This window comes from Quercus lobata, chromosome 6 (genome assembly GCF_001633185.2).
Source record: "Quercus lobata isolate SW786 chromosome 6, ValleyOak3.0 Primary Assembly, whole genome shotgun sequence".
Taxonomy (NCBI): domain Eukaryota; kingdom Viridiplantae; phylum Streptophyta; class Magnoliopsida; order Fagales; family Fagaceae; genus Quercus; species Quercus lobata.
Window position 1 is genome coordinate 22,578,630 of NC_044909.1, and position 72,089 is coordinate 22,650,718.

General features: G+C 36.7%; 4 protein-coding genes across 5 annotated transcripts; 3 read left to right on the forward strand and 1 right to left on the reverse strand.

Annotated features, from left to right (window-relative positions):
* Positions 1 to 2,770: 2,770 nt before the first annotated feature.
* LOC115950816 lies at positions 2,771 to 7,087 on the forward strand. The gene is made up of 4 exons (XM_031068072.1): positions 2,771 to 3,266; positions 5,460 to 5,564; positions 5,778 to 5,834; positions 6,562 to 7,087. Exons 1-4 carry the CDS (start codon positions 2,994 to 2,996, stop codon positions 6,886 to 6,888), a joined length of 762 nt encoding a protein of 253 aa, XP_030923932.1. The 5' UTR covers positions 2,771 to 2,993; the 3' UTR covers positions 6,889 to 7,087.
* Positions 7,088 to 23,100: 16,013 nt separating this feature from the next.
* Positions 23,101 to 27,791, forward strand: LOC115994923 (NADH dehydrogenase [ubiquinone] 1 alpha subcomplex subunit 13-B). The gene is made up of 3 exons (XM_031119264.1): positions 23,101 to 23,422; positions 27,182 to 27,253; positions 27,356 to 27,791. Exons 1-3 carry the CDS (start codon positions 23,208 to 23,210, stop codon positions 27,498 to 27,500), a joined length of 432 nt encoding a protein of 143 aa, XP_030975124.1. The 5' UTR covers positions 23,101 to 23,207; the 3' UTR covers positions 27,501 to 27,791.
* Positions 27,792 to 36,567: 8,776 nt separating this feature from the next.
* On the forward strand, positions 36,568 to 39,247 carry LOC115994236. 2 transcript variants are annotated; one of them, XM_031118299.1, is made up of 4 exons: positions 36,568 to 37,831; positions 37,928 to 38,101; positions 38,180 to 38,568; positions 38,652 to 39,247. In XM_031118299.1, the coding sequence occupies exons 3-4, from the start codon at positions 38,467 to 38,469 to the stop codon at positions 39,165 to 39,167; spliced, it is 618 nt and encodes a 205-aa protein (XP_030974159.1). In that variant the 5' UTR covers positions 36,568 to 37,831; positions 37,928 to 38,101; positions 38,180 to 38,466; the 3' UTR covers positions 39,168 to 39,247. Both variants share the same exon structure in this region; 1 of them encodes a protein (XP_030974159.1).
* Positions 39,248 to 44,766: 5,519 nt separating this feature from the next.
* Positions 44,767 to 50,390, reverse strand: LOC115949996 (putative FBD-associated F-box protein At5g56820). The gene is made up of 3 exons (XM_031067251.1): positions 49,599 to 50,390; positions 49,368 to 49,511; positions 44,767 to 44,889 (listed from the first exon to the last, which is right to left on the reverse strand). Exons 1-3 carry the CDS (start codon positions 50,388 to 50,390, stop codon positions 44,767 to 44,769), a joined length of 1,059 nt encoding a protein of 352 aa, XP_030923111.1.
* Positions 50,391 to 72,089: the final 21,699 nt, after the last annotated feature.

Sequence of the window (72,089 nt, forward strand, 5' to 3'; positions counted from 1 at the left end):
AAGAATCTATGTACTTTTTTTAGTTTTTGTTTACAGAATGCACTTTAGAATAAGAATTAATGTTTTTATTATAGTTGAATCTATCCTTATCTGTTTCGTAGAGTACTTTTACCATAAAAGAACCTGACAAACCAAACTGTTTCGGTCAAAAAAATACTGAAAGAATAAGGATATGCGTACTTTTTTTCATATCTTTATCCTCTATTTCAGCAATGCCATTGCCACAAACCAAATGAGATGAGGAGTTGAGGTGATTTGTTGATTGTTTTTTTTTTTTTTTTTTTTTTTTTTTTTTTTTTTTTTTTTTTTTGTTTACTTTCTTTGATTTTTTTGCTTACGGTGTGCACATAAGAATTTATGTACTTTCTTTACTTTTTTTTGTTTACAACGTGCACATCAATCATTTTTTTCTTCCATATTATAAGAATCTATGTACTTTCTTTGCTTTTTTGGGTTTACAGTGTACACATCAATCATTTTTTTCTTCCGTATTGTAAGAATCTATGAACTTTCTTTGTTTTTTTTTTTTTTTTTTTTAACAGCGTGCACATCAATCATTTTTTTTTCTTCCGTATTGTAAGAATCTATATATTTTCTTTGCTTTTTTTGGTTTACTGTGTGCATATCAATCATTTTTTTTTTCCATATTGTATGAATTTATGTACTTTCTTTGCTTTTTTTGGTTTACTATGTGCATGTCAATTATTTTTTTCTTCCATATTGTATGAATCTATGTACTTTCTTTGCTTTTTTTTGGTTTATAGTGCGCACATCAATCGTTTTTTTTCTTTTCTATTTTATGAATTTATATACTTTCTTTGTTTTTTTTTTTTTTTTGTTTACAGCGTGCACATCAATCATTTCTTTCTTCTATAAGAATCTATGTACTTTTTTTCTTTTTGTTTTTGTTTACAGCGTGCACTTTAGAATAAGAATCAATGTACTCATTGTACTTGAATCTATCTTTATCTGTTTCGTAGAGTACTTTTACCATAAAAGAACATGACAAACCAAACTGTTTCAGTAAAAGAAATACTGAATAAATAAGAATATGTGTACTTTTTTTATATCTCTCTCCTCTATTTCGGTAATACCATTGCCACAAACCAGATGAGATGAGGAGTTGAGGTGATTGGTTGATTGAATCTTTGTTTTTTTTTTTTTTTTTTTTTTTTTTTTTTTTACTTTTTTGTTTACAGCGTGCACGTAGAATCTGTGTACTTTCTTTGCTTTTTTTTTTTTTTGTTTACAGCGTGCACATCAATCAATTTTTTCTTTAGTTTCAATAAAGATTGAAATTTACCCCAAAAAAAAAAAAATGTAAGCATTCTAGAGATAAGATACCCTGTTGTAGTGGGTATAGTTATAATAAATCTTTCCAAATTAGTATGATTGATTTTTGGTAGGCCCTTGGACTTGAAGAAAATACTCCAAGCCCCACTAGTTTTTCCTCCTCTCATCTCTCTAACCAAACTTCCACAAAAACAATTTTTACTATTCTCTTTTTTATTCTCCTTAAAATCTACCCAACTAAACAGACCCTAAGTAAAACAAACATGAACACGAGTATTTGAGAGTTGAGAGTTGAGAGTTGAGACTAATCTAAATTATTACTTCCATCCTATATGGTTAGTCTTTTACTAGAGAATCCAATTTTTTTATGAGAGCACCATGTAATGCATTGTCTTTTTTAATTTAATTTGTACAAGTTTCTTGAACCATCCTCATTAAAATTTTTATTTAAAGAATTTTATTTTTTTAATTAAAGTAAATGGTTAGTTAGGGAATTATTTAGGTGATTTTTCAAAGAGTACTATATTTAAAAGTAGAAGCGATATTTAAACATTTAAAAAAAAAAAAAAAAACAAACATATTTGTTATATTGTGTTTATCTAATAGAGGTTTTTAAAACATGTATAAGCCATTTTATGATTTTTAAATTGAAATTCAAGATTGCACTTACGATTCACATTATACATGATTCATGAATTTTGATAGTTTGGTTAATATAAACTCATACGCTTTAAAATTGGAAAACTTTTAAAACTAAGTTGTGAGAGTATATAAATAGTCTATAAAATTCTGCTGAAAAACTGTGTATTGAGTTGAGGGTTTGCTTGTGCAAACTTGAACGAGTCGCTTGAGAGAGCTATCAGGCAAGCCTCAAGTGGATGCCGTATAACTTCTGCTTGACCCTTGACCCTTGAGATTGTTTCCTAAATGAAAGTCAATAATACTACTAAACTCAGCAGCAGTTCAATACTCAATTTGGTTTGATAATCGAAAATGACCACGTTCACGTAAATGCACTAATTACTACACTAAAAGCATAATTGTCAAAATCAAACCAAGTATTGAAACACTGCCCCCAAAAGAGTCAATCCTATGGAGACTACTGAATTTTGTCTTTGAAGTCCAGCTCACTATGGGTCACTTTACGATTTTGTATTTCAATTGGGTTCAACGAAAGGCTAATTTCCACTCCCCATAACTTAGCACTGATTTTGGGCCTCAGGATTTTTTGTATAGGTAAATAAATTTTTATTTTATTTTTTAAAACGAAAAAAAGGAGATATTATCCATTTTAAATATAAATAATCCAACCGTGGAACGAGTGGCATACTAGGAATAAAAGGATCATAGAAAAGGGGGGTTTGGCACGTGCAAATGATAAAATCGAGGGAGCCACGTAGCACGCCAGTCCAAAATCTGTCCTTTTCCATATATAGGTTAGAGCAGAGAGAGGGCCACCTACAAATACAAAGCGAAACCTCAAAGAGCATAGAGCATGCGTGCATTTGTTTTTGTCGGTGCAGACAATCCAAAAGCCAAGCTCTCCCACGCCACGCCCATGAAAAATACATTACTTCATCTCCAACGCTTCTCTTCTTGTCCCCTTTCTCATTCATAGTATTCACTCTGTCTCTTTCTCTTTACTCTCTACTACTACTGCTACTGCTGCCTCTCTTTCTTTTACACTCTCCCTCTTCTCAATGGCTCAACTGCAACAATACCACAACAACTTCGAATACGACCCCGCTGGGATGGAATTGGAAATGGAAATGGAGAGGCATAAGAAGAGAAGGAAGAAGTGGAAAGAAGAAGTTGTTGATGTTCCTCTCAGAAGGGACCCTTTGGAGGTGTTTGGTTCGGACATCATGTTGAAGATACTGAGCTACCTCGACGCACGCAGCGTGGCACTCTCTCTCCTCGTCTCACGTGCCTGGCACGCCGTCTCCTCCACCGATCGTCTCTGGGCTTCCAAGGTCCTTCTTCCCCTTCATTTTTCGGTTTTTTTTTCTTTCCACTGGCCTTCCTTGTCATTTTAGATTCACTATGAAATTTTGACTATTGGGTTTGAATTCTTTTGTGCTTAGTTTCGTTTGATTTCTGATAATTGGTTGTTTTAGACCTACGGCCACAATGAAATTTTTATTATTGGGTCTTGTTTCTTTTTAAATTAAGTACGGAATCTTTGCTGATTTTGTTATATACTTTAGTTTTGTGATTAATCATTAACTTTGCTAGATATTGGGTTATGTTTAAGTGTGGTTTTGAGGTTAATTTGCTTAATAGCTATCTGGGGTTTACTCTACTTTATAATTTACTTCTGTGTTACCTACACTTCAGGGACAATTGTGTTTCAAATTGGGGTTTCTTTGTGAGTTCAATTCCTGACAAAAGTGGGGTTTCCATCCTTTTATGATTTTGGATTATACTTTATGTATAATCCAAAATCATATTTGAATATTTTCCACCATTTTTCTCATTTTCATATTTGGACATGGTTTGGTGGTTGAGTCTGCTCATCCAAATTCGACCTTTGGCAGTCTAGGTTGTAAGCTATATATATAGCCTGGGCAAGCCTTAATGGGGTCTGTATAAGTATAACTTCAAAATTGCACCCCCCCCCCCCCCCACCCCCCCTTTTTTTTTATTGGTAAAGTTACACATGTACTAGGTGGATCTTGAACCCCATAAGTCCATAACTTCACCCACCACCTTGCTCTTTCAAGGGGATGAGGTGCCATTTGAGCTAGATTTCATCAACATGTTCATATTGGCACATACATAATTTAAGTTGATTAAATGGTGGAAGCGTGGAATTGTAATAGTCTTTAGCAGTGACAGATGAATGGTGGTTCTTTCCACTATCTAGGAACATTTGTAAGGAGGGGCAACTAAGTTGGGCTTTTGATGAAACAGAAGAGTTCTTTGAAGCGTGGTATGGTTAGTGGGCAATTAGAAAGTTTAAAGAAAAATGTTGGACACCACAATAAGGATAACTGTACTTAGTGGTACATAATGTTGGAAAGTTAAGAAAGTTGTCCATCGAAGGAGAGTAGATAAAATGAGAATGAGTGATTGATGGGTAGAAAGTTAAATAGAAAAAGGTTGAAACATACTTTTCATACTTGATATTTAGTCCAAGTCCAAAACTTTTCCTTGAAATGAAAAAAGTTTTAATTTCGTTCTTAAGAAAAATTTAAAAGATATCAATATTGTTCTTATGTTCTTAACTTTATTACAATCCACTTCAGCCTTTTGATGTGTCATGTTTGCAGCTGTTTGTCACATATGCATTTTCATTTAAGGCCGGCAAAATTAAGAAATTGATGCATTTAAAAATTTTCAAGGATAAAATTACAAAATTTTAAATTTGAGGAACAAAAATCAAACATGGATTGATTTTCAAGGACGGAAGTGTATTTTTTCCGTGAATTCATTTGTGAGGAGGTAAATTTAGCACCAAGGACTTGAAAAGATTAAGCAATGTGCAATTCAGGCCATGAATGCATGTATGTGGAGAAAATATGATTAGAGGAATTACAAGTACTAGAGGAAGGCCTAGATAGTATGTTTGAGCTGTGTGAAAATGTTGACTGTACATGACTGAAAATATCTCCTTATAAGGTAAATGACTCATAGGTGATGCCAATTTTTGTCATTACCCAAGGCTTTGACAGAATTCTTTTCATTTCTTTTTTTTCTTTTCTTTTTTTCTGATTTTCTTGTTTAAAGATGTGAAGAAAGCGATGAAGATTAAAATTGTATTGATGCTTTAATTAGTTGAATTTTTTTTAACAAATATTGAGTTTACAGGCTCATGTTCTTTGAATTACAGTTGGATGGTGGATGCTGTATGGGAATAATTCAAAAATTGTAAAATCTTTGGTTAGATACTGTCATAGATCATGTTTATGGAAGTGCCCCACTCCCCCCCTTTCTTATTTTCCTTCATGGACTCCTCACTACATGTTTAAAAAAAATGTATGAGAGCACTATGGGTTTGGTAACTTCGTGAGAGTTTGGTTGCATGGGGCCAGCTTCAAAGATATTAATTACTTGGAATGATAAGTTGTTTGAATGAATGATGCCATGTAAGTTTTTTTGCACTTGTAACTTCAGTAATATGATAAGGAAGACTAAACCACTTTTGTCCTTAACTTCGTTTTTAGTTGGAAGAACTGTGGCTTGGGAAAGCACACATACCTCGCCTGTCACAAATCCGTGGATTATCCAAATTGGCTGCTTATTCATTAGCTGTCATGGATGGCAAGCGAGTAACTATCTCATTACTCTTTTATTCTCTCTCTCCCTCTCTCTCTCTCTCTCTCTCTCTCTCTCACACACACACACACACAAATGCATACACATACACCCACTAACATGACATATCTGTGCCCATATGTATACAGGCATACAAAAATCTCATCCCAGATATATGCATTGTATTTAAGGGGCATTTCCTAACTGGCCTGTTCCTTTATTGTTAGAACCGCATCATGAAGGAAGATTTGTGTGATCATGTCTGGGAGTTTCATTTTAACAAGGTATGTGCCTTTTAGCTTGGGTCATATTATGTATCTAAGTCTGGTCATTGACATGTTACATTATCATTAATTGCATACTACAGTGTTGATTTATATGGCTGAAACTCTCACTACAATATGTCAAGAGTAGTGAGATCTAATTGTTGAAATAGTCAAAAGTATGATTTTCATGGGTAACTTTTTTGTTAATGTAAGCTTGTGAAATTAACAGATATTATAAAGAAAAAAAAAAAGCAAATGATACTTTTTCCCCCCTGCAGTATAAATAATAAATTCATATTCGAACATGATGTCTCTGAATATTCTGATTAATTCCCCACCACTGGCAAATTACAGAATGATCTAATAAGGACAAAGAACACATTTCTTTTTCTACACGCACTACCTCCATTGACTTGAAGTAGATAGTACAAACTCTATTGAGTAAGCATTACCTTCATTAACATAATTCCTCCTCATTCCGTTTAATTCTTACCCAATTTTCTGGTTACTATTGGTTTCAAATGTTTTCATGATATTCTGTCCACTAATTCTCAAACTCTGCTATCTCTTCAGCCTTGGCCAGCTCATGAATCATGTTTGTCAACCTATCTGTAGCAATCTTATAGTTTTTTTTTTTTTTTTTTTGATAAACTAGCAATCTTATAGTTTGCATGAGGCCAATTGCTACTTTTTTGGAAGAAGCCAAATTGACCAATCAATCTGACAAAATATCATCTTTCCTCAGGCGGCACCAGACTATTGGCGAAATCTTGATCCTTACTGGAAGGGCACTGGCAGTCCCATGCGGCGCTACTTCCATCCAGATGGGAGCCAAAGTGCCGATCCTGGTGACAAGGTATGGGGCGGTCATGAATGCTGTTACTTGACCGTCACTAGTATTGTCGGTGAAGATAAAATCAGGGAGCACTATGTCAGGATAAACCGATGGCCACGAATGTCTGTATCTAGGAAGCAGGATTGGAGCTGGGAGTTGTCAAACCACCTTTATTCCTACTCCAGCATCCCTGATGCTGACAAGGAAGGTGGGACTGGGCCACTATATGATGTTTAAATATGTTTTCGTTTTGTTACACCTGTAAAAATTAAGTTTTTGGATTTGCTAGGTATCTGCCAAAGAGTATATACATATCTCCAATAAGTTGTTTGCTAGTGTTGTCTTACATGGTCTAAGCTCATATGTTTTTTTTGTACAGAATGGATAAATTTTACCACCTCTTTTGTTGAGCCCCAGTCTGTTGCTTTCTTGAGTATCCTCAATATCCACTTCTTCTCTCCCACTTTTGTTCTGTTTCCCTCAAGTTTTGGTTGTCAAATGGTAGATTGGTTATTTATTTGGTAAAGTGTTTTACTCCGATTCAGGACGTGCATTGACATCACAACCTCAAGTAGGGTACATTTGTACAATTTAAATCCGTTGTGTGCACACTTATATCCTTTGTTCTGAATCTGGTAGTATTTGAATTTGGTTTAGGAGATGGCAGGGAGGAATAGTTTAATCATGTAAATGTTGATCTAAACTACTATAGTTAATGACACTGGTCATTATGGCTTTGTGTTGTTCAGCAAATTATTCATATGTTTCCATCATTGTATTGTGTCTAAATCTTTTTTCTTTTCTTTTCTTTTCTATTATTTTTTTATTTTTTAAATAGAAGATTTTGTGTCTAAATCTTGATTCTGCTCTAGTGGCAATTATCTGTATTCAGCGCTTGGATCTTTTAGTTGCACTAGTGAAATGGTCTGAGGGCATACAATGCTTAGTTAAGCACTGCATGCATAAGCTTTGTCTACATTGATGATCTGTTACTTATCACTATGTTTTATATCTTGGATAGTTTGATTACTAACCTGGTGTTGAAATCTACTTACACGTTTTGTAACTTGAGATTTTTTAATAACTTGAGCAAATAATTTTGTGGTCTTGCCATTGTCAATCATAGAGGGAAGTTCAAGGTACTTATTTGTATAGTGCTGCCAAGGAGATATATATATATATATATAAAGGTTGAAGCAGAATCCCAACATACAAGCACTGACCCTTCACTCTCAGAATTTGTCGTTTCTTTCCCCTTACAACGATTATGTCAATGAGGATTAAGCACTGTAGGCTTAACACATTATTCCAGTCTCACAACAAGCCTAGCTTAACGAGGCCTTCTTAATTACCCACCTGCACTTCTCTTCAATACTACACTTTCAGCCAATCTAACACATGGCACATAGTAAACATGTTCCTACATTTAGTGTTTGACTTTCAACATCTTAGGCAAACTCTAATTATTATTGGGTAAATTCCAAGTAACTACCCTGAGGTTTGGGGTAATATCAAACACATCCAAAACAATTAAAAAACAATCATTTTAGTCCTTAAACACAAATGTCGTTACAAGCTTTTTTTTTTTTTTTTTCATTTCCAAGACTGCATGTTCAGAAGGGTACCCCACACTCATCTATTCCCACTAGCCTAAATGCATATTGCAAATGCAAATGCTTTCTAGTTTTAGTCCATTTTAGTCCAGCTATAGGACCCATTGTTTGATAATAGGGTAAATTCCACTAAATCACCATGAGATTTGGGCTAATACCAATTAGGTCTAAAACTTTTCAAAAATGACCAACTTGATCCTTAAAAGACAAATTTGTCCCCGACTCCATTAGCATTGTTACTTTAGCCCAAACCCTTCTCTTCTCCTCATCTGAAACTCAAACCCTTCTCCTCTCTCTCTCTCTCAAACCTCTGGCTCCTTTTTTGTTTTTATTTTTTTTTCTCTTTCACCCATGGCGACTCCCTCTCTCTCTCACCCACACCCATGGCGGCTCCCTCTCTCACCCACACTCATGGTGGCTGAAGACTCTTTCTTTCATGGCCGAAACCCATGTTTTTCTACTACCATCTTCCAGTCTCTTCTCAAATCAATGCCATGGAGACATTTGGCTAGGGATTTTCGAGCTTCACATCACCACCACTGCTATTGTTCCATGCCAACAGCTCTAATCTAGTGCCAAACGTGTTTAGGTCTTTGTTTTTGGGTTTGGGTCTTTGTTTGTGTTTGGGTTTGTGTGCCAAATGTCAAGGGAACATTTGACAAAAACTCACGAGCTCTGCCACCACCATCAACAACGCTACCACTAGTGGCCGCCGATCTCTATCCTCTTTTTTTCTATTTTTTTCTATCTTTTGGTTTGGTTCTTTGTTGGTTTGGGTCTTGGTCAATTTAGGGATTGGGTTTTCTTATGTGATATAAGGATTTGGTGATTTTTTATTTGGGTTTGAAGAGGGGTTTAGGTATGGTCATTTGCAGATTTGTGGATATTTATTGATTCAGGGTTTGTCTCAAAATGGCTCTAATATGGTGATTTTGTTGGTGTGTGCATATGAATCTATGTGTATGATTGGTAATCTCGAATGATTTTTGGGGGTTTCAAGTTTTGGAATTCATATGGCTATGTGTGTATGCTTGTTTTCTATGACATGGTGCAGTTGTGTAGTGTGATTTGTGCTCAAATCCACGCTCATGTTAGTGTAATCACAGTGAATAGAACTCAAATATCTTAGTATGTAATAAACATTTACTAGAGAAGAGAAAATATGAAAGAAGAGAGTGAAGAGAGGGCCTGAGATGAGAAAGAGAAGAGTGAATAGAATGTGAGATAAAAGTAACTGTGCTAAACGGGTTAAGGATAAAATTGTCTTTTAAGGACCAAGTTGGTCATTTTTTAAAAGTCTTGGACTTAGTTAGTATTAGCCCAAACCTGAGGGTGGTTTAGTGGAATTTACCCTTGATAATAAACAAATGCAATGTTATTCCAAACAAACTCAATTGAAATGCAAATGGTCTAGCAAATCACGTGTGATGAATTAGATGGATATATACAAGATTCCAAATTCTATATAAATTATAAGGCAAATATCTATTTCATGGGATTACATAGGTATATGAGAGATTTAAGAAGATATGTTTTCCTTTGATGAGATTGTTTTGAACATGTGTAATGTATTTCCTTGATAGTGGTAATCTATGAGTTGTCCAATTGATTAGTCATGGACTTTGTGTGAGAAGAGGATTCTTCAATCAACCCCATTATATTTGCATAGCCTCTAATATCTAAAATATTTTTGTTACCTAATATATCCACTCCTAATGTGGGAATTTTCTTTGATCTAGGAATTTTCCTTAACAACAACACCTCTTACATATAGATAGGATAATTCATGATTGTACAACCATGCCAATTGGTTAAATAATGTTATGCACTTAATAAGATAATCCACATTCACATTCCTATGATGAAAATATTAACAACAAAAAACATTTTTTTTCACAAAATTAATAAGTAATAACTATAGACAAGTAAGGTTAAAATTACAATTGCATTCCCATTAAGTTCATAATAGATATTCATTGAGAGCACTGTTAAAGTTATACATATCATTAGTTACATTTAGAGCATTGTACCATCTATTAGTTACAAAAGCTTACACTAATAACTATCAGTCTACGTTAATACAATACATAAAATGGAAACAAAAAACTGTCCAAGAACCACCAGGTTTATTGTGTATGTAAGTTGTTCACATTATGTCCACTTTGTTGTGCATCACTTAACAAAAATATATCTGCATAAGGTTGTCCACTATGCTGTCTATTATGCTGTCAATTGGCTTTGCAAAGAAAGAAAACACACCATCCAAACCAACACTGACAACCACCAAAACAACAACAAAAATAATTGTCCAAAAATAGTTCCAAATTCCATCAACTTCAAAAGGTAGCATAATCACTTCCACTAGGCTCATCATTAGCCAATGAAGTAAACTCATTCATACCACCAGCAACAAAATTTACACTTTGTTGTGTAGTAGCATCCAAACCAACCTCAACAACATTTTCAACAGCATTATTCATCACATTAGCACATGCCCCTACACTAGAGCTTTCCCTAATCCTTGTTACCTACAAAATTAAGAGAGAATTAGAAACTCAAATACTAAAACACATACAATTACAATTAATAGAAATAAAATTATTATTTACAATCTTGGTACCCCGTATACTACCAACAGTTGAATCTCTTTGATAGGTGCGTTTGTTATGATCAAACCTTTTACAAATTTGACATTTTATTGTATTTGACCTCCTAGCAACATTCAAACCTATTGGTTGCTCTCCTAGCTCTCTCCTCCTATTTTTCCTTGGTCTACTAGGCAACCTACAAATGATAGGAGGCTCCACATCTTCATTGGCATTAATATCATTTAAATCAGGTAAAGGATGAATGATTTCACCATATGTTAGGTAGGTGAACCTTATCAAGTATTCATCACAATAAGTTTCTACATTTGCCCTTTTATGCACAATACATGTTGCTGCATGCTTGCATGAAACCCCACTTATCTTCCAATAACCACAAGCGCATGTCTTCATAATCAAATTCACTATAAATGTAGTAAAACCATCAACAACTTAGTACTTATCATCACCAGCTACTATTACCTTGCAAAACCTCGAATCTTGTTGGATCAAGTCCAATGTTTTCTTTATCTTAGGAGTAACCACATAATCCATGTATTGGCCTTCTTAGACCTTTTATTTAGTCTTCCCATAATCTTGATTCGGATTCCATATAACATGGTAAAAGTTGGTTTAGCTCTAAGGTCCCTAACCCATTGATTAAATGATTCTGTCATGTTATTAGTCACATGGTCAATTTTAATTCTTGGATCATATGCATGTCTAGCCCACATTTCCTTGGGCTTAGTCATCAACCAAACATAGGCTACCTCATTATTCACTCTTATACTCTACATAGACTTGTTAAACAAAAATTCATTATACGCTTTTGCAGCAGCCAAAAAATCTAACTTAAGCATGAGGCCTGGAAATTTAACCTTGAAATTACTATATATGTGCCTACAACATAGCCTATAACTTGCTCCAGGGAAAACTTGAGCCACTACATCAATTAAACCCTAAGAAACCATAATGGCAAAGAAATGATTAACAACTTACCTTTCAAAAATGCAATTCTTAAAAATAAAATATGTTCATAGCACAAATATACAATGTATATCTAATAATACTAACTTTTAAAAAACAAAACAGCTTTACAAAATAATGTCTAACTAGATTACTATATGGCAAGTGCTAGCATTAAACTATGATAGACTAAACAAAGGAAAAATAAATAAATAAATACTATATCAAATAAGATCAAAATTATCAATGTTCAAGTCACTATATCAAATAGAGACTATATCAAATAAAAACTCCTAGCATATTAGATGCATTTGACATCCTCAAATAAAAATAAAAAATAAATCAGAGATTTAAAAAATTGACACATTAAATTAAAGTTTTAAAAGAATCAATCTATATACCTTTTGCTGATTAAACATAATACAAAGTGGCTTATCAGTTATGCTAACCAATGCAACATCTAAATGGTATAAGAAAAATGGCCAACTATCCTTGCATTCAACTTCTACAATGGCGACTACAACTGGAAATAAGTCATTATTGCCATCAAGAGAAATGGCAGCAAGTAGAACACCCCTATATGGCCCCTTGAGATGGCAACCATCAATTCCTAAGAATGGCCTACAACCATTGATAAAGTCTTTCTTCATAGCATCAAAGCATAAAAAGAACCTCTTTAAGGTAGGATTCATTGCAATATCAGGTCTCTCATATTGAATCTTTGCTATACCGCCAGGGTTGATTTCCAAGACCACATTAGCATATGCTAATATTTCTTATAAGACCTAACATGGTTGCCATAATCCTCTTCTCTAGCTTTTCTCTTTGCTCAATATAACCTTCTTTGGCTTACTTGAACTCCAAACCTCTCAAGCAGATCTTGTTGCATACTAGAATACCTTAAGTCAAGGTCAACATAAAGTTTGCTCCTTAGTCTTCGCTTGGGAGGAAGGAATGGAATGGAATTAAAGGAATATTTTTATAATATTCTTCCCTTCCTTTGTTTGGGAGTTTTAATGGAAGGAATGGAAAGTCTATTCTCTTGTTTGGGAGTTTAAGTGGGAGGGAATAGAATGGTTAGGAGAGAACACTCATTCCTCCTCTTTCCCTCAAAACCTTAAATTCTTGTTCCCCTCAAATTGGAAGGAATGGGAGGGAATGAATTTTGGTTTAATAAAAATTTTGTTGAAACTCCTAAAATACTCCTTCAATCTCAACCCTTTTTACACATCACAAAACTTTTTTTTTCTACAAAATAACATAGCTATCATTCTTGCTCTATTGCTCATGCTACTGTTGTTGTTCTTCACTACTGTTGCTTTTCTCTTCACGATACTGCTGCTATTCTATGAGTTTTTTTATTAACTGCCCCATTGATTCATTATGGATGATTATATGTTACTATTTCACAAGTAATCTGCTATATATAGTCCCTAATTCAGGAGGTTGTGTTTCTACAAAGAATTGCAGCATTCTTTTGGAAAAGAGTATCGGATATGTGCCAAATCTTATGTCTTTAAGTAAAATTGAATGTTCTGAGGATGAAGAAAGGATGCGAGTAGTGGCAGAGTTTGCTATGGTGTTTATGGTGGAAAAGCCATGTGGCTGGGATGGGCTATGCCACGGTGTAATTCTGGGATTTAATATATTGTTTTTTAAGTGCACTATCAGCCACGTTAGATTCTGTCGTTAGTGGGGTGATGGAAAGGACCAAAATGATAGGCATTAATTAGATCAGGGACTAAAAGTGGAAAAATCAAAATGTAGGGACCAAAATGGAAAAAGTACAAAATATAGGGACTAAAAGTGCATTTATGCCTTGTTTCTATCATGCCACTTTATGTATTTCTATAATTCAATATTGCTAGTTTTGTTTATTTATGTCTACTACTTTTCACTCAACACCAAAAAAAAAAAAAAAAAACAAACAAACAAACCCTGTTACTTTTCTAGTTAATTTATGGTTTAGAAACTAAATATATATACACCATATTAGGGACACAAAACATTATTTTTTTGCTTTAAGATAGTCTAACAATGATAATATGGTCTCAATTATTTGTAATAGGATTTTTCATCATTAATATTAATATCTACACATTATTTTATATGTGTTTTTTGTCCTATTAATTATAGCATGGGCAAAATATCAAAGAAGAATGGTGGAGTTCCAAGCAAAGAAGTACAATGGAGTAGTGTCATTGTACTAACACAAGACTAATGGTGGAGTTCCACATTAGGATAAGTGGCTCCCAAACTTTTGGTTCAGCTATCCATATATTTAAAGAATCATTCTATCCAATGAAGTAATGTTATGGAGTAGTGTCATAGCGGTAAATTACCATTTTTTGTAACTTTAATTCCTTTACTTTAAAATATCCAAACAAGATTTTTTAATTTCATTCCATTCCATTCATTTCCCTACTTAATATATTCCATTCCGTTCCATTCATTTAGTGATCATTCTATTCCATTCCTTTATGAACTCCTAAACAAATCCTTTAATTTCCTAGCAATCCAAGTGGAGGTTGCAATTGAATTTTTGGAGGACCTTATACATGTGTTGTGAATCATAGGTTTTGATCCTAAATGTGACCTCATTGGGTGTTATAGCAGCATAAATCCGCCACGGACATCCATCACTGGCACAATGTGCAGTCACTCTAGCTTTATCATTCTTCACCCTAACAAGTTCAAATCCTTCTTGAATTGCAAAATCCCTTAATGCTTCCCTAAACTCATTCACATTAGTAAATACCATGCCATTTTCTAGCCTTATTAAACCTTCTTCTACAATGAACCTTATTCCTTGAATAGCCCTATCCACATGAATTTGCTCTATGTCAATATTAGAATCAAACCCATCCTCATGAACTTCTTCAAAGCGATAATCTAAGAGGCCACCATCCTCACCTTCAAAAAGCCTCTCGAGGTTCTAAAGCTGAGCTAAGCCTAAGTAACTCCATTGCATTCTCATTAAACCAATGATTTAGTTCCTGTAGTTGAGAATCTATTGCAGCATAAAAATATTAACGCAATAATGATGCTCAATTGTAAAGTCATCTTGTTGTTTACGAGCTCGGCCTCGCCTCCAAACATAACAAGCATTCATATCTAGGACATCAATGCAATGCTTCTTGTTGGGAAATTTAGACCTCGGTTGATAGAATTAACAAGTTTTTAAACCCAAGTTGTTAATTAGATTTATTATGAATAAAACTTGTTAAAACAAACAAACATCAATATCATGTCAAAATCATGCAGCGGAAAAATAAATAAGACAAGATATGATAACCTAGGAAAACCAATGAAACAAACTAGTTTCACAGTAAAAAACCTGGGGGAAAACCTTCCCGAAAAGCAATCCATTATAGAAAAGAGAAGTTTCAGATCTAGTACAAAACCTTTGTCCCTAGACTCTACAATCCCCATAGATGAACTTACAGCAGAAACCTTCTACCGCTTCAGAACCTCTGAACTCTTCAATATATGAACGCCACCCTTTGATGCACGAATCCTAGTACATGACTAACCAATTGCACGGATCCTAATACGCAACTTCAATCACCAACTAGAAAAAGATTGTTGGTTGCAAAGTTCTTCACTTCATCAATAATGAAAATCAAGAAGCACTTGGTTACAAAACCCTAAGGCACAAAAGACGCAGTAGCTTCTTTCAAAGAGAATAAGGCTTCGATCACCTTTTGCATATGTTTTCCTTGTATTCTCTGATGTGACGGCCTCTAAAACAAGCTTTATATAGGTATAGGATTGTGAGAAAAGAAACCCTACACAAATACAAAAACTTGAGCCGAAAATCAGATTTGGAAATCTGAATTCCCGTAACCTCGATCGATCGACAGGTGTCGAGCTTTAAACTTCAACAGATACAGCTATCGAGGAGCTGTCAAGGAGACAGGAGCTTTATCAATCGATCCACCAGCTATCGAGAGTTGTCGAGATTGCGATAACAATCAACTAAAGAGCTCGATAGATAGCCTAGCTGTCGAGAGGTGTCGAGCTATCTGTTCGCAAGTGTCGAGCTATCTGTCTAGTTTTAGTGAACAGCTTTTCTTCACTTGTTTCTTGGTCCAATATTTTTGGCTTTAATACTAGACTTAAACAACATGTTTCTTAAAGTATTAAACACATCCTAGATCTATCTAAATACAAGTAAAGTGCGTTTTGTCAAAGGATTAACCAATTACACAAAATATGTCCTTAACACTTCTCACAAAATGTAATCACAATGGCAAGTAAGTCATCCCATCCATCATCTCTAAATTTTTGAATAAGAGCTTTAGTAGATGAAAATAAATGCATGACATTTAAAATGTCTTGAGATTGGCTTTGCAAAGCTTGAAAAAGTTTATCAGTGATCTCCACAATTTCCTCCTCAAGATGCAAGATGAAGACAAATTCAAATAAAATTAAACCATCATAAGCTGACTCTGCTTCTGTCCGATGTTCACCATCACTTGCATCATCAATTATATTTAGTAAAACTTCACATGTTGGAGTAAACATCCTTAATAAGCTAAAAACTGATCTAAAATGTGAACTCCAATGTGTTTCTACAAGCCGTTGTAAAGTGCTAATTTGATTAAGTCCACTTCCAATCTCAAGCTCTTCAAGATCAATCAAACGTGCTATTTTATTAGCATTGGCAACTTTCAATTGCTCATTACGCTTGCATGAAGCATTAATAGTTTTGATTACCAAAATCAATTTTAGAAAAAACTCACTAATGGGAACAACTTGTTTTGATGCTTTTACTAATGCCAATTGTAAGCGATGTACAAAATAATGAATGTAGTAAGTATATGAGCAATCATTCAAAATCAAAGCTTGTAATCCATTCCACATACCTCGCATGTTGCTTGCTCCATCATATCCTTGCCCTCGAATATTTTGTATATCTAAGCAATGTTGAGATAACAAAGAATAAATCCCCTTCTTTAGAGTCAAAGCCGCAGTGTCAACAACATGAATAAGCCCAAAAAAACGTTCTTTGACAAAGCCTTGTATATCAACATATCTAAAAACCACAAGATCTTTCATGGACTCATCACAAGCTTCATCAACCATTATGCAAAACTTTGCATCACCAATTTCCTCCCGAATGGCCTTTTTCACTTTGGCTGAGAAAACATGTAGAATTTCCTTTTGAATCCTAGGTGAAGTATAGGTTGCATTTTTGGGAGTTTTTTATATTATTTCAGCAACCTTCTCATTCCAAAAAGTCATAAATGATTCAAGAAAATTCCCACGATTAGATGAATTAAAGTTTTCATCTCGACCTCTAAAAGATATAGCTTGAAAGGCAAGATGTCGGGCAACATAAATTGAGGCCTTCAATTGCAATCGATTACAAGCAATTTGTTCTTTAGTGAAATGATCAATCACCTTTTGTAAATGCTGCGATTGGTTCATCAAATCCTTACACATTTGCTCTGCAACTCTATGAGCCGAGTTAGGATATTTCCCTATATGACTTTGAAAATAACAATTTTTTGCCCCCCAACTTTTTTCCAATTTCTAAATCCACCAACAGTAAATGCATTTTGTCCCACAAGCCCATTTGGCTTATGAAAGATAAAGCAAGGTAGACAAAAAGCTGCATCTTTTTTTGGAGAATATTCAAGCCATGTTGAATGGTTTTCAAACCAAGAAGCTTGAAAGCTACGATTGTGTTCTCCGCCTTTTCTGTATTTTTCTAGACGAGGTTGGTGCGGACCATTTTTAATGTAAGCCCATCAAATGTCGTCACGTTGATTAACTTGATATTTCCATATTTCTTTACGTGTTCCAGGATCATAATCCAAAGAATCAAGATCAACCTTTTGAAATTTTGTTTGAGGGATATGGTCATTTTCTGGAATTGGGATATCAACATTTTCCAAAATTGGAACATCAACATTTTCTGGAATCGGGGAATGGATATTTTCTAGAATTCAAACATCGGCATTTTTCGAAATTGGAATGGCAACATTAGTTGTTGGCAATACTAAATTAACTTCCAAATAATTTGAATCTTTTCTTTTGAAAAAAATCAAACATTGTAGTTGATTTTCTCATGATCTACAAATAAAATAAGAAATATATATTATCTCACAAATAGACTAATTGTTGTTACTAAGTAAAGAAAAATACGAGAATCTAAGTAATATGCACGATGCATTTTATTATAAATTTAGCATTTCTCACTACTTTTCAATTTATAAATTTATCTAATTTTAAATTACTAATTATAGCATTATGAGTTAACAATAGGAGCAAGTGAATCACTGTTATTTTAATAAATTTGTGTGACAATTTATTATATTATATGATTTATGTTTGTCTTTTGTCTTTGTATCTTTGCCTTTATCTTTTTTTTTTTTTTCCTGTCACTGACCCGTCAACCAATCCCACGACCGACACTATGAACTTATTATGCACTACAGACAAACACTTTACCATTTTTATTCCTTGAAAGTTGAATCAATTTTCCTTTTGCTATGAGCCTGTGACTTGTCCCTATTTTATTGCCCAACTACCACACAACAAGTAGTCAAACACTGATATTTTCTCTAATCTCTAGAGACTCTACTCTCTCTCTTATCTATATAATATAGTCACATAGAGACATAGAGTCACAATTCACAAAGACAAACATAGACTCATCAGTAAGATAGTCACAGAGTCACAAAGCCAAAAAGCCAAAAAAAAAAAAAAAATAACACAAGCAGAGATTCCTCATTAGTAAAACACACAAACACCACAAGCACATATTCTAAGATTTTGAGGGATAGATTAAATACTTGAGTGTGAAGTCTGGAGCAGATCAAAGCCAGTAATAATGTCATGGCGAGATGGGTGTTGTGTGGTGGGTGTGGGTGTGGGTGTGGGTGTGGGTGTCGCGTGGGTCTACGAGATGGGTCTTGCCACTCTCGCGTGGTGGCGGCATCACAGCATGTGCAGTAGCAAGATTTCAAGCTCTCACCTTGCGTTTTGGCAGCTTCACTCACAGCATGGGCAGCGGCAAAGTCTCTCTCACTCTAAGTCTCTCACCTCTCACTCTCTCTGTCTTGCCTCTTAGCCTTAGGTTTTCTTTTCTTTTCTTTTTTTTCTTTTGTTTTTCCATTTGGACTTTGGAGATTGGAGTCTTCAATCGGACTACTGGATTTACATTTTTGGACTAAACTCTTTTTTTTTTTTTTTTTGGGCTGGCCAATTGGGACATTAGTTTAATGGTTTACAATTTTAGAGGGGCCCAAGCTAAAAGCAAGGAGGTCTAAGTCCTTCCTTTTTTTCTTTTTTTTTTAAATTAACCTACTTAAAAAAATAATAATTTAGGCCAAAGGGGGCCCCCACCTGTGGCTGTCCTTGCATGTAAGGATGTAGATCTAAGCATAAAACGTGGAAAAAAAAAAGCATAAAAAGCATGGAGATTTAGGCTAGAAACACAAATAAAGCAAGCAACATGCTAGGAAAGCGATAAATCATGTTATTCAAGCAAAAAAGAGCAAGATAAATGCCAGAAAAAGATTTAGAAGGTTAGGGGTGTGGATAGTAGCTAGAAAGCTACATCCACACCCCTAAACCCCAAATCCAAGATGTAGAATCAAGGAGAAGAAGATTGGGTATAAGAACAATACCTTGTATTTTTGGTGAAGAGAGAAGAATCAAGAGGATTTGATGCGTTTTTTTTTTTTTTTTTTTTTTTTTTTTTTTTTTGGAAGAGAGGAAAAAAAAGTTCAAAAATCGTCCAGGTAGAGAGCAAAAACCCAGAAAAGTGGTCTCCTCCCTGGTCTAAGGGGTGCCTAGGGCTATTTATAGCCCTGGCACGTTTTTCAAGGCAATAGCCCTTCAAGGGCCGCCAGCCTTAAAAGTACTATGATCGGGTTGATCTTGACACCTTTGGAAAGATCTTGATTTTCAGTTTCTAAAAAGGTATGGAACTCAAAAATCTAACGATAGGATTAAAAGTTATGGCTCCAGGAAATTAGCAATGCATTAATCGATGCGTTAACCCGATTTTCGTGATATCTTAGCCGTTCTAACTCTGATTTCGACCCATGAATAGTCGTTGGAATGAGAATTTGATAATATTCGCAATAACATTGGTTTCAACCCGTTCCGACGGTTGGATCAAAATTAGGGTTTTTGGCTCACCTAAAGTCAACTTTGGGTCAAACTTGGTCAAAGTGGCTAAAAATCTCTTAGAAGCTTAGGTTTGATGAAAAACTATGAAAGGTGTTATTTTGTGAGGATTTTGACCTTCAGTCAACCCTAGGTTGACCAAGGGCATTTTGGTCATTTTAGCTGGAAAAGGCACTTTTGGTGCTCTGGTGTCCGAATGGGTTGCACCACGTCATTTTAGATGTTCTCGCGGCCCCATGGAGAGAAAATGATATTTTTGGGTTTTTTAGGGTCCGGCACACAAATCGAGGGCTGACAAAATACGGTATCAACATTGTATAAAAGTAGTAGTTGTTTATTGGAATAAAATCATTAGAAAAACCATTTATGAAAAAAATCTGTTAAGGTCAAGGACTCCTTAGTTGATCCTAATTTCTTTTTAGTGTTTATCCTTTAATTAAGTTCTTTACATACCAAAAACTATAACTTAGAGAGAAAAAAAAAAAAAAATCCAAGATTACATACCAAAAGAGTTGAAATTACCAATCAAAAGAGCAAAGTTGCTAAAAGTGCAACCTACAAAAGAAACCAGAACAAAAACTAAATCAACTATTTTTCAAGTAATTAATACTTCTTCCATCACAAGAATCTTAGCTATGTTTTGATATCAAGAATTAATTTGTATCTCTCTTCAGATTAAAACTTGAACAAAAGCCCTCTTTCTCTTTGCTCAATCCGAAATTCTTTTTGAGTGAAAGTCTAAATTCTAACTCTGATGAAGACTGCAAAGAGCCTTGAACCAACCATGACTTGGGTTACTTTCTTTTGGTTTATATTAAGAGCTCTTGTTGCTCTTGGGAAGGGCAAAAAATGATGTAAGCATGTTGGACTAAAATGTGATGATTTTGGGCTGGTAGGAACAGATGGTGTGAGGTACAATTTATGAATATGTAGTCTTGGAAATAATGAAAAAAAAAAAAGAAGAAGAAGAAGAAGAAGAAGATAAGACCGTGGAGATTTTGTTTTATGTGGAGTGAACAAATGGCTTGTAACAGGCGTTTGTGTATAAGGACTAAAATAGTTGGTTTTAAATTGTCTTGAATGTGTTTGGCATTACCCAAAACCCCAGGGTAGTTATCTGGAATTTACCCTATTATTTAATACTTCAGGAACAATGTAAGGAGTCATGTTAATTAATTTTATGGTGGGGTTACCATTCCTACAAGAGGATTGAGCATAACTCCCTACATAGAATAATTTTCTTTAATCAATCTTCTAGTTGTTACTAATCCTCTCAAATTCAGCTAAAAAGGTACAGTTAACAAATTAATAGCACATTTTACAATAAAAAAAGAAATTGAGAAAAATAAAACACTGTCTCTATAACTAATGAACCAATTGACTAATTTTTTTTTTAAGAGTATCATTGGACTAACTCAAATATTTGGGGGGCCAACTCCTATTTTTTTAGGCTAAAATTTCAAAATGTTAAAATAAATATATATACTAAAAGAAATTTCCAAAATTTAGGAGGCCGGGGGGGTGGGGGGTGGGAATGTGTGTAGCTCTGCCCCTGACTGCATGATTCACACTCCAAGCTGCTCTTTTGTTATCTGTCCTAATTCAATGGCCAACTTTCATCAGATTTCAATACAAAGTTCTCCTCATGGTAACCATCTTGGTGTAGTTGTAGACACAACCCTTATTCTCATCTCTCATGCCAATTGTAAATGTCAAAACTTCTGTACACACACACAAAAAAATAAATAAATAAAATAATAATAATAATAAAAATATCACTATCACTTTCATGCATATGAATCAAGTACACCATTAGTCCAGACATGTTTCCACAATGAACCAAAATGAAAATGTTGTGGGAAATTTATGTAAAAACATAATAAACTCTTTTTTTTTTTTTTTGAGAAACTTAAATGTCGTATAATTTTTTTTTGGGGGGGGGGGGTGTGGGGTGTGTGTGCAGACTATTTCTATTTAATCTTTTTATAATTTTTTTTTTATGTATTGGTTTTTTTTTATAGCTAAAATGTATTTATTTGTATATATTGTGGGTTTTGAAAATACTTTAATGTATTTCTCTCTATGAACTTATTAGTTATTAGTAATTTCAAATATTATTATTAGCTATGAATGCCTTAAAAGGGGGAAAAATACAAAATAAAATTTTTTATTAAAAAAAAACTAAATCACAAATTATATCCTATTTTCAATCTAGTCTTTTAAGTTTTATATATATATATATATATATATATATATATATATATATATTTCATTTTAATAAATTTAGTCATTTAGTTTAGTTACATCCAATCTCACCATTTGTTTTAGTATTTTCACTTTTCAAAAGAATGTTGTTTTAGTGAACTTTACAATTAGGTGTAAGATGGAAGTTGACAAAAGGACTGCATTGGATGGAACTAAATTAAACTTTTTTTTTTAGGAGAACCCTTGTGTAAGGTTTAAATTAAACTAAATTACAAACATATGCAGGTGTAATTTGTAATTTAACCAAAAAAAACAAAAAGAAAAAAAACTTTAACAAAATAGTTAAGTCCATATTTGGAATGAACGAAAGAAAAAATCTATATTTGGTAATGTACACCAAAAGAATTCTTCTATACCAATGCTATCCAAACGCTTAATTAACAAAAACAAATCTCAACAATATTTAAAAATTCTCATCAATTTTTTTTAAATATACTTTTAAATCCTTCTTTTTTTTCCAAAATGGACATTTTCAAAAACCCCAAACCAACGACTAGTAATTTTTTTAAAATATTTTTTTACCTTACTGTCCTATATAAAACTTTTTAAAGTTTTACTCTTTCTAAATACAAATATAAGCTGCTCTCAATTATGATTCTTTTATCCCTCACTTCACAAGTGTTTATACTTGTAAAGTGATTATTGCACAAAAAATGTGCGATAATTAGTTGATTTTATAAATGATAAGTATTTTAAATTGTTTTATTTAATTTTTTTGTGGGAATTTGAATCCACATGTTTTTGTTGAAAATGCTATTAAATATTGGACATTAATAGTTAAACTAAGCCAGGGTTAGTGCGACAAAATGAGAGACCACTTGGCTCCTCCCAATTGGATCCAAAAAGTGTAACTCTCGTACACACAGCAACACACTAGTATAACTCCACACATAAGCCTCGCTCTCCTCTTCTTCTCCAATCTCCACCCAGCAAACCTCACATCATTTCCATTTCACCAAATCCCACAGAGAAAGAAAAAAAAATGACCGAAGCACAGATAAGGAAGAAGCCAGGGATGGCGAGCGTGAGGGACATGCCTGTCCTCCAAGACGGACCCCCACCGGGCGGGTTCGCTCCGGTCCGATACGCCCGTCGGATCTCCAGCAATGGTCCCAGCGCCATGGCTATCTTCCTCGTCGCCGTCGGTGCTTGGTCCTGGGGCATGTACCGGCTCGGCCAGGGCAACAAGATCCGAAGGTCCGCAAATTTTCTCAACCTAAATTAACTGATTTCTGTTTGTTTTTGTTTTAGTTTATGGATTTTCTCATCTGGGTTTTCTCTATTTTTTGAAATAGGCTAATGGACATGTCTATTATGCATACATCTTTGTTCTGTTGTTTATTTTGGTGTTTTTGGATTTGTGGGTTTGAGATAACCTTTAGAAATGAGATGGGTCTTTATGGCTTTTGCAATTCTTTGAGAATTTTCAATTTTTTTTTTTTTTGAGTTGTCACTGTTCGAACTTTGAATTGCTCTTTTTTAGGATTATTGAAGGAATCATTTTTAGAACTCGGATGGTCTTAAGATTCTTAGACCAAGAATGTGTCGATATCAAATGATGATTTATTGTGAAAGGTAAAACCTGTTAGTGCTCTATTGAGTAAAATGCTGGGTTTCTTAGACATTTTTTGGTATATGTTTTATTGTATGATGAGGATTTTGAGGAACATGAGAGAAGAAATTATTAAGAAGATATCCAGATTGGCCATATAGAAAAATTTACACGTTTAGATACTTCAAATTTCAATCAATCAATATACCAAAATTAAATTGTGAAAAAAGATAAGAAGATCCAAGTTGTGTGAGAAAAGGTTGGTAAATGAGGAAATACATCAAACAAATGACAAATATAATATTTTACAAGGCCAGCAAAGCTCCCCTAGTATAGAATGCTTTGTTCATTGCCCAAGATAGCATCACGTCATGGTGTTCGTTATCAACTCTGTTTGTTTCGATGTTAATGTTTTCTAGAAAATGAGTCATTTTCCAAAAAGCATTTTCTATAAAAGTATCTCATTTTCCTATGTTTGGTAGTAACCGTAAATGAGTTGGAAAACGATTTCCTAACTTTCCTTATTTAGCCTGCTGTGAAATAGAGTTGTTTTCCAAAAAAAATTAGTGGAAAATAATCTCTAAAAAAAGCCATATTTTTTATGTTGACCAAATATAGTTTTTCTTTGACTCATTTTTTCTAATGCTACCAAACATTTGAAACGAATGGAGCGAATTCTCATCACAATTATCTATGAGTAATAAATAGCTGCATGTTATGATGCTTTAGCCCCACTTAGGCACCAGATGAAGTAAATCTTATTGTCTTACACAAGGAAAGCAAGTGGAGAGTCAGTGAAGCAAAGTGATCATTGTAATGTTAAATTAATATAATTTTTATAAGGATTAATAAGAAATAGCTCAAATCAAAAGGTAAAATAATTTTCACCGTTGACCTCAAATTTTTCATTTGATTGGGTGTGCTCATTCCAACAAAAGAGCACTGTTTTGTTTTTTGTTCTCTATAAGAATCTTTTTGGAGTAGTTATCTTAATGCAATTTGTCTTGATATATGCTGCCTCTGATTTGAATATTAGAACTATTGTGATGAAAAAAAAGTTACAGGGTACCAAGCACAAGTGTGAGGATTCAAGTCTTGAGAGTGGGCTTTTCATGTAAAACATTGAAGCATAGGACCACACCCAAGCTACCCTTCGATCCACTTAAAGACAACAAGTTTCTAGTAATGCCCATTTTTGTGGTGAAAAATAAAAAAATTCCATCACATAAGGGGGTCAAAGTTACACCTGTGTCATTGTTAATTTAGTAGCACTTGGCTTCCTCTAATTATTTTCCCAGTTTAGCTTAGGGGTGATTAGGGTTGGTCAGGCTTGGGTTGGGGCTTAACCAGTCACTCAACCAACCCCTTCGGGTTGTGTACTCGCCCACCCATGGCTGTCCAGCAGATTGGACGGTTTCATCCACACCCAACCTTAAGGTGGCCAACTGGGTCTGGGTCAGGTTATTGGTTATGACAGACCTCCATAACCAACAACCAAAAACAATTTGAATTTATATGAATTTCCTTTCAAATTTTCAATCCTTCACTCTCATCCGGCATCAGAAGTAAAAACATAGGTCCAGTGCCTATAAAAGATATAAATAGATTTAAGCCATATGAAAAAAACAATAATAAATAAAAAATAAAACCCATAATAATCTAAGGCAAGAGCTTAAGTTGTCCTCATCGAGGTGGAAGAAAGCCATGACCATAAGTCACTGTTGCCCATTATCATTGGGATTTCTGTCTGGATGAGAGCAAATGTGATGTCAAAGGAAAAGAGAGTGACAGAAACTGTCAATAGAGAGGATTGAAGAGAGTGTGAGGTAAACAGTGGCGTTAAGGCTGTGTTGTTACAAGCTAAGTGAGATAGAAAGAGAATAGAGTGAGAGGCAGAGAGAGTTGTGAGAGGGAGAGAGAACACTAATCTGATTGAGGAGAAATGAGGGGGAAAAAAGAAGAAGGTTAAGGCTATCACACATGGCAGGTAGGGTTGGATTTCCAGCCTAAAACTACAAGCCCTGTTAACATAAATCTCACTTAACATTATATTATCAGTGGGTTTGGTAACTTGGATTTGTTGGGTGAGATTTTGCTTCATCCAACATCTGACATGAAATCCATAAATTTCAAATTTCTTAACCAAAAATCTGCCAGACCCACCATTTTTTGAATCTGCCTTCAAACCTTCGAGTTGGGCGGGTGGGTCAGGTTCTTTGGGTCCTTGAGCACTAGTTAAGCTCATCTGGTAATCCAAAACTCCCCATAAAGTCAAAACTATAACGTTTATATTTTCTTTTAAGAAATTTGATCACGACCAATCTCTCCAATGGAAGGAAGCATATGAAGCTCTAGAAACAAGTTACATGCAAGTAGCAAGTCAATTAATTATATGGTCTAAGACCTTATAAGTTTGGAGTTAGATGGGTGAGGGTCAGCCAACTATGGTGATTGTTCTATTGAAAACTATGGAGGGGACACTTAAGTAAACATATTAGTACTGAAATTTGGTCGTCTATGACATTGTGTATATTGTGGTGTCTTTGGAAAGAAAGGATGATGGCTGTAAATTACTAGTAATAAGGCTAAAGCTATTGTTCTTAAGGTCTCTTTTGAATCCACACTCTTCCTCAAATTTTTTGGAGTTCTTTGATCTTTTGAATCTTAGATGCTAGTTTTCTTTTAGGTTATTTATCTTGTATACATCCTAAGTACCATGGTTATGTCTCTCATTGCACTTTTTGTTAAATGAGACTTGTTACTTATTGACAAAATATTTCTTCACTGCCAATATTGTGGAGTCTTGCAGATTAGGAGGAGGTGAGCATGAACATTAATAGCTTTTACTCATGGGGAGTAACAAACATTAAATGCCTCGATTTTTAACTTCTTTATGAACCAGAAAGTTCTTAAGATTGAGTAGACTTTTTGTCCTGGAGAGCAAGATGATTTATGTCAATGAACCATAGGATTGGAAAATCCAACTCTGACAATTTCCATTGTAGTACTCCATTGAATCTCTGGTTTTTTTTTTTAATCATACTTACAGCACTTGAGTTTCAACTGTCTTAATATTCAATGAGAAAGGTATGTCATCTTTAGAAACAATTCCCATTGCTGTATTACATAAAATTCACCCCCCTTCCCTAAATATAGATATTAGTTTGGAGTTTGGATTGGAAGTATGAATTTTTAGTAACTGGACTATATAATGTCTTTCTATATATCTTGTCATATATGATATATTTGGTTATCCTGTATACTATTCCTGTGCTATTGACTGATATTGTGAAAAACAATTAATGATATATGTAATGGGCCAACACTTGCTACGTTTGCCCGTTACATGTAATTGTTTTAAGGTGAAAAGCAATTAATGATACATGTAACTGTTCATTTTGTAGGGGACTTAAAGAAGAAAAATATGCTGCTCGGACAGCCATACTGCCTCTTATTCAAGCTGAGGAAGACGAAAGGTAAACAGATAACATATTTGATACTCCTCTTCCATTACCCATGCCTTATTATTAAATCATTCAACTTTAGAATACTGAATTCTGTTGGTCTACCTTCTATAGATTTGTCAAAGAGTGGAAGAAGTATCTTGAGTATGAGGCAGAAGTAATGAAAGATGTGCCTGGTTGGAAAGTTGGTGAAAATGTGTACCACTCTGGGAGATGGATGCCCCCATCAACAGGCGAGCTCCGTTCTGAGGTCTGGTGATACCATTCTAACTGCAGTTATTTATGTGGTGGTGGTTTAATCATCAAGCGTTGGTTGTTTTCTCTTCATGCAAGTTTCTTATATTACTCCGTCTCAGGCCCTGTTGAAGTGAAAATAAAAATGTATTTGAAACTTTTCAAAGCCTGCTTTGCAAATGCTACTACAACAATTATTGTTTAATGTTACTCCCAAGTTGTTTTCTACTCTTTATATTCGCCTTAAAATTTGGACTTGAAGGAACAGTATCAGAAGCGTCAACATATATTATGGTAATGTCATGGAAAAGGAAAACCAACTCGTCACACTATGCTTTGATTTGCAGTTGTGGCTATTCGAGAGCGATGTATATTTGGGTAAAGAAAATTCAAGATGGACTAGCCAGCCAGATAGTTCAATGCCAATATACTTAGTAGTAGGGGGAAAAAACCTACATCATCTTGTCATTGCATTTAGCATTGATGTATCCGTTAATTCCAATATCAGTGAAATAGCTTCACTAGTAATATTTTAAAATGTTTGCTTGATCCATGTTGAATTTATCTTTGATCATACGTTCCAAGTAGTCTAATCGGTTTCTCAAAAAAGAAAAAAAGGGTAGTCTGATTGAATCTTACGCTAGTACAAAGGATCATGAAATCTTTCCTTGTATAATTGTATTTGTATAGTTGCAGATGTAAAAGTGAAATTAAAACTAATCAATGAGTAAAGGAATTCTTTTGGCAATCTGACGAGTTCAACTCCTTGAATTTAAGAATTTTTACTTTATTTGGAACATATGAAGCTGAAAAAACGATTCTATGCCTGTACTCCTTGTTGGGTTTATGATAACAAAGATGCAAATGATATTGTTTTTTTTTTTTTTTTTGATAACAAACTTGAAACTTTCATTAAACAGAAGAAAACATTACATCATGATGGAGAGCTTGTTCCAAGAAACAAGGATTCTCTTCTATCCACGCCATAAAGTCATCAATACAAATAGCATGTTTTGCTAATATATGGGCAGGTTTATTTCTATTTCTACATACATGAGAAAATAACACTTTCCTAACATCATGGGTAGAACTTTGAATCCCATAAATGATATGCATCACTGAAACAGGTGGCAACGATAAACCTTGAAGGGCACGAACCACATTGAGAGAGTCACCTTCCAAGATAAATTCCTGTAATCCAACATCTTTGGCAAACTCCAAACCCAATTCAAATGCTTTGGCTTCCACCTCCAAAGGACCCAAAGGAGCATGGATTTTTTTAGTCAAAGCAGCCACCACTAAACCATTAGCGTCACGAACTATTGCGCCAACCCCAGATTCGTTCCTTGCATTGAACACAGCCCCATCCACATTCACTTTGTACAACGGATCAGAGGGAAGCAGCCAAGACTGTTGGAGAATTGGGTCAGACATCCACGGTAATGCAGAAACAGTAGCTTCCTGAAATTCCAGCAACCACATTGAAGCATCACGGCACAACTCCATTTCAGTAAGCCGTTTTCCACCATTGCGTGTTTCATTCCGGTTTCCCATAACCTCCAAGCAATAGTTCCCATCAACGCAGTAGCATTTTCATCACACCGATCCACCATAATCATCCTCCACGCTAACTCCATAAAGCTGTCAAAATGAAGTGCAGAAACTGACTCAAAAAACCCTGCACAGCTCCAAATTGTTTTAGCTCTCGGACATGACCAAAATAAATGGCCTGAAGTTTCTGGCTCTAGCAAACAAGCATCACAAAGATCTTCGGTTAACACCTTGCGTTGCTTGAGATTCCATTTTGTTGGAAGAATATCCCTACAAGCCCTCCATAAAAAATGTCTAACTTTATGAGGAATTGGTAGCCGCCATAGTTTCTTCCAAAAACAACGCAAGTGACTGCCATCCGAAGAAGAAGCATCACCACAATTACCTGAACTCTCCAAAGCACGTTTATAGGCACTCCGTACAGTAAACATCCCATTAGAGGTACCTGCCCAAATTAACTTATCAGGGGGCAGAGAAGAATTAAGTGGAATACTTCTTACTTTGACATTATTTCTCTTAACAATATAGCAAAGGGCAATTTGTGGGAAGATTTTATGGGCCTTATTTTCGGTTGGGCTATTTTCAGTTGAGATTACTTTTGTCAGTTAGGCAAGGGCTCAATTTGGGTGAAAAACAAGCTCAAGACCAAGCCCAATCCCCACCCAACCCAATCGTCTAACCATTCCATCTCTTTATTTATTTATTTTCATCATCTTTTCTCTTCATTTTTCACTGTTCTACATTTTGGAATTACTTTTTTGCACTCTCTCTATAGAGCGGACATAAAAGATAAATCCTCTTTCTTTCAAATTGCTCTATCACAAAATTCAATGAGAGTTCTTCTCAAAAATAAATAAATAAATAAATGAGAGGAGATATATAATTTTCAAATAAACATTCAAGAGGCATATTGAAATACTAAAAACATTCTTTTTTATTAATTATTTATTTATAGAAAAATAGAGGGAGAAGGGAGGGGGTCTCTGAATCACAACCATAAGCCATCACAAAAGGTGCCCCTACTTCTAAACTATCACTTATGTTATGTTTAGAAGTTTGGATGAAGAGGAAAGTAGAGGGAAATGATTATCCGTCATCTTGTTTGAATGTTTTTAAAATTAAGTAAAGGGGGAGGGGAATAATTAACTCCTCCTCAAGTTTGGATGTTTTAAAAATTAGAATGGGAATAAGAGGAAATAATTAAATATATTTAAATTAACAATTCAACCCTTATTTGAAAATAAACTAGCAATATTGGTCCATGGTGTTCAAGGGTCATGTGCAATGCATATAGGGGTATGTGGCAGCAAAAAGAAAGGAACATGTATTTAAGAGTTAGGTGACAATGCACATGATCGGGTGGACCTTAAATATTTGCCCCTTTCTTTTTGCTATCACATACCCCTACATTCAATAATTGCTACATACAAGTACGCAGAAAAACCTTTCTCTCATATTGCAACGTCCACGCATTTAAAAAACAACCCATGCATGCGTGTCCACCGAACCAAGGGAAGCTCAAGCAAACTCAAACATTCAAATTGCCTTTGTGCGATTTGCACATCTTCTTCAGTTACTGCATAATCCCATTTTTTAGGAGCATAATATATATACTCCTAGTTGACAAATCATATCACTATTTCTAAAGCTATAAAGCTACTAAAGGTGAAAAAGAAAAGAAAAAGAGAAGGAATTAAACTCTTAAAACATTGACAAGAGCTTATACAAATTTTGTTTCTTTTGGCCTTCTTCTGCTTGATTGGTGACATAAAGAGAAATCGAAAGATCAGAGCTAAACATAAAAATGTTCCCAAGTGTTATGCCGATTGTTCACAAATGCGCAGCCTAAGGCGTTGGCAGGATTCATGGAAGGCCCTGTACAACCAGACCCCACAACAAACAATCCCTCAATTGCTACAGTGATAATACTACTTACAAAAGATCATCAATTGCTCAAAAACAATATAGATTTTCATTATAAAGATTTTTGGAAGATGGCTTTGCAGCCTAGTGAAATCAAGGAGGAGGTGGCGTTGGATGTGGGCAAGTCAAAGGGAAAGAATAAGAAAGATGGGGGAGGCTTGGTGTTGAGTTAGCACTCTCAAGTTCTTTGGCAGCTTATTGTCTTTAAAATCAAAAGTTGATTTCTCATCCAAAAAATCAAACTCACATAGTATACACAATCAATCAAGCAATTTATCAAACACATTGTGAGCAACTCTTCCAAGCTTTAAAATTCTAGGAAAAAAAACCATCAGGTCAGAAATCACAATTTCTACATAATCCATAAACCAAATATGTGTAGTATACATACCTCAAGCCACAAACCAACTAGAGATTGAAAAAATCCAGCAAAAGCAATAAAACCCAAGAGAAATAAAGATAGAGTTTATCTCTGAATGACAAATAGCTAGGTCTGAGAAAGTAGAGTGAGAGAGCAACGTCAGAGAGAAGAGCAAGAGAGCAGCATAGAAGAGAGAGAGAGAGAGAGGGGTAGAGAACGTAAAAGAGATTTGAGAGAAATTTTTACGTGTATTTTTTATAATTGCTATTAATGGTGAAGGGTAAAATAGGTAATTCAAAATGTTTAATTAGCTCTAGAATCACTTTCATCTACTCCCCGAGAAATTATACAGTCTTCTGGTAGACCACGTCACTTGTCCACCATTCTACTAAAAGACTCCTATTTGTTTAAAATTGCTGAGTCAGTAATCAATTTTCGTTTAAAAAATTTTTTTAACTCAATAATTTTAAACAAGTATAAGTCTTTTAGTGGAATGGTGGACCATGTCACTTGTCCACCATATGAACCTTATAATTTATCCTACTCCCCCTTCAAATCTCTCCAATTTGGGGGAATTAAAAATAAGGGATTAGAAGTTCTTAGAAGCCCCCCAAATTCCTCCCCCCCACCCTTAAAAAACATCTAAATGGGTATTAATCAATTTGTCTCCAGCTTAAAAATAAATTTTATTATCTAATATTTCTTTTGTAAATTGTTGAAGTTTTTTGTTTTCTTTTCTTTTTTCACGAAATTAACACTACAAAAAAACCGGGCTGAAGTCGCGTTTTTCAAAAACGCAGCTACAGCTATTCCTTTGAGCCGCGTTTGTTATGAACGTGGCTCAAAGGAAAGGCTGGAGCCGCGTTTTTGGACGAATCAGGCCGCGTTTAGCCGCCTCGGACTGAAGCCGCGTTTTTAAAAAACGCGGCTTCAGTCCCGTCCAGGAAATTTTTTTTTTTTTTTTTTGAATTATTGGTTGAGCTGCGTTTAAAAAACGCAACATCAAAAATGCTTTACAAGTCTAGAGCTGCGTTTAAAACGCAGCTTAGACATTTATCCTGAGCTGCGTTTAAAAAACGCAGCTTCTACATGTTTGGAGCTGCGTTTCTTTAAACGCAGCTCAACCAACAGTATAAATAACAAAAAAAAAAAAAGGAAAAAAAAATCCCTCATCCAAACACAAATATACCCGAACTCCAGATCGACCGCCCTCACCGATCGCACACACTCCTCCCCTCACCGATTACACAAAAATCTCACCGATCGCACACACTCCCGTCACCGATCACTAACAACTCTCACAGATCCCCTCACCGATCGCAAATCCCCTTCGTCTCCTCACCGATCACAAAAATCCCCTCACCGATCGCAGATCGCTAACAACTCTCACAGATCCCCTCACCGATCGCACACACTCCAATCCTCTCCTTCGCTTCCTCTCTCTACACGCTCGCTCTCTCCCTCCGCCACTCTCTCTACCGCTTCCGCCTCCTCCGTAACCACCGCTTGGCGGTGCCGATGATAAGTGTAGGCAGTTTGACGTGGGGTGGCAATGGGAAGACACCAATGGTCGAGTTCATTGCTCGCTTCTTAGCTGACTCTGGAATCCCACCTCTCATTCTCACTAGGGTACGCTACAAATACCATTCTATTTCTTTTTTTTCTGTGTTTTGAAATTTGGGTATATGGGTGTTTATAAATTTTCCATCTTTCATTGCTGTTTTTTTTATTTTTTATTTTTTTCGGTTTTGAAATTTGGGTATGATGGGTGTTTATAAATTTCCATGTTCCATGGGTTTTGTCTCTGTTTTGAAATTTAGGGATGATGGGTGTTTATAAATTCATGAATTTCTCTCAATATGGTGGCTATGTTACGGTGGATAAATTAGCTGGTCGTGCACTTTATTATTACTTTGTTGCTTTTATTAACTTATATCAATTACTACTGAATATTCAAGTGGAGTTGTAAAGGAAAACATGGGGAGGGGAAATTAATTTTAAGGTTTCCTTCGTCTTATCTTTTATGGCAAGACAAGCTAAAGATCCTCACTTTGACTTTCCAGTAGAATATAGAAATCCCAGTGTTGGTATTAGGATTGATTCAGAATCCTTTGCTGTCCACTATTGTTTAATAAAGTTGAGTTCAATTGTTTAATAAAGTTACAATTATTTTATACTTTTGATTGAATCTGCATGTGGAGTGACTAAATTTGAATGTGTTTTTAATTTGTTATTTGTTAAGAGGGGATTGAGGCATGGACTAGTCAATCAATTAGTAGTCATTAAATGTTGACAATAAAAGACAATTAAAAATTTAAACAATGGATGATTCTTAATGGTTGTTGTAATGGTGGGTAGCTAAAATGGCTCGTGGGTTGTTGTTGTAATGGTTGTATTGTGGTTGCAGTGGGTAGCTAAAATGGTTTGTCAGTTGTTGTGGTGGATGTGTTGTGGGTTGTGGTAGTGGCTGGGTTGTGGCTTGCAGTGTGTAGCTAATATGGTTTAGGGGTTCTTATGGTGGTGGTTGTGTTGTGGTGGTGGCTGTGTTGTGGATTGTTTCATAGTATTTTCAATGATTTGTTTTGAGTTTGTCTTTATTTTCTATTTCTATTTTCGTTTGTGGTTTTGTAATGCAAATTATGTGTTTGATGAAATGCTTCTATGAACTGATATACATAAATAGAGCATGTGAATTGTTATAATTTGGCGATTAAGAGGCCCTTTTGTGTTTTCATTTGCATCACAGTTTGAGGAACTTAATTGTAAATTTAACCATGTACAAGGAAATGGAAGGAATTATCATTTTGAGAAATAGTCTGAGGTTCTCTTATTACACCTTTTACAGTTTTACTTTGAACATTAGGAACCACAACATACAGGCCCTCGACAACTTTTCTGGTTTCTTGAGTAATAGCAGCAAAACACTATATATGTATTTATTCTCTCTCATATAGGTTGATCAAATTGCTCAACATTTCAACATTTGATGTGAATTTATAATTTTAAACATTATCATTGGGACCAAATTTTATTTTTTCTAGGTCAAAGTAGATGACAAGGTTTTATCCTTGATACCCTCTCTCTCTCTCTTTGTGGTCCTAGGTTCATTTATTTTCTTGGCAAGTGCAATGTGAAGTTCTATTTGGAAGAAAATATCAGATTTGTAATGATCTTTAGTCTTATATGGTCTAATTAATCATTGACTAAGACAAGTATATCTTCATAAGACAATTTGTCCAACGAATCTGCCATTTACAGTTAGGTTAGTTTTTTCAACTGTTATAGGATCCTCTGGAGTTCAAAAAATTATTCAATCCTCGAGGATAACATGTCACCTTTACCTAATGGTCCTCCCAAATAATAAAATACTGCTACCTTTTTTAAAATTATTGTGTCAGATCCTAGTTAGAGTAGTTCAAAAACTCTCATTTTCCATTTGATATTAGGGCTATTATAATAATTCATAATTGCTTAATGCCAACAGTAGAACACACCTCAAAATTTTGTGTGAGAGAGAGAGAGAGGACGTGAACAAATATACATTGAAGTGATTTCAAAGGGAAGAATAAGGTAACAATCTGAACAAGAATGCTTTTAACTACTGGATAGGTGGAGTACAAGTACAACTTGTGATGGCAAACAACTGAAATGAGGCCACAATTAACTTAATTTGGAAGATACTAAAGAGTCTTTTTTTCCCTACTTTGGTAAGAATCTATTTATATCTGCTACACTAGCAGTGAAGATAACCCATTCAATAAGCCAAGAATAGAAAGCATACTTAAAAATTTCAACAACTATGGGTATTTTTGTGTGTGTGGAGAATTTCACATATTCAGAAGAGTTCTAATGATTTGACCAACAGCTTGGGTATTTAGCTAAATGGAGCTTCCAAACAAAAGCTGGTTTGACAATCTCCAACAACCATACGAATTAGAAACATCAAAATTTATGTTGCTTTTCTTTCGAGTCCAATCCACAAAACTTATCTAATAAAGGCTTACACTTACACCACCCACACAAGCACACACACACAACCATGTCTATGTATACATAGTTATATACATACATACATGTGTATTTATACATATAATAGAGAGAGAGAGAGAGAGAGAGAGAGAGAGAGAGAGAGAGAGAGAGTCAAGGTCTTTGAAGAAGGTAGAAGAAATTAGGCAGTGACATTACATTCAAGGAAGAAAGTAAAAGAAATAAGGCAGTGGCATAGCATTCATGGCGTAGAAAAGTTGTGCTTACTTAGGAATTTATACCTACTCTAGCCAATAATTACTTAGGAGATTATACATCATTACATAATTGATGTTTTCTTCCTAATAGAACTTCATAAACACATGCCAAGAAAATTGACTACAACTCGACTCTATCGAAGTGTGATGCAAACAAAGACTACAACTCAACTCAGTACTGTATGCCCTTGTACATTATAGCTTTCCCTTCTTGATAAGATAGAATAGAATTTCATCAAAGTGAAAGGTGAAAAAGAAAAATATATTGGTTAAAATATATCAACAATGGCCGATGGTAGCCCTTTCTCCTTTTGGAGGCTCCACTCACCTATAAATTATTTTAATTTAGCCTCTAGGTCACCCCCTCTGAGATCCAACCATAAAGCCGCAACTCTCATGGATAAAACTCATCTTTGAAAACTAGCTTGCAAGGAGAGGGTGCGTAAGAGCTAATAAACACATTGATGATGCTCAAATCGTCAGTAGAAATGTTCGTCCAGAAGGGAGTCGTTCTCAGCTAATCCTAATCTTGCAACAAGTCAAGCTATGAAAAGAGAAAGAACGTGGTCACTGATGTGGTGCCTACCACAGGGCCTCCGATGCCAAAGTTAGAAATGGCTATAAAATGGAAAGTCAGATGTAGTGTGTTTTAAGTGTATGTGTACCTGTTTTTTGGACCTTATGGGTAGGTATTTATACAAGTGTTTTCCTCTTCCTTCTAGCCGTTGGGGCTGCCTTAATGGTGATTTTATTCTTGTATCTGTAACACCTTCATAGAACATTGATGGTGGGTTATCATCTCTCCAATGGTATAGAAATTCATCATTGCTTTGTAACACTTCATCAATGATTAAGGGCGAACGAGTCTGTTCCAACCTGACGACGAAGGTATAATCAGGATCATCAGCTGCCCCCTTATTCCGAGGTCATTCGAAGTTTGGATGATCAAAGGAATATGAGAATTTTTTTTTTTTTGGTAGTTGGGGTGCTTAGGGTTCTGCTCCCACATTGATTGCTCCGTGGCGGCGTGGCACACATCGTGGCCACGTGTCTCCCTCTGATTGTTTGATGAGTCCTGTTTTCGATGAAGCCTTTTTAGATTTCCCGCACTTTTCAAGGTAAAAGTTTTAATCTTTGCTTTTCCCTTCTCACTTCCTCACTTTCTTTTTTGCAATTGGTTTTTCTGACTTCTCGGTTGTGCATTTTGCTCTTAGTCTTCTTAGTTCCTCCCTTATTTTCAGGTACGCCCTTTTTTTACTCCCTTTCCTTTCTAAGTTTCATTTGTATTCCTTTTTCTTGTTCTCCTATTTTCCTTTTTGGGTTTTGTTATTTTCTTCAATGGTGGATTCTTCTGAAATTAGGCGCACTTCACCCTCCATCGCCTTCTTATTTGCTTGCTTAGGGGCGTTGGTAGATTCCCGTAGTGATATGTTAGGTGCTTTTCCATCTAGTGATCCGTATCCACATATTGGGGATTTTGTGTGGCTGGTAGTGGTCTAGGTTTGGTGTTGAGTGACTTGTACCCACTGTTGCATAACTCTCTAATTTGGTTTAAATCCATTAGAAAGGCTTTAAGTGGGGAAAATATGGGGTCCGAGGTGGGATCAGACAATCTAGAGAGGAATTCGTCCTCTGATGTAGGCATGGTTGGAGCAAGGGTAGATACGACTACTTCTGCGCCTTCTGGTGCGCCTTTGTCCTCTCATCCTTCTGCTTCTGATAAACTTCGTTCTTTCCATGCTCTCAAAGAAAAGTGTTCCTTGAAGATAGAGGTTTTTAATAAATTTAGGGACAGATTCCAATTTCCTGATGAGACTAGGGCTCGTCTTCCTAGGAAGGGTGAGAAGGCTTATGCCTTTGCTTATGGAGAGGTATGTTTCTATGAGGCTGTGTTTCTGTGTGGTCTCAGATTTCCCGTCCATCCATTCATCATGGAGCTTCTTCACTACTTGAACCTTGCTCCGAGGCAGCTTATGCCAAATTCGTGGAGAATCGTCATAAGCTGCATGGTGATTTGGATGATCATAGCTAACAGGGATATGATCACGCTTAGCGAGTTCGTCCATCTCTACCGTTTGAAAGAATCCAAGGAGCTTGGGTATTACGAGTTTGTACCCTGGAATAAGAAGTCTCGTCCTGTCGTTGATCTTCCATCGTCCTTCTGTAACTGGAAGTCTAGGTTTTTCTTCGTGTCTAGCGATGGTTGGGAGACTCTTTCTGATGACTTTTGGGGGGATGTCCCTAGGTTGCTGCGCCGGTGGGAGACCCCTCAGCTTGGTGCGTTTGCCTCCCATGAGATGTTTTCCTTTTTCAACCTTTTGTTTATATTGGTCATCATTCTAACCTTGCCTATTTTTCTGTCTTGTATGAAAGAGCGTCCAGAGCTTGAAGAGAAGTTCAAAGAGAGGGTTCAAGAGGCCATCAAGTACGTGAGTACTATTGATGATTTTGACGAGCTGGTTGATCCACGCACTTTAGCTCATCATTGTTTGGGGTCGGAGCCATCAGATTACGTCCTTCGTGCAATTGACCAGGAATAGAAAAAACGTGAGTTATTTGAGTTATCTTATGTAAGATCATCTCTTCTTGTTTTTATTGAGATTAACTTTACTCTTCTTGGTGCAGAGATGACGACAAAATTTAACAAGGAGATGTATGCTAAGATTAAGGGGAAGAAGAACGAACCCCTTTCTGCCATCGGACAAAAAAAGTTGAGAATTATAGACAAGGAAAAGGAAAAAGAGACAATGGAGAGAGACTCGTCCACTCCTACCCCAGATCTGGACGAAGGTCAGGCAGCTTCTCTCGGTATTTCAATCGAAGAAGTTGTCCGTCCTTCAAAAAAGTGAAAGACGAGAGACAAAGGGAAACAAAAGGTAGGCTTTAGTGTTTGGGAGGACGCTGGAGTAGCTATGGACCGTGCAAACGAGCTCCTTACTCCTGGGGAGATGAAAGAGATTTCAAGTGTGCCTTCCCATAAGATGGTGAGCCGTCACGTTCACAAGCTCGTGCAGGTAACTGTCCTACTTTTATCCCTTTCTTCCTCGTCCTTAAGATTTTAACTTTCTTTGCTAACTTTGGCTACCTTGGTTGTTAGGTATTGGGGGAAATTATGCACATCACCACCCAGTATCTGGCAAATGAGGAAAAGGTCGTCGTGGCCAATTCAAAGGTGGAGGCGCTAAAGGCCAAGGCTTCAGGACTACGGAAAGACTTGATTAATGCTATGGACACCAACAACGTTTCTATAGAGCAACTCAAGGTTTTGACTAAGCAGCTGGATTCCGAGAAACAGCTGGTGAAGCAGAAGGACGAGGTTCTTACCTCAGCTGGTCAAAGGATGAAGGTTGTCGTTGCTAAGGCCGTCCTTGCCTTTCAATCTACTGATGAGTATAATACCATTCTATTTCAATGGTATTTTAAAGGCTTCAAACTACTGAGGAGGTACCTGATTAAACATGGCCCAGGGACTAATTTGGAGGATTTAGACTTTGAGGCTGTTGATAAGGAAATTGAAGAGGACAAAGCGGCCCTGGCAGCTCAAGCTGCAATGTCTATTGGTGCGGACCCTTCTCAGGCTGATAAGGATGAAGACAATGCTCCACTAACTTGAACCCGTTGTCTCTTGAAGAAGAAATTTCTTTTTCTTTTTTTTTTCTTTTTTTTTTTTCTTTTGGAAAATGCCTTGTATGTTTTAAGGCCACTGGACAACTCATATCTGAATGTTCCCCTGGTTTTGGGGCTTTTTGAATAATTTTATGTTAATGCCTTCATCTTTATTCGTCTTGCATGCACTTCTTGTTGACTATTGTCTTATTCAGAATGTGCCTTTTGTCCTTTTGTGGACTTAGATAATTTTTGCTGATATTTTTGCTTATTCTTGTCCTTTTAGGGACTTGAAGAAATTTGTCCAAATGTGGACTTGGTCGTCCTTTACTTGGACGACGTTCGTGAAACTTTTTATCTTTAACTTGAGCGGAATACATCCACTTAAGAAATCTTTTGGACGATGTACACCACTTAAGGAGTCTTATCATCTTATTTTTTCTTTGGATGATGTACATCCACATAAGGAATCTTATCGTCTTATTTTTTCTTGGACGATGTACATCCACTTAAGGAATTTTATCATCTTATTCTTTCTTTTGGACGATGTACATCCACTTGAGGAATCTTATCATCTTATTTTTTCTTGGACGATGTACATCCACTTAAGGAATTTTATCGTCTTATTTTTCTCTGGACGATGTCTTTGCTTTTCGGGTTATATACATAGTTTGGGAAAGAGAAAGATAACCAGAATACATGGGTCTCCGAATAATACGTTTATTTAATTAAAAAGTAAGAGATAATGCATACAGTTGGATTACAATTCCTGTCCATAATACCTCCTTAGATGTTCCACATTCCAAGGGCGAGGTAGCTTGTTCCCGTCCAGATCCTCTAGATGGTAGCTTCCCTGATGGGAATAGTGGACGGTTTTATACGGTCCTTCCCAGGTTGGCCCTAGTTTGCCTTGTGTCGGGTCTTTTGTTGCAGTAGTTACTTTTCAAAGGATGAGATCACCAATGTTGAACCTTTTCAGCTTTACCCTCTGATTGTAGTATTTAGCCATCTTCAACTGGTACTTGGTCATTCTTTGAGAGGCTCAGTCTCTGCGTCCAGGCAATCCAAGTTTAGTTTTAATTGGTCGTCGTTACTCTATTCGTCGAAGAACTTCGTTCTGAGGTTGGTAAGTCCTATTTCAACCGGGATGACTGCTTCTGTTCCGTAGGTTAGATTGAAGGGCGTCTCTCCTGTTGGCATTCGAGTTGTAGTTCTGTAGGCCTATAGAATGCTTGGTAATTCCTAGGGCCATGCTCCCTTTGCCCCTACTAACTGAGTCTTGATGATCTTTAGCAAGGTCCGATTCATTACTTCCGTCTATCCATTGGCCTGAGGATGTCCTAGTGACGAATACTTGTTCTTAATGCCTAGGTTCGTGCAGAACGTCCTGAATCTGTGGCTGTTGAATTGTCGACCATTGTCTAAAATGATCGTCCTTGGTATCCCGAACCTGCAAACAATATTTTTCCAAACAAAATTTTGTACCTTTACTTCTATGATCATTGCTAGTGCTTCCACTTCTACCCATTTTGTGAAGTAGTCTATCGCGACGAGTAAAAACCTCATCTATCTCTTTCCCTGTGGTAAGTGGCCCATAATGTCAATTCCCCATTGTGAGAATGGCCAGGGTAAGGAAATGGTCGTCATCTTTTCCCCCGGGACTTGTTGGACATTTCCATACCTCTAGCAGCAGTCACATCTTTTAACGAAATCCATTGCGTCCTTCTGCATTATGGGCAAGAAATAACCTGCCTTAATGATCTTCTAGACGAGGGATTTTGCTCCCATGTGGTCGCCGTAAATTCCCCTGTGCACTTCTTTTAGAACATACTTAGCTTCTTCCTCTTCTATGCACCTTAAGTAAGGCTGGGAAAAACCCCTTTTGTAGAGCTCGGCATTGAGTATGGTGAATCTGACAACTCGTTTATTGATCTTCATGGCTTCTTCTAGGTTCAACGGTAACCGTCCGTCTTTAAGGTAAGACAGAATAGGACTCGTCCACCCTGAGTAAATGTGTACAGCGAAGGTTTGAAATTTTTTAATGCTAGGGAAATTTTGTTCTTCCAGTCTCCAATCATTTACCCTTGATTAATCGTCTGCGGATGCAATCCGTGCGACTTTGTCAGCCTCAACATTCTAGCTTCACAGGATCTGAACAAATTCTGCGTGATCAAAGTTGCTTATCAGCTGGTTCGTCAACTTGAGATACTTTTGCATTCTCGTCTCCTTTGCTTCAAAATCTCCTCTGACCTGCCCCATGACGAGCTGTGAATCACTCCTCAATGAAATGTTTTTAACTCCAAGTGCCCTGGCAATTCTTAGTCCCGTCAATATAGCCTCGTACTCTGCTTCGTTATTAGTTACAGGGAAACTGAGCTGGACACCATACTTCAAAACATCTCCCTCAGGGGAGGTGATGACGACGCCTGCTCCACCTCCCTTCTGGGTCGACGAGCCATCCGTATGGATCGTCTAAAGCTCTTCATGGTTTTCTTCATGTTCGGGAACGGTAAATTCTGCTATGAAGTTTGCTAGTACTTGAGCCTTGATGGCCGTCCGAGGGTAGTATTCTATATCAAACTGACTGAGCTCAATAACCCACTGTACCATTCGTCCAAGAGCTTTAGGTATTTTCATTGCTCTTTTAATAGGCTGGTCCGTCATTACTATGATTGGGTTAGCTTGAAAGTATGGGCGGAGTTTTCTTGAGACCACTATTAGAGCGAAGGTAATCTTCTCTATCCTTAGGTATCAGGCTTCAGCTCCTTGAAAAGCCTAACTAATGTAGTACACTGGAAGTTGTATCCTGTTCTCCTCCCTAATCAAGGCTGCGCTGACTGCAGTTACGGATACTACCGGGGAAAAGAATAAATCGTCTCCTTCCTTGGATGGACTCAAGAGTGGGGGATTTGCTCAAGTAGCGTTTTAATTCTTGGAATGCTGTCTCACATTCCTCTGTCCATACGAAGGCCTTTTTTAGGGTCTTGAAGAAGGGAAGACACTTGTCCGTCGCCTTTGAGATGAACCGATTAAGGGCAACTACTTTTCCTGTAAGGGATTGCACTTCTTTCACCGTCTTTGGAGAGGACATCTCGAGGATAGCCCTCACTTTCTCAGGGTTTGCCTCTATCCCTCTTTGCGACACCATGAACTCGAGGAATTTCCCTAAGGAGACTCCAAAGGCACATTTGGACGGGTTTAGCTTCATGCTGTACTGTCTGAGCGTGTTAAATGTCTCCTTGAGATCATCCAGGTGACTCTCTTCTTCTTTACTCTTAAGGAGCATATCATCAACATACACTTCTATGTTCCTCCCAATCTGCTTGCTGAACATCTGGTTTACCAATCTCTGATATGTGGCTCCTGCATTCTTCAAACCAAAAGGCATGACTCTGTAGCAGTAGAGCCCCTGGCTAGTGATGAAGGCTGTTTTTTCCTGATTTTCCTTAGCCATTTGTATTTGGTTGTACCCAGAAAATGCGTCCATGAAGGTAAGAAGCTTGTGCCAGACAGTTGAGTCTACCAATTGGTCGATTCTGGGTAAGGGAAAGTTGTCCTTCGAGCAGGCATTATTTAGATTAGTGAAGACAACGCACATTCTCCATTTCCCATTCGCTTTTTTGACCATGACGACATTGGTCAACAACTCGGGATAATAGACTTCCCTGTGAAGTTAGCAGCGAGCAGTTTGTTCACGTCGTCCATGAAGGCTTTGTTCTGTTTAGGGGCAAAAACTCTTCTCTTTTGTTGGACAGGTTTCTTCTCGGGGTCTACTTTTAGGTGGTGTTGGATGATGTTGGGTGGTATACCCGGCATTTCTTCATGGCTCCATGCGAAAACATCCAGACTATCTTTCAGGAAGCCAACGATCTCTTTCTTCGTCTAGGGATTTAGGCTCGTCCCTACCCGAATCGTCTTTGTAGAATCTCGTTCGACCAACTTTATCATTTCTAGCTTCTTAACGATTTCTTGAGTCTTGTCTTGAATCACCCACCTGTGGTTCTCCTTTGAGGTTAGGACTGCCTGATAACACTCCCTTACCAACATCTGATCTCCTCTTATCTCCTCTTATCAACCCCCTATTCTGTTGGGAATTTCACTTTCAAGCAATAGGTTGGAAGTGGCTGCCTTCCAGCGATTGAGGGTAGGTCGTCCTATAATCACATTGTAGGATGAAGGTGAGTCTACTACCAAAAAATTATGCTTGTTTGTTACCTGAAGGGGATGAGAGCCAGCTGTGACCGTTAGTGTCACTATTCCCCGAGGATACACCTTATGTCCACTGAAACTGACGAGAGGGGACTCGAAAGGACGAAGTCTCTTTGGGTCCACTTTTAACTGCTGGAATGCAGAAAGGTAAATAATGTTTGCCGAGCTCCCGTTGTTAACCAGAACCCTTCTGGTGTTGAATCCTTCAATCATGATCATAATAACCAACGGGTCATCATAAGGCTGTTTTACTCCTCTGACATCTTCTTTTGAAAAATACATGTCTTGGTCAACCCGTCCTTGCTTCAGAGGAGGTAGGCTATGGACACTGTTCACCTGTCTTTGGTATGATTTCTTGAGGGATTTGAACGACCCTCCCGTGGACGGCCCCCCTATGATGGTTTTTATTTCCCCTATTGCACTTTGTGGATGAGGTGGTAGGTTATCCTTGTCTCTCTGAGAAACTTCGTGTTGATCTCTACTTCCATCCCTGTACCTACTAGAATCTCCTTTCTTCATGTATTTGTGTAATTTCCCCTTCCGTATAAGTTCTTCTATCTGCTCTTTCAAGTCTCGGCATCACTAGAGGCGTGACTTTTATTAGACGAGGGTTTTTGTCATCCCTGCGTCTACTTCCTTCAGCATTCTGCCGGTCCGCTCGATCCCTTTTTTGTCCTTTTCGGTCGTCTTCCTTTTCTTTATTCTTTTCGTTGAGTTTCTCTATCCTATCTATGGCTGCTAGGGCGTCCTTAGCATTCATGTACATTTGTGTCTTCAGAAGCGCCTCTGCCATCGTCTTAGGGGGGGTTTTTTGCCAAGGAGACCACGAAATCCCTAGACTTTAACCCAGTCTTAAAGGCTGTTAGTTGTACTTTGTCGTCTGCTTCGTTCACCTCCAAAGTTCCTCGAGTGAAACATGTCACATAGGACCTCAAGGTTTCTTTCTCTCCTTGCTTGATGGTGAGCAAATGGTCGTTCTGTCTTTTGAGGCGCTGCCCACCAACAAAGTGACGAACGAAGGTGCTGCCTAGCTGCTCGAAGTTGTCAATAGAGGACGCTAGTAGCTTGGTGAACCATTCCCGGGCTGCCCCCTTGAGGGTGGTAGGAAATGAATGGCATAAGATCTCATCAGGGGGCTGCTAGAGACCCAGAATTGTTTTGAAGGTGTTGAGGTGGTCTAGTGGATCCTTTAATCCGTCAAAGGGCTCGAGCTGAGGTAAACGAAACTTGGAAGGCACCGGGCATTCCTGGACAGCTAAGGTGAAAGGTTAGTCCATTTTTCTGACCATTTTATTCAGACTCTGATTTGTTTTTCCCTTGATGGCATTTCTCAGTTCGTCCATCTCCTTTCTCATCTCCCTGAAAAGATCTGAGCTCGCATCTTCTGGGGTGCTAGGTCACCTCCTGTGACTATCCCCCTCATCGTCCCTATTGGTCTCTGGGCGATTACCTTCCTGTTGCAGCCACTGCATCATCTCTTGATTCTGCCTAATAAGCTTTTCCACAGTGGCTACAAGTGACTGAATTTGTAAAACCAGTGCGGCAAGATCTGGGTTAGTGCTAGACTCCATCTGAACTTATTGTTGGGAGTGGAGCTGTGTTCTCGAACTGGGTGCTCAAGAATCGCTAAGTCCCCATAGACGGCGCCAAACTGATGATGCTCAGATTGTCAGTAGAAATGTTCATCCAGAAGGGAGTCGTCCTCAACTAATCCTGATCCTGCAACAAGTCAAGCTATGAAAAGAGAAAGAACATGGTCATCGGTGTGGCACCTACCACAGGGCCTCCGATGCCAAAGTTAGAAATGGCTAGAATAATAGAATGTCAGATGTAGTGTGTTTTAAGTGTATGTGTACCTGTCTTTTAGACCTTATGGGTAAGTATTTATACAAGTGTTTTCCTCTTCCTTCTAGCTGTTGGGGCTAACTTAATGGTGATTTTATTCTCATATCCATAACGCCTTCATAGAACATTGATGGTGGGTTATCTCCCCAGCGGTATAGAAATTCATCATTGCTTTATAATGCTTCATCAATGATTAAGGATGGACGAGTCTGTTCTAGCCTGATGACAATCACTGGTTGGACGGTTCCTAGAATTGTCCTCGTCATTGTGTCTTCCTATAGACAAAGGTATAATCGGGATCATCACACATGATTAAGCTTACACTTAATCCATGTGGGACTAACCTGATGGTAGTCCTTTCTCATTTTAGTGGCGATGGTAGTCCTTTCTCTTTTTAGTGGCTCTACTCACCTATTAGTTATTTTAATCTAGCCTCTAGATTGCCTCCTCTAAGATCCGACCACAAAACTGCAACTCATTAAATCTCATACTCAATGAGTTACGACCGATTACTCGACATGGTGGTTAGCTCTGAAATCAAATTATACAAACCCATAAGTAGTACTCATTCTTGAAAACGAACATAAACCGGCTTGCAAGGAGAAAATGCTCAAGTGCTTATAAACACATGGTTATACTTAATTCATGTGGGACACTGAGATCATAACATAAAATTTAGCCTCTAAGTTCCTCCTTTCGAGATCTAACTAAAAAACCACAACTCATTTAATCTCATACTTAATGAGCTACTTCCAATTACTTGACATGGTGCTTGGCTCTACCAAATGATACAAACCCATTGGTATAAGTCACCCTTGAAAATCAACTTAAACTGGCTTGCAAGGAGGGGTGCCCAAGAGCTTATAAACATATTGTTAAACTTACACTTAATCCATATGGGACACTAGGTTTATATCATACCACCACGCTCCACAACCGACATCCATGACAACTCACGCTATCGACACTAACCCAATGGTAACCCTTTCTCTTTTTTTGGCAGTTCCACTCACCTATCAGTTATTTTAATCTAGCCTCCAAGTCACCCCTTCCAAGATCTGACTACAAAATCGCAACTCATTTAATCACATACTCAATGAGCTATATTTGATTACTCGACGTGGTAGTTGGTTTTGATACTAAATGTTACAAACCCATGGGTAGAACCCACCCTTAAAAATTGGCTTGCAAGGGGAGGGTGCTTAGGAGCTTATAAATATATGGTTAAACTTACACTTAATCTATGTGGGACACTAGGATTATAATGGAAATCTCATGAACCAGACTCATAAAATAAAAACTATTTCTTAGGGGCTTTTTTTTTTCTTTTCTTTTTTTTTTAACAAGGTTGTTCAAAGCTATTCGAGCAATCGAAGAGTTGTGTTTTAAAAATATTTGAAAGTTTGTAGGTTTTTCATTATGCCTTTAAGATGATTATGTAACTTATGTCTTTAAACTTTGATTAATGTTGGGTATACTACAAATTTTTTATTACATTACAAAACTCATGCGACAGAAAGGAAAAAAAAGAAAAGAAAAGTTATTGAGACATTCATATTTATTATGCTATTAAAGTCAACGAATCACATTCATTGATTCATTAGGTTGTAAAACAAAAATATATATTATTTTTAGCATTTTGCTATATATTAGGTACATGGACAATAGCCTTAGAGCAACCACATCAGTGGTTGCAAAAATGTGTAAAATGCAAAAAGTCCTCAATTTTGCACATTCTAATACAAAAAACACCCACATCAGTCTTTTTAAAAATATGCAAATATACACCATGGATGTATAAATGAAAGTAACCGTGCATATATGCACGGTTACTGTTCACCGTGTAAATGATTTTTTTATTCTTTTTTCTCTCTCCTCTCTCTACCTTTGACTCACCTCACTCTCTTTTTCTCATTTCCTTTCTCACCGATCAACTCTCTCTCATTTCATCAGATCAACTCTCTCGCTGACCCAAGCCCCATCGTCGTTCTGTTGGTTATTGGGTTTTTTCTGGTTTTTTTCCCCATCGCCGATTTGTTGGTTGCTTGATTTTTTTTTGGTTTTTTCCCATCGCTGATTTGTTAGTTGCTAGGTTTTTTCTGGTTTTTTCCCATCGTCGATCTGTTGGTTGCTGGTTATTTTTCTGTTGTGGTGGGCTATTTCTGTTGGGTTGTTCTTTGGGTTGTGTGGGTTCCGATTGGTTGCTGGTGTCGATCTTGTGTGGGTTTCGATTGTTCCGATGGTGGTTGTGTAGTTGTTTGGGTTGTTTCAGGTCTATGAGAGATGCCCATGTGTGGGTTGTGTTGGGTCTATGAGAGAGATGACACTGTTAAAGAAATGAATATTTTATTTGAATAAATATGTATAATAGACAAAAATGTGGATGTTTTGTAAAAATAGGTGTGTAAAATAGAAAAAGTAGGTTTTAGATGTGCAAAATGGAAAAAAATTTCCACATTCTGATGTAGATGCTCTTATCATCCCAATATACACAACAAAAACCTTTCAACCTATAAACTAGAAAAGAGTATTCTCTTAACTTTTATAGTGATATAAAATTAAAAATAGTATTAGTCAAGTGTTTCTTTACCCAAAAGACCCTAATAGCAAGCTAGAGAAACAATAAACTACACAAATCGGCGTAATGAGAAACCTCAAATACTAGAAAGGGTAGGCAAAGAGTAGCAATAGCCAATAAGATACACAAAATCAATCTGATGAGAAAGTAGACCCCAATACTTGAAAGGGTAGGCAAGCAGAACTCGCAACAATTCTGATATATTGAATGCAATCAACTACTAAAAAATAGGTTTTCTTATTCGGATTAAAACAAAAATAGAATGCGCCAAGAAAGATCACAAATGCCTGCCAACATCACTAGATCGATGCTTTTAAGCCAGCAATGTGATAAAGTTGCTCATTCGATCATTGTAGTTCAACCCAACATATATTTAATCAACATTTAAAACATATATAAATACAGAATGGGGAGGGGGAAGAGCTAGTAATGATGTCACTGAAGTAGAAACTGGGAAGAAGCTTGACAACAGAAAAAGGAAGCAACTCAACTTTTGATTCCGTAAACTTCGAGCTTGTGGCATGGATAAAAAAGAAAGAGTTGAGAGGGAAAACAGGTTGTACAAGAAGCACCGAGATTTGTAGGTGTAGACTAAGAACCTTTTCTCCACGAATCAGGAAGCACATCAACGAACAAAGGACATACAACTATCTAATAAAGACAAACCAATAAAAAAAGAAAGCTCCCAAAAAATTTTACCTTCGAGATTTGGCTTTATCATTTCTTCTACTCAAAGTGCATTAGAAGCATATCTAACCCCTATGGAGTACACATAACTTACTCTTTTTTTTCTATAGTCCAAACTTTGAATAGACACACTTAATTATTTTACCATTTCAATTGTTACAACTAGGCAACCAACTGAAAGATCCAGTATGCTTCAAGTATATCTAGAAGCTTTTCCTTTTTATCGATATCTTAGCGTAATTTCAAATAGAACTATGCCTTTCTTATGAAGGCGTTTGCACAAAGGTTTCACCAAACCCAAGAAACAAAGGGAATGATTTATAATTCAAACGGCTAAAATGAAGGGGGGAAAAAGAACTTGAAAGGAAATTGAAAGCATGTTCAAGTTAATAGGGAATGATTTATAATTTACCATAAAAAAAAAAAAAAAAGTTTGTAACATGCCTATGGAGTTTATTGATGACTACCATTTATAAATTAGTTTAGAGAGAGATATCAAACCCATGCCTTATTTAACTGAAAGTAGACATGTGCTAGAGCGCCTTGGGAATATGGATAGTTCCTCAAAAACACTCTTCAACTTAGAATGATGATGAACTTCGATTCTCACTGCCTTCAAGACTCTTGCCTCCTCTAGAATAAATTTTACAAAATCCACTTCATGTTTTAATCCTTTATATCCTCTAAAGTAAAATGTTGTAAGGTGTGATAAAAAAGAATTAGGATCTTTTGGTGGCACGGTCCAGTATAATTTCTGTGTACGACCTGTATCAATCTGATGATGACACGACACATGGTTATGGTACTTCTTATGACAACAGATAAATAATTTAAATTTAGGGAAAAGTATATAAATAAATAAAAAATCCTTTGATTAACTAAACTAACCTTATCAACTAAAACAACTCGTAGATTAGGAGCCAGTAGGAGCAACGCCTTTAGCACACTCAAGTTATGCCCATTATATTTGAAAACCAGGCAGACCAAATTCTGGAACCTGGTTGGACAAATCGAACCATAGCTGCGTTGACACTGCAGGAAGAGAGATTTTAAGGACAACAACATATATAAAAGCTTGTAACAATGGTTAGAACAAAAAAGAAATAAGGATGACATTACCTCAAAATCAAAGTACTCAAGAGATGGGGTGTCTATTTTGAGTTCGTTATTTAGATAGGAGACACTTAATCTTTTCAAAGTAGGTACACAAATTTTAAAATTGAATTCCTTATAATCATATATTATCAAGGTCAAATCTTCAAGGACTGGGCAAAAAGAGAGGAGTGTCACGAAAGAGTCGCGATTTGCGAAAGTAATACTTTCAAGACGCAGTATCTTCAGTGTGTTGAGTTGAAAGGATGATGAAGACGAAGGATCGAGAACAATGTGCCCTTCTATTTTCAGAACTACTAATTTGTTGCAATAGAATATGCTATGTGGCAACTTCCAAAAGAAGTCAGTAGGAGTAGGAGTAGCAGGAGTAGGAGTAGGAAAATTGAAAATCTGGAGATCAAGTTCCTGGAGGTTAAGAGCAGAAGTAGTAAAGGTGGAAATCCATCTGTCAAGACGTTTCTGGTGATATAACTTGTGTTTCAAGCGAAAATTTCGGAGGTACTTTGCTTTGTGTTTAGCCAAAACCTGGGACACATAGCATTCAAAGTTGATAATCGAACCAACTTTATCACACTCAAACTTTGAAAAACTGTCAATGTCGAGGTTGAGTTTTGGGACGTAAGTCCAGAGGAGTTTCCACCTACTTGACAACCTGCTAGTTTGGATGGCCTGTTTGGTTCTGAGGAATGAAAGGATGTGAATGAGAAGACAATCCGGAAGATCACTGATCCTATCCGCACCCACTGTTTCTTCTCTACAATAGAGTTTCTGGCGTTTCGATATAGAGGAGTTGGCCATGAAGGTAAGTAAGATGAAGAAGAAGTATTTGTTGGGTTAAAGTGAAGGATTTGAAGTTACCCAAAAAACAAGTACTTCTTTTGGGATTGGGAATCCAAAGTCACGGAGAGGCAGTGATTTTTGATTTTTGGTTTTTGGTTTGAATTTCCTGAGAGAGAGATATAAAGGATTTGAAGTCGGTGCAAAACCCCCTTTTTTTTTCTTTTCTTTTTTTGGAGAAAGTCGGTTCAAAACTTTTGTATAGGAGAAGGGTTGTGAAGGAAGAGATCCGTGAGGCAGAGCCCAAGAAGGATAATTTACTGATGCCCTATTTCGCTGAAACGCTGAGTTTTTGTTTTGCTTGTTATTTATTTATTTAGAGAAATTCTTAGGTTTCTCTCATAGCAAAGAAAACAATGTTCACTCCTCTTACATTCATGGTAGAATTCACTCATTAAATTTATGGTGAAGTTTATTATAAATTTGAGATAAATTAGCACTATTTTACTAAACTCTACTAGGGACTCCGCTTGACCCACCTTGCTTCATCTTGCATTGGCTATCCCCTCCCCACAAAGGTGGTGGGACGGGAATAGAGCGAGATTTTGGTCCTGCATCATAGGGCAGAGCGGAGATAAGTTTAGACTTTTTAGATCCACCCTGCCTCACCTCACCCCACGTTGAGAAGGGTTAAATTGTAAATTTTTCATGCCCTAAAACATTACTATTTAAACAAACATACATACATTAACCTACATTGATAGACATTTTCATAATCTACTAATAAACATCTAACCTATATTGAACTTTGTACTCATGTAATTTTTTATTCAGCTAACATATACTTTATTCGGCTTGGAAGTTTAAAACTCATTCTTTCATTTTATTCATGTAAATTTTTTTGTCTTTCCCATTATTCTATATTATCTTTGTGAGAGATATGTAGAATTTTACGGGTTGAGGCGGGGTTTTGCAAGGCCCCAATGGGCGGGAATGGGGTAAGAAAATTTTTCCCGCCGTGTGGGGTGGGGGAGGGGCAAAGACCCCATCCTTCAGCCCGCTCCAACCCATTGCCATTCCTGTACTCTGAGAGTACCTAAGTATTTTTTATTTTTTTATCACTAGTGTGTAGCCCCATGCATATGCACAAGTACAATTAAAAACAATCACCGTTCAAATTATATATTTTTTTGAAACGCGGTTCAAATTATACATAATATTAGCTTATATTCTTTTTTAAACCGTACATTTCTAAAATATGTAATGGTTTCTCATTATATATATATATATATATATAATTTAGAATTTAATTGGTTCTAAACTCTTTGGTTTTTGTACCCAATAATTCACTTGCCATAAAAATTAAAAATTTAGATGAACATGTAGAGGAAAATTGGACTCTAATTGAAATCCAATTTAGAATCTAATAGGATTTGGACTCTTCAATTTTTATACTCAATAATTCACTTGGCACAAAATCAAAAATTAAATTTGACACATGACACAAAATTGATAATCTAATTAAAATCTAATTGGATTTTCTCCAAGCTTTGGCTATATATATATATATAGAGAGAGAGAGAGAGAGAGAGAGAGAGAGAGAGAGAGAGAGAGAGAGAGAGAGAGAGATTCTAGTCCCACAAGTATAAATTTTGTATATCTTTTTTCTTTTTCTTTTTTTGAGGAAATACAATTTTTGTTTCTACATTTCGACCCCCTTCCCATTTTGGTTCCTAGTTTTCTATTTTACCACTTTTAGTCCCAAAATGAAAAAAAAAAAAAAAAAAATGTTACATTTTGGTTCCTACCATCATCTCACTAACCTACGTGATAAACAGAGTACACAGTTGGCACACAAAACACCTATGTGGCCATTAAAATTAAATAAAAAAAATTATTTAGCATTTAAATAATGCCACGTCAAAAAAAAAAAACAATTAAAACAAAATTCTAAACTTATGATTTTTAATAAATAAAATAAAATAAAATAATTAAAATAAGATATTCTTTTCTTTTCATCATTTTTTTGGTCATGTTCTTCACCGGAGTTCTTCCCCAAATATCATGTTCTCAATTTTAATTTTAATTGAAAACAATAACCCATTTATCCAACACCTTTCTCTCGCTGACTCATCTTCAAATACAAGACTCTACCTTTGTTTCTATTTCTTTTTCTCTCTCAAATCAGTGTCTCTCTCTTAAATCGGTGGGTCTCTCTCTTTAATCTCTATCTCTCAGGTTGGTGGTAGAGATTGCAGTGGAGATAGGTGGTGGCGAATTCCGATGGTGGGTTTTTGGGTTGTGATTTTTGTTGATATGAGTTTATGGGTTTGTGGTGAATATGATTTTGTGTTTCCAAGTTGGATATGATTTTGTGTTTTGGTGGATTGGTGGTTTTCTAATTGGGAGATTGGTGTTGATTTTGTGAACAAAAAGGATGCAGATCTGTTGATTTTTGTTAGTGAATGTTTGGTTCAAATTTTTGGTATGCAGATCTATTGATATTAATTGGTTGATTATTGTTTGATCCGACTTTTGAATTTTGATGTGTTTGGTTATAAAGAAAGTACAAGAAAAAAAAAAGGATTAATTTGCCATGAACATGATCAATAATGTTTTGGGGAAGAACACAAAGAACATGAACATGTTCTTCCGAAAAATTAATGAAAAGAAAAAAAAATTTATTTTAATTTATTTTTAAATAAATCATAAGTTTAGATTTTTTTTTTTTTTTTTGAGAAACAACTTTATAATTTTGTCTAAATTGTTCTTCTAAAGTAGCTTTTTTTCTAATAAAAAAATAACATAGCTTTTTTTAATATTTAAAATGCTGATGTGGCATTATTTAAATGCTAAATAAAAATTTTATTATTAATTTTAAAGGCCATGTAGGCATTCTATGTGCCAAAAGTGCATGTTGTTTACCACGTAAGTAATTTCCGTTAGTGAGATGACGGTAGATACCAAAATGAAATGCGTTTTTCATCTTAAAGACTAAAAGTGGTAAAATAGAAAAGTATTAATCAAAATGGGAATGGAGCCAAAATGTAAGGACTAGAAAAATATTTCTGGCTTTTTTTATATTTTATTTAAAGGACAAAACACATCGTTTGGGCCTTAATAAGGGTTTTTGGATCTTGCCCTGTTTAAAAATTTGATTTGTCTCTAACGATATGGTTTGTTTTGATTGGCAGTCATTCTATTAGAAAGATGCTAATGTGTCCGTTAAATGACACCTAAACCTACCACATGTGGTTGGTCCAATGAAATGATATCGTGTGGATGTGGATCTAATTATTTTATGTAATTAAATCACCTAAAATTATATAAAATTTAAAATCTAAAAAATTAAACTTTTTTTTTTCCTTGCCAAATTAGTTTACCCCTAGATGAATCCATTAAATCTAATAAACTCTTGGAATATGGGTTTTGCAAAAACGAAGAGGAAGGAGGGGTACTATTTTTGAGTTTGGAATCGAGTTCGTCTTGGGATTTGGATTTGATTCAGGGCTTTTTTGGTTTGAGCCTTCACAGCGTTTCTTCCACTCAAACTCTGTGTTGGATATGTTGAGGTCCTCGTAGCTCTGAGGTATCCACTGTTAATGTATTGGTTCAGAATAAGAAGTAGAATCAATGAGAGAGTGAGAAATGATAGGTCCAAGATTGTGAAAGCTTTTAAGAGAGAAATATTTGAGCGACTATTGTGTTTGGTTGCCAAAAAAACAGGGGTGTAGCCAGGATTTTCTACATAGAAGGGCCAAGTTATATATTTTGTATGTTCGTCATAATTCATAAATGTATTGTAAATAAGATGACAAAATTTAAAATATAATAATACATCTAAACTCAAATGAGTGGACAAATTTTTTCTAATTTGCTATAAACATGTATCAAAATTAAAATTAAAAAAAATAAAAAAATAAAAACTTGGCATCTCCTGTATAAAAGTTATGCTCAACGTCGATCCTTCATTAAAAAAAAAAAATCATTTATTATGAATTCTATAGGGCAATTCTTAGCAATTTCTTTTTCAATTCGTTTTTAAAAAATGAATAAATCTTATGTCTATGGCAGCCCAAATTCTCTTCTAAAAACAAATTAATGTTAGCACAACTTATCAAGCAACTAGATCCAAATAGTAAAAGATAAAATTAGCTAGAGAAAAAGTAACAGGATCAGAAAAAGATCAAATTTGTGGGGGAAAAAACCTCATAAGTTTGAACAGTGCACTATGTACATTGCACTTTAACAATTGAATATACAAAGAACACAATGCAATCTTGTATATTCTTAAAATATACACAGAAAGGGCTCAAGCCAGCTAGGCATTTATTATAGGTTTTGGTAAAAGGCTATGTTTTATTTGGGCGGGGGTCTATTAATTTGAGAAACCAACAGTGGATTGAACTGGCTGTACATTGCAGATTTCAAAGGAAAGAAAATACAAACCATGAACTTGGGCTTAAATTTTTTTTTGGGGGGGGTGGGGTGGTGGGGGAGGTGTAGAAGCCCAGATTTTTTTTTTACCTCAAACTAATATAATATTACAAAGGATTACAATAGTTTTGGGGGGGCCATGTTATAGGTGGCTCCGCCCCTGCAAGAAAGAGAAGAAACTGCAAAAATAGAAATGAAAGTGCGAAAAAAAAAAAATTAAGATTTTATTTTTAGTCATTTTAATTTTTTTATTTAAATATGATGAAACAATTTTTAAATTTTATTAAAAAAATTTATTAGTATTTTTATTTTATTAGGCATGTAGGTTTTAAGTGTGCTATATATGCTTTTTCCGTTAGTGAGTTAATGGTAGAAACAAAATTAACTGTAAATTGAAAATAACATACATCAAATTAACTATTATTAAAATGTAGGGATTAAATTGATTATAACCTCAAAATCTAATAACTAAAATAGTATTTTTGCAAAAAAAAAAAATCTTTGCATGGAAATGTCAATCTTTAACTCCATGGTTGCACCCTTAGCCTAAAAGCTTGTATAAAGATCAAATTTAACCTTATTGTTCACAGCCCTAAAACAACAACCCAAATCTTGATTTTTCCCCTTTGTTTCATCCACAAACCCCACTATTCTTTTTCCTCATTAGAAACCCTAGTAATTCTTTTTATATGCAATCTTCCTCAATTAAAACCTAACCCTAATCCTTAAATCTTAGCGCTACACAGATTAGAGACCGATAGTTTTAAATCTGATTTTGCTTGTTCCCTCTTGTCCAACGTCAATATTTGTCAAGTGGAACTGCATGATGGTGTATGCAGCTGAAGCATCCTAATGTATTTACGAAAAATCAAATAATAATATAAAAAATATGATAAATCAGTTTAAGTCAACTTACTAATGAATGCCCGAATGTATTACTGAATTTCACTTCAGCCAATGATCCCATCAGAGGAATAATTGTTGGAACTATTGTATTGAGTTTCTAGGGAGCATTATTTATTAGAAATAAATTTCTAGGATTTTACTCCACCAATGGAAGATTTAGACTAACACTTTAAAAAAACCCATAAAGAAGCACTTGACTAATATTTGATATTAATTTTGTATCAATATAACAAATAAGAGAATTCTGCTATCTTCCTTCAAGGTTGGAAAGTTTTTTGTTGTGTGATGAGTAAAGAGAGTCAATACTGTACTGAAGAGCGTTTTAATTTAGTTACAGAAATAAAATATTTCGGTATCAGTGTACCATTTCTAGATTGTCGCTAATATAAACTTATAAACTCATATCTTTTTAATATCTCAATCTCTAGTACAAATGTTAGTTCAATAATAATATAATATAATAAATATTGACAAACTTAAATAACATTGTAATAAATTATTAATATATATATATATATATATATATCTATATATATATATAAAACCAAAGCCTTTAAAGCTTCCACAATTTTCCAAGTCAGCATTATTTCAAAAAAAAAAAAAACAAAAATTCTGATTTTTTCTTTTCAACACCCGATATTACAAAACCTAAATTCTAATCAAAACCACGGCAAAACCACAGGCAACATATACGACGATTCCTCTCTCTCCTTAGAAACCCTCTTTCTCTCTAAAAATCAAAACCTTTTCCTTCCCCCAAAAATCCAAAATCAAAATCCAAAACTTAGGATGAGAAAGAAGGAAGAGCCAATCAGATACATTGGGAAACAATTGACCCATCATCTTTACTTCTCAGAACTCACCTTACTCTCCATCTGACAAACCAAGGAAAGGAACCTAGTACAATGACGAAGAAGCCAGAATTCTTGACGACCTGCAAGGCTCACCTGCAGTCGCACTTCAAATCCAAGGTTTTCTTTCTTCAATTATATTGAATTGGGAAATTCTAGCCCTTTATATTATAGATTTATGTTGTTGTTGACAAATTGTTTTATTAAAACATGAAAAGAGGCGACTTTTGGTTTATGTGCTATCCAAGAGTTCAAAACGTTGTATCCTTTGAGAGAATTGGAAACGGCGCTTTTTTTTTTCTTTTTTTCTGTCGCTTTGGAACTGTAACTATTGTGTTGTCTATTTCGAGTTTACTCTTGATTAGAGTTGGTTATTGTTGCAATTGTTATTTGACTATGTTTTGGAGGTATTATGGTATTCTATTATTGTTGAAATTCTAGGTAGTTCTTCTGAAGCAATGTAGTTCTTTGATCATATTATATGCAAGGAATGGTTGCAACAATAATGCACGATGTGTGTTTGATAAAATGTCTCAAAAATTTGCACTGCACACTGTTTTGAATAACTTTTTGTAAACCAATTTTCTGTTTCGTACATCAAGTTCTATAAAAGGAGCAATGTGGGTTTGTTTGTGTTGGTTGAAAAATTATGATTTTTTTAGAGATACTGAGTGGTTTTGTTTCATTCATCAACTGATTTGTACCAAACTAACATCATATGCAAGGAATGGTTGCAACAATAATGCATGATGTGTGTTTGATAAAATGTCTCAAAAATCTGCACTGCACACTGTTTTGAATAACTTTTTGTAAACCAATTTTCTGTTTCGTACATCAAGTTCTATAAAAGGAGCAATGTGGGTTTGTTTGTGTTGGTTGAAAAATTATGATTTTTTAGAGATAGTGAGTGGTTTTGTTTCATTCATCAACTGATTTGCACCAAACTATTTCTCAGAAACTTTGCCACAGCAACATATTAGTAAAAAATTCATAGTTTATTCCTCTCTTTATTTGTTTGCATTGATTGAAAATTTCTAGAATTTTTAGCATAAAAATTCTGGAACACAGTGGAATTTCAATCTCTGTCTCTGTTCTTCTAATTTTTAGATTCTCCTTCCAGCCTCAATATCAGACCATTCTTTTTCAGTAATTGGGTGAGATTACCTACAAATCTGAATTTGGTTTATAATTTTTCCTATTCTTTTTCCTTTTAAAAAAACAATTCTATGAATTCAGAAATGTTGATCAGGTGTGTTGTGATGGTTGTAATGTTTGGGTGCATGCTGAGTGTGAGAATATTTCCAGCAGGCTTTTCAAGGTGTGCTTAATATACTTGATTTATGAATTGTGATGTTAATTTCTATTCCTGTCATATATGTGTTTACCTACTGACTTGTGTATGGTTTAAAGGATCTGGAGAATGTAGATTACTATTGCCCAAATTGTAAAGCAAAGTCTAATTATGAGTGATCAGCTTCAAAAAAATGATAGCCATATGTGAAGTATGTCTGCCCTATTTTTGTGTGTGTGTGGGTGCAATTCTTTTCCCTCCAATTGATTTTTGGGGCAACTGTATATTTGAATTTATAGACTAAGGAGTTTATCATCAAGTTTTAAGCCTAATTTTGTGACAATTTTTGAAGCAGGTCTTTAGAAAATAGTGGACAAAATGTTCTACCTAAGAAGGTAACTGTGGTGTGCAATGGCATGGAAGGAACATATATTCCAAACCTTCATATGTAAGCCTTGAACTCATTCCTAAATATTACATGTATGTTGAGATTTACTTTTGTTATTGTTTGCTCTATCATGGTTTGTATTGAGATTTAATATTGCTGATTTTGGTTTTATAAATTAAACTTATAAGACTTTGGTTTTGCGCCTCTTGATTTGCAAGCACTGTTAGAGTTTTGATCTCATGTTGGGTTAAATTTATATGAAAAACTTATTGGATTAGCCTATGTTCTTAAAAAGTTCTAGGATATTAGAAAAACACTACAATTGGGTTAAACAAAGTAAAGCTGCCCATGGGTGGAACCAAAATTACTCTTTTGGCATATGGTTAAATCCTCTTGGGCTATTAGATTTTTACCAATTACAACCAGTGATAGGTTAATCATAATGATTGATGTGTAGGTGTAGAGAAAAGTTCTAAACACCCAAAGATGGATAAATAGGCAAGATCAGCATCACGCAATTTGCTTCCTTTTAATTTGCTATTTCTATTTGATTTGTAAAAAAGAGTTGGGATTGTCAAATGAGCTTCATCATCCCATTTTAGTTTTTGATTTACTCCCCTACCATATTTTTAGACATCTATACATATAGTACATGAAATAAATAAATAAAAACTATAAAGTCAGTGCAATTATTCAAATGATAATTGTTGGTGAATTCAAATGTATTATAACTACATTTTTCTACTGCATAATGCATATTCCAGATACTTTATATTTTTTTGACAAAGATTGATACGAATGCATCTATTAGTCCAATATTTATACAATTCTTAGATACCAAATGATTATGTGATATCTTGACTCTTGGGACACAACATGCTAATTTGACTATCCCTCATTTCAATTGTGGTTGTATGATAACACTATGTCCTTTTTTTTCTTTTTTTTCTTTTTTTTACAGATTTGTATTAGCGAAATTGTTAGATATCCGCATGGAAGTACAATATCCAATATGTCTATGTATAATTTTATGTTTTTTAAATTTAATGTAAAAAAAAAAAAAAAAATCATTTCCAAGTTATTCTAAATTGCAAAAGAATGTTTATTTTTTTGGCAACATGTAAAACCCAAAAATCTAGGGCATTGTACGTCCATGAAGAAGGCTATCAATTTTATTTCCAAGACATCATATATGCTTGCTTCTACGATAGATATATTTGATTATAAACTCATTGAGAAGAATTTTGTTTTATAATTGTCATCATTTAAGACTTTTTTTTAATAACTAAAGTGATATCAATGTGTTTCTACTCTCTATTGAATCTTCTTAAGAATTTTACTATTGAAGCCTTGTATGTTTTTTCTTCCTGATTTGTATGGCTAACAAACTAGCCGGGGCAGTATGCCCAAGTCTTTACCTTTTAAATGGTTTTTTACTTCTGAATAAAAGTCATTCAATCAGGTATATATCTTTTTTTTTAAAAAAACAAACAAACAAACAAAATAAAAAAATAAAAAACAAAAACAAAAAAAAAAGGTGTTACAAAACAAACTGGTTGAAATTTATAAATCACCTTAATTGCTATAACAGATATATGGTTGATAATTAAATAGTCATGGATGCCATTCATTTTTTTACTCATACGAATGTGCTTATTGACTTAAGCAGTTAATGGAATTAAATGAAATCTATTTGGATACAACAAAAGTGTTGAAATAGAAAAGAAGATGTTTGATCATTGTGAAAATGCTACAAATTTATTTCAATAATTGCATTGGGAAGAAATTAGTAAAACAATACATTCAACTCCCCTATTGTAAACTACTCAGATACTCGATCCAGCCCCGTCGTTTTTCCGAAGTCAAGGTGATGAAAACTTGCCTGCATTTGAGCTTTTCTAATTTTTCAAGGGCCTTGAACGCGGTTATATCATTAAGACCAGAAATAGAGAGCAAAATTTCTGTGGCCTTTGCCATTGAGAAGGGATTAGGAACTTGTGCAGATTCTACGATTTTTCGACTTTCAGTGGCTCTGTCAAGGGACCCTACTTTCATCTTCTTCCCGGTTGAGGTGTCAAAATGAGCTAGCTACTTCCCTTTTGGGTTGCTGCCTTGCTCATCCACATCATCTGCACTGATGTGTTGGGCATAGAATGTTTGTGCAACCATGTGGAAGAGCTGTCCTAGCAACTCATAATGATCCAGCCCCTTTTTACAAAAGTCGACACCTACTATTCACCTAGAAACAAACAAGATGTGGTATACATGGGATTAGAGACACTGGTATATATGGGATTGTTTACATGAAGAATTTAAAGAATGAACGGCATGGAAATTAATTAAATGTATAACACTCACCTTCACTGCATCTGACCACGCAGCGTCACTACCTGTAACAATGTTGGTAACAGGATCATATTTCATATCGATTCTACCCATTAGATGGGAAAACGCACCGTATCTCTTTTTAAGCCATTTAAATTTTTCTTTTATTTGCGAGAGGCTATAGCTTTTTCTGGATTGGTTGTTAAACTCATCTATGACAAATGGCCAATAATCTATCTTCATTTTCCCATAAGGAGTGTTCCCTTTAACTGCTTCTTCGAACAAAAAATCAATGAACTGCTTTTCTACTAGAGTAGGCCATATCTTTAAATCCGCAACATTGAATGGCTCTGCCATCTAATAGGACATATACACTTAAGCCCTAAATATTTGTTTTATGATTTCTAAACTTGAATGTAATCCTATGGTCTAAACCAGTAACTGCACAGTGGTAAAATGGTCATTTCAATAGAAAACAGTACCAAACAAGTTGTAGAGTTATATATAAAAGAAAGTGATGCATCCAAAGCAACACAGAGTGAAGATTAACTCAAAGCAGATATACATATATGAACAATTAGTAAGGCATGGAGGAAAAACTTGTCCAACATCAAGAGCAACAAGCAACAAGCAACAATGAACAACAACCAAGAACAAAATTTCAGTAATGGTAAGCATACCATTTTTGAATTTAACAGAAATATTAAACACTTACCTTAGGTGCAGTTTCTGCGTTGGAGGAGGATGATGAAGATGGTGCAATGACTGAGAAGGACGAAGAAGTGTCTGCAAGCACCATATGTAATGCCATACGCGAGGTGAAGGACACTAGACCTTTCTCTATTATCACTAGTTTTGGCCGTTTAGATTCTGTCGGAGGGAGGATAAATTTGTGTTTGTAAAGAGAGACTATGAGGTTAGAGAGAATTCTGGGGAGTAAAAGTGAAAAGATATACATATATGAACAGTTAGTAGGGCATGGAGGAAAAACGTGTCTAACATCAAGAGCAACAAGCAACAATGAACAGCAACCAAGAACAAATTTCAATAATGGTAAACATACCATTTTAGAATTTAACAAAAACATTAAACATTTACCATAGGTGTAGGAACTGCGTTGGAGGAAGATGATGAAGATGGTGCAATGACTGAGGAGGACTAAGCAGTGCCTGCAAGCACCATATGTAATGCCAGACGCGGAGTGAAGGACACTAGATCTTTCTCTATTATCACTGGTTTTTGCCGTTTAGGTTCTGTCGGAGGGAGGACAAATTTGTGTTTGTAAAGAGAGACTATGAGGTTAGAGAGAATTCTGGGGAGTGAAAGTGCAAAGATGTACATATATGAATAGTTAGTAGGATATGGAGGAAAAACGTGTCCAACATCAAGAGCAATAAGCAACAATGAACAGCAACCAAGAACAAATTTCAGTAACGATAAACATACCATTTTTGAATTTAACAAAAACATTAAACACTTACCATAGGTGTAGGAACTGCATTGGAGGAGGACGATGAAGATGGTGCAATGACTGAGGAGGACGAAGCAGTGCCTGCAAGCACCATATGTAATGCCAGACGCGGGGTTAAGGACACTGGATCTTTCTCCATTATCAATGGTTTTTGCCGATTAGTTTCGGTCGGAGGGAGGATAAATTTATGTTTGTAAAGAGTGACTATAAGGATAGAGAGAATTATGGGGAATGAAAGTAAAAAGATATAAATATATGAACAATTAGTAGGGCATGGAGGAAAAACGTGTCCAACGTCAAGAGCAACAAGCAACAATGAACAGCAACCAAGAACAAATTTCAATAACGGTAAATGTACCATTTTTGAATTTAACAGAAACATTAAACACTTACCTTAGGGGCAGGAACTGCGTTGGAGGAGGATGATGAAGATGGTGCAATGACTAAGGAGGACGAAGCAGTGTCTGCAAGCACCATATGTAATGCCAGACGCGGGGTGAAGGACACTGGATCTTTCTCTATTGTCATTGATTTTTGCCGTTTAGTTTCTGTCAGAAGGAGGATAAATTTGTGTTTGTAAAGAGAGACTATGAGGATAGAGAGAATTTTGGGGAGTGAAAGTGAAAAGATAGACATATATGAACAATTAGTAGGGCATGGAGGAAAAGCATGTCCAACATCAAGAGCAACAAGCAACAATGAACAGCAACCAATAACAAATTTCAGAAACGGTAAACATACCATTATTTAATTTAACAGAAACATTAAACACTTACCTTAGGTGCAGGAACAGCGTTGGAGGAGGACGATGAAGATGGTGTAATGACTAAGGAGGACGAAGCAGAGTCTACAAGCACCATATGTAATGCCAGACGCGGGGTGAAGGACACTGGATCTTTATCTATTATCACTGGTTTTTGCTGTTTAGTTTCTGTCGGAGGAAGGATAAATTTGTGTTTGTAAAGAGAGAATTTTGGGGAGTGAAAGTGAAAAGATATACATATATGAACAGTTAGTAGGGCATGGAAGAAAAACGTGTCCAACATCAAGAGCAACAAGCAACAATGAACAGCAACCAAGAACAATTTTCAGTAACGGTAAATATACCATTTTTGAATTTATTAGAAACATTAAACACTTACCTTAGGTGCAGGAACTGCGTTGGAGGCGGATGATGAAGATGGTGCAATGACTGAGGAGGACGAAGCAGTGTCTGCAAGCACCATATGTAATGCCAGACGCGGGGTGAAGGACGCTGGATCTTTCTCTATTATCACTGGTTTTTGCCGTTTAGTTTCTGTCGGAGGGAGGATAAGTTTGTGTTTGTAAAGAGAGACTATGAGGATAGAGAGAATTCTGGGGAGTGAAAGTGAAAAGTAGACGAGAGGGCTTTATCTCAAACCCACAGGCTTTATCTTAAATCAACTTATGAACAGCCAACAAATCTCAGCAATAGGGAATAAGGGAGAGTGGTAAGTGTGGGCCGGCTAGCTCTGATGTTGTATTGAGGAGAGGGTGATATGACATATGAGCAGGTTGCTTTGGAAATAGTAATTTTTTTTAATTAAATAAGATATAGTACAGAAGTGGCTGTAGATTTTTTTTTTGTTTGTTTCTTGTAATAATAAGTTGCCATGATGATAGGTGTTTCTTTACTCTGTTCAAAAGACATGGAGTGTGAGTTTTCAACGCTAGAGAAGACAAGGGAAAAAGCAGCGGAACTATAGAGAAGCACAAAGAAAGTCAAAAAGGACCGCTCTCCTGGCTCCACAACGGCCATCGAAGGTGGCCAAGCGAGGGAACCTCTATCCTACACTGCAAAGCTCGTGGGAGAACTCCCTAGGGCGTATGCCCAAGCCTTTGAGGTACACTCCGATCCTGAGATAGAAGTTTATTCTGATAATGAAAAAGAGGATCTATCAAAAGGGGAGGTTGCCATCAAGCTCTCTAGAGAGACAAAGATACACATCAGGGGAAGACGGGCTCACTCACTCATTGTTAAGGTTCATGGAAGGATTGTGGGCTTCCACTTCTTGCACTCTAGAATCATGCAGTTAAGGAAACCCGCGGGAAGATTTGATTATGTTGATTTGGGGGAGGATTTTTTATTGATAAAGTTTGGGTTGATTGAAGATTATGATAAGGTTTTGAAAGGGGGGCCGTGGTTTATAGGCAAGCATTACTTGACCATACGCGCATAGGAACCGTATTTCAAACCCAACGACACTACTTGCTCCAATGTGGCTATGTGGGCACACCTACCACGGCCATTGAAGGTGGGCAAGCGAAGGAACCTCTGTCCTACAAGGCAAAGCTCGTGGGAGAACTCCCTGAGGCGTATGCCCAAGCCTTTGAGGTACACTCTGATCCTGAGATAGAAGCTTATTCTGATGATGAAAAAGAGGATCTGTTGGAAGGGGAGGTTGCCATTAAGCTCTCTAGAGAGACAAAGATACACATCAGGGGAAGATGGGCTCACTCGCTCATTGTTAAGGTTCATGGAAGGATTGTGGGCTTCCACTTCTTGCACTCTAGAATCATGCAATTATGGAAACCCGCGGGAAGACTTGATTGTGTTGATTTGGGGGAGGATTTTTTCTTGATAAAGTTTGGGTTGATTGAAGACTATGATAAGGTTTTGAAAGGGGGGGCATGGTTTATAGGCAAGCATTACTTGACCATATGCGCATAGGAACCGTATTTCAAACCCAACGCCACTGCTTGCTCCAAAGTGGCTGTGTGGGCACGCCTACCACTACTACCCATAGAGTTTTATGACATAGGTGTTTTGAAAGATATAGGGAATGCTATAGGCCCAGTGTTATGGATTGATGCTATCACAGCTTATAGTACCCATGGGAGATATGCAAGGATTTGTGTACAAGTGGACCTCGCAAAACCATTGGTGAGGAAGGTCTTCATCGGAAGTTTTGGGCAAGAGGTCTTATATGAGGGTATTAGCTCCCTCTGCTTTGCCTGCGGCAAGTTGAGGCACCGAAAAGAAGCATGTCCATACCTTGTTAAGGACGCAACGGAGGCACAGGCAGTGCTCAGGGAGCCCAAAAAAATCTGGATGACATGGAAAATCCCTAAGCTTCACCGTCAAAGGTAGCAAGTAACGTTAAGGATGAATATGGGCCTTGGATGCTAGTGGAAAGGAGGAAACAAGGCCCGAGGCAGGGTATTAGCTGACCAAATCACACTAAGCCTAGTACAACCATGTTGGAGCATTTAATGTGAAAGATTTGGGCCATCAACTACGGTCCCATCCATCTATTGTTCCATCATCTAGCCCTCCTAACTACTCACCTGAAGGTAAGTGCAAGTCAGTGGGATTGGACACTACGAGTACTGCCAGCCTGTCCACACCTCCAAAAAGGACCTTAACGTATACCACACTACTTCCCCAAGTGGTGTAGTCTTGTCTCAATCCAACACCAATCACAGCCGCTTCAATCATAATGCAAAAAATGGGTCTAAAGGGAAAGGGAAAGGAAAGTTGCAACAGCAGGTCCAGGGAAAGCAAAAGTCGGCAGCAATGGGCAGTAAAAATCAACAGGAAAATCATGAGCTTAGCCTCGTCAACACTGAAGCAGATCCGATCAAGCCCCACCATGATATGGGGTTGGTTCGAACCGAATCTATTGGAGGCATGGAGCCACATTTTCCCTCTAACTCCCAAGAGCAAGAAAAGGGGGTTCCTACACTTGACAGACCCGGCTTGGCTGGAGTGGGAAAACCCCTGATGGAGATTCCCAACGGACATCCCATCAAGGGAGGAAGGAAGAATCTTGGGTGGAGAGCACTGTCACCAAATTCGCTGGAGCGAATCTTGCCAAAATCAAACCTTCTGGAGGGAATACAAATAAAGAAAATGTTAGGAAAACCGATCTCAACAACAAGTTTGATGGGGTGTTTGGAAGCCATCACTCTAATCCAAATGTGTGGGGAAAGCATCCAAACCAGTCTCCTAATAATGTCCAAGGAAGTACCAATGGGGATATTGGAGCATGCGATATGCTTGTCGAAGATCGAGGGAATGGCCAAGACCAACATGAGGAATTTGAGTTGGAAGTTGCTGAATCAAGCAAGGAACCAACTTCAAGTTACTAAGGATCCTGCTTCTTTTCCTCCAGTATCAATGAATATCATATGCTAGAATTGTAAAGGGGCGTTGAACCCTCGTTTCAAACCTACACTGAACAACCTTATTAGTAAGCATAACCCACCCATGGTAATTATAACTGAAACTCGGGTTGGAGGGAACCGAGCAAAGGATATCACTGACACTCTGCCGTTTGATGAAGCAATCCACACAGACACCATTGGTTATGCTGGAGGGCTGTGGCTCCTGTGGAAGTCTGATGAGGTGGAAGTCACTCAATTGGCAAAAACTGAGCAAGAAATCTATGTTGTTATCAAGGTACTTTCCTCTGACCTCTCCTGGATTTTAACTTGCATTTATGCTAGTCCTAGATTTGTAGAGCGTAAATTATTATGGGGCAATCTCTCTAACGTTGCTTTACTACATAACTTGCCTTGGGTGATGTTGGGTGATTTTAATGAATTACTCTCAAATGATGATAAGAGTGGTGGTAACCCAGTTAATATGAGCAGAGCTCTCCTGTTCAAAGACTGTTTGAACTCGTGGTATGATAGATTTCGGGTTTCATGGAGCTAGATACACTTGGGTTAATAAATAGGATGAAGGTTTTTTTATTCGGGAATGGTTGGATAGAGCGTTTGCTAATTGTGCTTGGTCCAATCTGTATTCGAAAGCCATTGTGAGGCATTAAACTAGGATACACTCTGATCACTACCCAATCCTTTTGTCCTTAGAGAATCCCCCAGAGTTACAACTTCCCAGACCTTTCAGGTTTCAACCAGTGTGGATGTCTCACCTCCTTTTTGGAAAATTATTGTCGGATAATTGGACAAATCATCATGAGTTGGAAGGCAACCTGCAGAAGTTCACTGAAGCAGTGAAGATATGGAATAAGGAGGTCTTTGGGAATATTTTTCAGAGAAAGGCAAGAATTGAAGCAAGGCTGAAGGGCATCCAGAAAGCATTAGCTAATGGTCCTAGTAGGTTCCTCATTAGGTTAGAAAAGCAGCTTAGTGAGGAGTACTAGGAAGTCAATTAGCAGGAAAAGGAGTTTTGGTCTATCAAATCTCGGTATAACTGGCTAATCCAAGGTGACAGGAACACAGCTTTCTTCCATACTTCCACACTAATTAGAAGGAAAAGGAATAAAATTTCCTGCCTAAGATAGGCTGGGGAATCTTGTTCACAGGAAGGAGGAGATTGCTGGCCTATTAAGGTAAGGCTTCTATGCTCTCTTTGAAACTAGCCAGTGCATAGCTCAGAAGGTACCTTGGGACATTCCAAGTTGGTCTAGCTGTTTATTGGAGGAAGAAAGAGAAGTGCTTGATGAAGATGTGACTAGGAAGGAGGACAAGATCAGTCTGTGGAGTATGAAGCCTTTCAAAGCCCCAAGTCCTGACGGGTATCATGCTGGGTTTTATCAGAGAAATTGGCATATTGTTAAAGATTCGGTTGTTAAGCTTGTTGCAAATATTTTTGAAAGTGGGTCAATGCCAAACCACTTAAACAAGACCCTTATTACTCTAATCCCCAAATGCCCTGGGGCTGACTGCTTGGGCTTATTTAGGCCCATCAGCCTATGCAATACGATTTACAAACTCATCACTAAAGTTCTAGTTAACAGAATGAGACCCATGTTGAACAACCTGGTCTCTCCTCTTCAGACTGCCTTTGTTCCGAGCTAGAAAGGTATGGATGCCTTGAGCCTTTCCTTCCATCTCGGGATATCAGACAGGAGGACCCACTCTCCCCGTATTTGTTCATCCTGTGCACGGAGTTGTTGGGCTTCTTGATTGATGATATGTGTGCAAATAATCTCTGGAACCCCTTTAAGGCATCCCTATCTGGTCCTGCCTTCTCTCACCTCTTCTTCGCAGATGATCTTATCCTCTTTGAGAAAGTTGATAGAAAGAATTGCCAAAGTGTGAGGGATGTTTTGGATACTTTCTGTGACCTTTCGGGGCAGAAAGTTAATTTGAGCAAGTCTAAAGTTCTTTTTTCAGCTAATGTTGATCCGGATTCCCATGAAACCTTTAGCAATCTGCTGGGAATCTCATCTACACACAACTTTGGGAAGTACCTGAGATTCCCCATTAAGAATGGAAACTCCTCCACACATGATTTTGATTACATTCTTGACGAAGTCCAGGCAAAGCTTCAGGGATGGAAAGCCAAGCTGCTCTCCATGGCAGGGAGGCTAACTTTAACCAAAGCAGTCCTATCAGCCATCCCCTTATATGCTATGCAAGGGTGCTATCTACCTGAGAGGATTCACACCAATCTTGACAGGATTAGTAGGAACTTCTTATAGGGGTCCAGTGAAGATAAAAGGAAGATTCATTGGTGGGTTGGAAAAAAGTAACAAAACCAAAAGACAGAGGGGGTCTCGGCCTTCATGCAGCAAAGGAAAGAAACCTCACCTTAGCTGCGAAGTTGTGTTGGAGAATGAAGAATAAGGGGGAGAAACCATGGGCTTAAGTTCTAAGGCATAAATATTGTAGGAGAATGGATACTAGCAAAGCGCCAAAGTCGAGAACCTGGGCAGCAATCAATAAGAGAGCCACTTTGTGTGAGAAAGGTATGAAATGGGTTATTGGACACAATAGTCAACTCTCCTTCTGGGCAAACAAATGGCTTGATTTTGGGTCAATTAGGAGTTGTGTGGAAGGACCCCTGAACAAGGGTGAGGAGGGCCTTCGGGTCTCTGATGTACAAAATGATGGAATTTGGGATCTGCATAGTGTTTCTTTTGAGCTGCCCCCCCTTTTGGTTTATTCTATCTGAGCCTCCCCATTCGGGCTGCTTCGAGAAGGGAAGATCACATCTGTTGGATTTCTAGTTCGAAAGGAGATCTTGATTCAAAGAATGCGTATATGTTAGCTACAGGATTAAACTCAAATGACACCAAATTTGCAGGTAACTGGGTTTGGAAGCTAAAAATTCTGCCCAAAATCCAATTGTTTGTTTGGAAATGTCTTTTAAAAAGCATCCCCACAAAGTCCATATTAGCTCTAAGAGGTTTTAATGGAGGCACATCTTGTGACTAGTGTCATGAGGATCAAGAAACCATTGCACATGTTCTCAGAGACTGCCCGATTGCATCCAGATTCTGGGTAGAGGCTGACTGCCCATCCCATCTCTGGTGTTCTTTTGATCTTGATATTACAGAGTGGCTGAAGTTGAATGCTTGCTCTTCCACCCACGTGCTTGGTAAGGATCAACAATGGGCCACCTTTTTTCTCTTTGGAATATGGAATCTTTGGCTATTTCGAAATAAAAGATTATTTGCTAGGCCATTCCCCTTTAGTCTTCGTAAGGCAGTGGAGAATCAGGTAGCGGAGTACTTTTACTGTGTGTGTGTGTGTTTTTTTTTTTTTTTTTTAGGGCAATGTTGGTTTTATTGAGACAAGCCGGAGACATATCACTATTGAGAACATTTAGAACCATATTAGTAATGCTACATCCCACAATACTCCAATATTTTTGGTAGAAGACGGCAGACATACCATCGAGGCCATGTGCTTTTGTGGAAAGGATCTGTTTAAGGGCAATGGTAACCTCCTCCCTAGTGAAACACCTGTTAAGACTTTCATTCATGTCTTCCGTCACCTGTGTGGGAATAGCGGCAATTACTTCATCAATCCGTGATGGGGAAGTTGTTGCATAAATGCTGTTACAGTAGTCAATGGCCACTTGAGCAATACTATCTTTTTCATCACACCATTTGCCTTGGCTGTCCCAAATTCCCCGAATAGTGTTCTGCTTGTGCCGCTTAGAAGCTTGGGCATGGAAAAACCTAGTATTTTTGTCACCCTCCTTAAGCCAGTGAGCTTTGGCTCTTTGTCCCCAATAAATTTCCTCATCGTCCAGAAGGTCATTGATTTCCCTTCTTAAACTGTTAATCTCAGTGCTAAGCGTTCCATCCTTGTCTTGTAAAGTCAGAGAGTTCAAGGCATTTCTTTTTGTCTGGATCTTCTTTGGAATCTGCCCATACACATTAGTGCTCCAACTCTTCAAGTCCGCAGCACAGTTATTAAGATTATCCATAACCCCTTCCGGAGTACTGAGATCAAACCCTATCCCCCAAGAGTTTTCAATAATAGCTCTACAATCTGTATTTTTTGTCCACATTGCTTCAAAGTGAAAACGATTTTGACGGGTTTGGTGATGGATAGTTGAATCAGATAGGAGCAAGGCACTGTGATCAGAAGTTGAGTCTACCAAATGATACACTTTCATTTCCTCAAATTTTTTAGTCCAGTCAAGGTTGGTAAAGGCTCTATCTAATCTCAAATATATTCTGCTTTCATCTCTCTACATATTACACCAAGTAAACTCAGAACCACAGTAACCCAAATCCTGAAAGCACAATAATCAATCACCTTTCTAAACTCATCCATCTGTTGTTGAGTTCGGATAGCCCCCCCAGATTTTTCAGAATTAGACAGTATTTCATTAAAATCTCCTAAGCATAACCAAGGAAGGTGTAGTTGATTATTCAGAAAAGCTAAAAGGTGTCAGGATTCATACCTTCGATGCGTCTCCGGATGGCCATAGAAGCCTGTCAACCTCCATGTAATGTTTTTTCCTACATCATTGATCACAGCATCAATGTGGTTTAGCGAGTAACTTTTGATTTCCAAATCAATCTTAGTCCACAGTAAGGCAAGTCCCCCTTTTCTCCAACACAAGGAACAATAAGCCCATTTGTCAGCCCAATCCTGTTTTTTTATTCCTTCTATTCGCCTGGTTTTTGCTTTTGTCTTAGTCAGAAACACCACTTTGGGATTCCACCGTCGCACCATGTCGTGCAACGCTCGAACTGACCGAGGATTCCCAGCCCCCGGCAGTTCCAACTTATAACCCTTTTTGCTCCTGCCATTATAGCTATTTTCCCATACCATACTCCATACAAAGCATATCCAAGAAAGAATAAAAATAGGGGTACAAATTGAGCATCCAGCAGCACCATATACAGGAGAAAGACCTAGAATCAGACCCTTAAGAGAAACAAAAGGAAAACCCAAAGCAAATAAAACTACTCACTGATGTCTTAGAGTAGCCGTCCCTGGCCAAAACACATTAAAACCGGAGATGCCCTCACTTGCTGGAGAATTTATCCCACAAGAAAACTTCTGGAGGACTGAAAAAGAACACCCAAACTGAGAAGGCAGAGAAAATGACCCCCTTGGGGGTAGAGAAGTAACCCACGCTGGCCAAGAAAAATGTCCACTGACTAGGCAGAGAAAGCCCACGCTGGTGGGAGAAGACCCACAACTGGACGGAGCAGCCAAATGGCACGTGACCCACTGCAAGGGGAAGACCGGCCCATCACTGAGGCAGAAAAGGCCACGCTCCGAAGCAGAGCTCGCGAACGCGACAGAGATCAACTCAAGCGTACAATAGCAAGAGCCTTTCTATCATACGCCGAGAGAGAGAACACTCCTATGAGGGAGAGAGACTTGTAGTAGCTACTTGCTGCTTTGTGTTGAAACATTGTTGGGACATTGACTTGTGACTCGGGACAAGGCGTCAAGACTTTTACTGTGTGTTGGACCATGCAAATGTCAAAAGAGCAATGCGGATATCAGTGGGATGGACCAAACCGCAGCCTTCATGGACAAAGCTGAACACTGATGGGTCAACGCTTGGCAGCCCGGGTCTTGCAGGTGGAGGAGGCATTATCAGAGATTGTCATGGAGAATGGATTAGTGGATTCGCAAGATCTATTGGTTTTACCACCAGCTTTGCTGCAGAGTTTTGAGCACTGAGGGACGGCCTAAGGCTTTGCCTGAGTCTTGGGATCAATGCAGTGGAAGTGGAAGTGGATGCCTCATCCGTAGTCTCTTTACTTGCTAATGCAGCAGAAACTAATAGTGAGATTGCTTCTCTTGTTGATGATTGCAGGGACATGCTGAATGTTGGGTTACACGTGTAAGTGAAGTC

Coding starts and splice junctions, on each gene's coding strand:
- LOC115950816 (XM_031068072.1), top strand. CDS start 2,994: ATGGCTCAACTGCAACAATACCACAACAACTTCGAATACGACCCCGCT. Junction 5,565..5,777: donor CTGTCATGGATGGCAAGCGA/GTAACTATCTCA, acceptor CTTTATTGTTAG/AACCGCATCATGAAGGAAGA. Junction 5,835..6,561: donor GGGAGTTTCATTTTAACAAG/GTATGTGCCTTT, acceptor ATCTTTCCTCAG/GCGGCACCAGACTATTGGCG.
- LOC115949996 (XM_031067251.1), bottom strand. CDS start 50,390: ATGGCCAACTCCTCTATATCGAAACGCCAGAAACTCTATTGTAGAGAA. Junction 49,512..49,598: donor TTGAGTACTTTGATTTTGAG/GTAATGTCATCC, acceptor CTCTTCCTGCAG/TGTCAACGCAGCTATGGTTC. Junction 44,890..49,367: donor GAGTTGTTTTAGTTGATAAG/GTTAGTTTAGTT, acceptor TTACAAATTCAG/TCACTTGTAGCCACTGTGGA.
- LOC115994923 (XM_031119264.1), top strand. CDS start 23,208: ATGACCGAAGCACAGATAAGGAAGAAGCCAGGGATGGCGAGCGTGAGG. Junction 23,423..27,181: donor CAGGGCAACAAGATCCGAAG/GTCCGCAAATTT, acceptor TTCATTTTGTAG/GGGACTTAAAGAAGAAAAAT. Junction 27,254..27,355: donor CAAGCTGAGGAAGACGAAAG/GTAAACAGATAA, acceptor TACCTTCTATAG/ATTTGTCAAAGAGTGGAAGA.
- LOC115994236 (XM_031118299.1), top strand. CDS start 38,467: ATGGACCGTGCAAACGAGCTCCTTACTCCTGGGGAGATGAAAGAGATT. Junction 38,569..38,651: donor ACGTTCACAAGCTCGTGCAG/GTAACTGTCCTA, acceptor CTTGGTTGTTAG/GTATTGGGGGAAATTATGCA.